This window comes from Gigantopelta aegis, chromosome 11 (genome assembly GCF_016097555.1).
Source record: "Gigantopelta aegis isolate Gae_Host chromosome 11, Gae_host_genome, whole genome shotgun sequence".
NCBI lineage: Eukaryota > Metazoa > Mollusca > Gastropoda > Neomphalida > Peltospiridae > Gigantopelta > Gigantopelta aegis.
The window spans coordinates 34,989,456-35,061,544 of NC_054709.1; the positions used below are offsets into that span (position 1 = coordinate 34,989,456).

Genomic DNA, 72,089 nt, shown 5'->3' on the forward strand with positions numbered 1-72,089 from the left:
GTGTGTGTGTGTGTGTGTGTGTGTGTGTGTAAAACCAAGTGAATATTTCCTTTTCTGAACAGATCAGGCTCTTTTAATGGGCAACCTAGGGAGACATCTCAACACCAACTAGGTCCCAGTAACGAGCTACACTCGGCATACTAAGTTCAAAAATATGTATAGCTCCCCATTTCCATTTAGGCAGACCGTTCAAAAATGCATCAAATTTCCTACATTCAATTTGGCTTAAAGGGACACGCCCTAGTTACGGCTAGTTGTTAACCATTACGGCGTTGTTTTTCGCTATTAAACCTATTTTTTCACAAATAAAATTTCACTTTACTTACATTTTATTATTTAGAATACACATTTTCATTCACCTGAAGTGGTTTTTGGTAATCCTGGTAATCCTGATGTTTTGTAAAACCACGAAATGCATATTTTGTATTTCTTAACAATAGGCGTGCACTCGAGAAAAAAACGTTAAGCAAGCGAGGTCCAATCTATTTTTAGAGCGAATCTTCCTGTGTAAACGTCACTGACGTTGGTATACCACGTGACCGTTATCATTTTTGGTTCTGTTTGTTTTCTCGTGCACGGGTCGCGCAATCAACATCCGATTTGTTGTCGTTTGCTTGTTGTTCATTTGTGAGATTTTACTTCACAGTTCGTGAACATTTTCAGTAGCAATAAAGTTCAGACAAGTAAGTGTCTCAATACAAAACGTTACAAACCCTTAAAACCAATAATTTTGCTAAGTCTTACGATATCTGGAGAGGGGATACAACCAGGACAGAACAGTTGGAACATGTCCAGGAGAGGTGAAAAGAACGCACCCCAAGTCTGTGCGCACTCTGTGAAATTTGTCGTGACGTAGGCATTGTTGTGCTTCGAGCGACATCTACCGGTGACATCAGAATACTAACTTTCAAAATTATTTCAAGCAATTGGGACATGGGGATTCCCATGGTATTTATCGATATAAAACTTGCTTTTTCACTCCATTTGATAAAAACGTGATCTAAGTGTGTTACAGGTTTGTAGATTAACCAAATTATAATTTATTTTCGCTGGATGGAACTAGGGTGTGCGGCTTTAATCCTACGGGATATTCCAAATACCATAGCACCAAAACCACCTCCACCTGCTACCGATTGGACGTGCTGCTCTCTTACACCTGCCAAGGCAGACAGTCCCCTCTCCCACCCACCCCAACCCTTTCCTATCCTTGACGGAGGAGCCAGCTGAGGCCGGCACCTGTGCCCATGACAGGCGTGCGCTAAAACAGCTTGCTCTGAATGTGCACATGAAACCCTATGACCCCTGACCTAACCTGATTATGAAAGCATTCAGTTTAAAATTTCAGTCAGGTCAAGTGATATTTAAACGTGCATTGTCTGGAATATTTTTATTATTTAAGCATTTAGAACAGAAAATCCCATTACGTTTGGTGAATTGGTTTCAGTACACTGGCTTTTCTAAGTTAAAAATAAACCCAGTATTTTGAAAGTGGAACACTTTTGCCGGGCTCCCTCTGGGCTAAAAATAGTACGCTTCGGCTATTGTTGCATTACTTTAAAAATCCGTCTGTACTACGGTAATATAGGATGTCCAACTAGTTTCGTATAGCCCACACCACAACACACATTATCTCGCTTTCATGTAAAATTCTTTAATCACATTGGTTGTTTGCCGTTGGACAAATCCCTTATACCCCTGTGGGCGGAGCCAAATTCTCTTATACCCCGTCTGTAATTTCCAACAGTTTCCAGCCACCCCAGTTAATGCTAAAGCAATAATTAGATTATAAATAACATTGATAATCAATCAAGTATACATAATTAATTTTATTTTTACTATAAAATACACTATTTCAATACTTTTAAAAGCTGCAATGTTGAACTCGGCAACCTAATTACGGTCGTGGTGTTATTGTATTAATGCGCGATTAGCAACAGTTGTTGTTGTTGTTTTTTTGTTTTTATTTTTTTTATTTTTTTACTACATACATTTCTGATAAAAAAAAAGTGGGGTTTTCAAAAAAAATTTTTATTAATATCTGTTTCAGACAATTTCGTATTACAAACATTTGAAGTTAAAAACTCGTTTATCGATGGAACTATTTTTCGTCACTGGCAAGTGGTTTCGTTCGCGTCCGCGTGGTACGGCTCCGTTAATAAATTGTTAACAATTATTGTCTGGCGTTATTTTGATTGTTTGGCTATATGGTGTAACATGTCGGCAAGATAAATTCGTGATGCTTCTACAACTTATATTATAAAAGGCGTAGGAGTCCGGTGTTTAGAACGTCGCCATGCGTGTCTGCTGAAATTGGCTGCTAGCGTAATTGGCTGCTAGGAAGTGGCTGCTAGAATCCGCTCGGTATTACAAAATGGCGAGAATTGTTCTAACTGGCTAGTAAGCATTTGACGATATGCGTTAATGACGACAATTCGCGAGTGAATTAAAAGTGCAGTTATGCTTGTATTTGAACTTAGAACTTGACTGTATACGACTGAAACCAGACATTGCAGCTTTAAATTGCACATGCAGAACAATTTTGGTTCTTATTGACGAACAAAATTTGAGACCACTGTTCTCTACGGTGGCTGGGAAAGGACATCACATCAAATTATTTTTCTCGATCGATCGATTTACTATCTCGATCGATCGACTTAATATCTCGATCGATCTACTTTCGAAATCGAGGCTTTCCGTCAAGATAGGCGACTGGGATAACGTTATAGGTTATACTATACCAAATAAAATTCCATAGGCAACAACATTAGCGTTTGTGGTTAAAAACACTATATGCAATATTTCAACCAAACTATGACATTCATCTAGGTAATCATCCAACACATAAATACAGACCACCACATGTACAGGTTATTTTTCTTTTCTCAAATTGGAGAAGAACTAGTCCCCATTCCCTTTGCCCTACCAATTTGGTAAGGGTGATGTGAGCAGGTATGTATACACTGTACTAAGAGTCACCCACTGTTCACATATCTCAAGTATACTCACTGTTGCAATAGCTAAGGCAACTACGTCTGTGGCTGTAGCAGGCGGTATGATCCATCTGCAGCTTTGCTGATGTGCATCGAATATTGAGGAGCATGTTGAAGCCCAAAATATCCCAATTACCCAAGATCTTAGGCCTAGATATGTCATATACCTTGTTACATTTGGTTAAATTATTCAAATTGTTTTTTGTTTAACGACACCTCTAGAGCACGTTAATGAATTAATGATTTGCTATTAGAGGTCAAACAACGGGTATTTATCACACGTAGTCTTGAGAGGAAACCTGTGACATTTTTCTATTAGCAGTAAAGGGTCTTTTATATGCTTTTTTCACAGAAAGGACGGAACATACGAAATATTTTGATATACCAGTCGTGGGGCTTTGGTTACACCATTTAAAGGCACGTGGACATTTTGTAACTGCCTGCCCAAACGAGTGGGATTTTCGCTCGGTTGTAATCCGTTCGTTTGAAATGGACTACAATGAACGGGCGATCATCTGGGTGAAGCTATTGAGTTTTCCCATTCCAACCAGTAATTCATGAATGGCATATCATAGGAAATAGTATGAAATATGCTGTGTAAATATGATTATTCTTTATATGTACATGTATGTGTGTGCGTGTATTTACTATCTATGTATATATGTTATCGCCGCCCTACCCTAATTCATTGTCAAATAAAAATACAAAATCTTGTTTCCTGTCAAAGCGTGTACAGTGTTGTTACGAGTCTGAATTCCCAACTAAAAAACGTTTGACAATACATTGTTTGGCCAGTTGTGAAAGCCGATAGCAGTAACGTGGTATGTTTTTTCTTCTTCTATTGTTAGTCGATATAACTGCAGACGAGGGGACAGGCAGTCTTACAAAGCTTGAATGCGAAGTAATCCTCACACCGTCACGCACATATATACACCATCCCACAGACAGGATAGCACATACCACGGCACATACCAGTCGTGTTGCACTGGCTGGAACGAGATTTTTTTTAATAGTGTCTATATTTAATATATTAGTACAATAATATTGCATTCGGCGATGAATGTACTGTTTCATCAAACATCCAAATTTAAGAACAATAAATCTGGGTTTAGAAATTGATTGCCCCCCTCCCTCCAAAAACGTTTTGTAAATTAAAACCAGCATAGATATTTCTACATATACATGTATGATATTTATGAATGTAAAATATTCGATCATATCCAGCACTTGCCTCAAAAATAAGATTTTTGCGTAAAAAATGCCCTACAATTAAATTAGCGACCTGCCCCATCAAAATCCTAGCTAGAACACTGACAACGGTAACAATAGATAACATAAATGAAGGAAGAAGGAAGGAAATGTTTTATTTACGGTTATATGGCGTCAGACATATGGTTAAGGACCACATAGATATTGAGGGAAGAAACCCGCTGTCGCCACTTATGGGCTACTCTTTTCGATTAGCAGCAAGGGATCTTTTATATGCACCGTTTATCTCGACTAACCGTTACCTAGTCTGGGTAGAGCCATTCAACATTGCTATAACGAAGCTCGACTGCATATAATTTTAAAATGTACTACAAGGGGGCGGAATTTAGCTCATTTGGTTAAGCGCTCGGTGTATTTTTTTTCTGGTTCCAACCAGTGCACCATAACTGGTCAAAGGCCGTGGTATGTGCTTTCCTGTCTGTGGGAAAGTGCATACAAAAGATCCCTTGCTGCTAATGGAAAAAATATATAGCGGGTTTCCTGTGATGACTACGAGTTAGAATTACCAAATGTTTGGCATCCAATAGCCGATGATTAATTAATCAATGTACTCTAGTGGTGTCGTTAAACAAAACAAACTTTTAAAGTAATTGTCACGGAGCTTCCAACGCTCAGTCCTCCCGGCAACGGAATCGGAAACCCGCAACGGGTGCAACAATATTTCTCCAAATATCTCCACCTATACATATAGTCTATATTATAGATCTCCATGTATCGGGTAGTTTTCTCCCAAAGTAGCTTGACTCTAGGGGTATTCAGGGAACAAGATCGTATATATATTTAGTATTAACCAACGTTAAATTCACTAGAAAGACAACAACACAAGTTTAGTTTCAAATATGTATTATATAATACCAGGTAAGTGTAACAGCACTTACATGACCTGTTAAAACCGGTGTCACACCACCTCTAGGCTAAGCACCACAGGTAAACTTGATCACTTGGCAATTAGGGATATAGTTACCCCTCACAGTTAAAACATCACCCAACCTTTGAATAATTAATTATTATCCTCAGTCTTCTTTACATCCAATATTCAGAGGACCTGCAATTTACCAGGTCATGATACTAGGATTAGCAGTTATAGATATTATAACTATTCGTAACTTCTAGGTAAGAGACGCCTACAGTTTACTTTAGTCGTTCTGACTTTAGATTACCAGCTGTCTTTCCCACACCTCAAATAACCTAGTTTACCAAGTCATGGGACTAGGATTACCAGATACCGATATTATAAACATCTATCTAGTGTTTGGGGTAAACGACGCCTACAGTTTACTTTAGTCGGTCTGACTTCTACGGAAGCGTATTAGTGCCACCAAACGCAATAAAATAATTCTATTGGCCTACATATAATCTTGGAAAAATCAACTTTAATGTTCGAAAAATCAACTTTAATCTTGGTAAAATCAACTTTAATGTTGGAAAAATCAACTTTCATCTTGGTAAAATCAACTTTAATGTTGGAAAAATCAACTTTCATCTTGGTAAAATCAACGTTGCTTTTATTGCGTTTGGTGGCACTAATACGCTTCCGTAGACTTCGATTACCTGCTGTCCTTCCCATACTAAGCATAACCCGAATACACATAATTATAATACTTGAATGCCACAATAAAATACCTTTTTAAGTTAGCACAGAGCAATAAAACATAGTTACCTATGTGAACTGGACTACTATAGTTTGCCCAGTTGACAGCGTTTGCACCTCCTCCCTGTACGTGGTAGCCACCCAAGTCCGTATACAGAAAGAACTCCAAGCTTATATTCCCTCTTTTGGTTTTGCAGCTGAGTCCCTTATCTTTGGCAGTTCTGTCATTTGCAGATGAGTGGCGAAATAATGGCCACACTAATTCTCTAAATCTACCAACAATACAGTAAAGTAAAGTTTGTTTTATTTAACGACGCCACTAGAGCACATTGATTTTTAATCTTATCATCGGCTATTGGACGTCAAACATATGGTCATTCTGACACTGTTTTTAGAGGAAACCCGCTGTCGCCACATAGGCTACTCTTTTTTACGACAGGCAGCAAGGGATCTTTTATTTGCGCTTCCCACAGGCAGGATAGCACAAACCATGGCCTTTGTTGAACCAGTTATGGATCACTGGTCGGTGCAAGTGGTTTACACCTACCCATTGAGCCTTGCGGAGCACTCACTCAGGGTTTGGAGTCGGTATCTGGATTAAAAATCCCATGCCTCGACTGGGATCCGAACCCAGTACCTACCAGCCTGTAGACCGATGGCCTGCCACGACGCCACCGAGGCCGGTACCAACAATACAGATACCATCTAACTAATACAGGGAACCTTCTTGGGTTAATTACTCCATGCACTGGCTTTCGATCATTAAAGTGCTACTCCAGTTGTTTCAGACCCCGGTCAAAAGTTAACGTGAAGACGGCTGTCTCCGTCACAGCATCCAATAGCCGATGATTAAGTAATGAATGTGCTCTAGTGGTGTCGTTAAACAACCCCCCCCCCCCCCCCCAAAAAAAAAAAAAAAAAAAAACCCCACCCCGTTTAAACTATAAATCGTACCTTGTATGCAGATGTTACGGAAAAGCTTATCATAACCAGTCCATTAATGTAATTTAATGTAGTTTCCACCCACTGGTTATCAATTAAGCTCGAAATCTTTCTCCTTTTTTTTTTTGACCGGCCTCGGTGGCGTCGTGGTAGGCCATCGGTCTACAGGCTGGTAGGTACTGGGTTCGGATCACAGTCGAGGCATGGGATTTTTAATCCAGATACCGACTCCAAACCCTGAGTGAGTGCTCCGCAAGCCTCAATGGGTAGGTGTAAACCACTTGCACCGACCAGTGATCCATACCTGGTTCAACAAAGGCCATGGTTTGTGCTATCCTGCCTGTGGGAAGCGCAAATAAAAAGATCCCTTGCTGCTAATAGGAAGAGTAGCCCATGTAGTGGCAACAGCGGGTTTCCTCTCAAAATCTGTGTGGTCCTTAACCATATGTCTGACGCCATATAACCGTAAATAAAATGTTTTGAGTGCGTCGTTAAATAAAACATTTCTTTCTTTCTTTTCTTTCTTTGTTTCTACAATACGTCTCGGTAATGATGCATAGCAAACACAGGGCTCGACCTTAGCAGTAGCCTTGGCTGTTTTGGCTACCAATTTCTCACTCGGGCTACCAGATGTTTAAACCTGGTGTTCCGCCGGGCTATTAGATTTTTTTTTGCACCTCCAGTTACTCTGCAATCAACAAGATGCTTAAACACCTAAAAAAAAACACATCCTAAAACAACTATTAACTAAACATAAATGATTTTGCTTTTTTGTCCCCTTTTAAAAAAAAATTATTAAAATTTACTGAGGGCTACCAGATTTCCTAACCTGGAAGCCCGGTGGACTACCACTGAAAAAGTTAAAGGGACATTCCTGAGTTTGCTGCAATTTTTAAGATGTTATTGACTAACAGAGACTTTTTAACGACTGTAATTACATATCAAATATATTTTTCTGCATAAAATATTAGTGGCTGTATATTAAACGTGTTTCTGATCGTTTTAATATTTGTACTAGGTTAATTTTCATTTTATTTCTAAAAAAGAATTTTTTCGTACGTACGAAATTATTTGAAGATAAAATCTAGTTTGGGCTTCTTACAAATATTAAGACGACCAGAAACACATTAAATATACAGACACTGATATTCTAAACAAGAAAATATATTTAATATGTAAGTTTAATCGTAGAACTATTTTATTAGTCGGAAACATCTTACAATGCAAAGTCGGGAATGTCCCTTTAAGGTCAAGGCCTGAAACATATGGAAATCAGCTGCTGATATGACGAAACAAGTTTTATTCTCAGAGAAATGTCTTAATAGACTATTCATAAATGAATTGGGAAATTGGATAACAATATCATGATGTGTCCTTTGTAAATGCTTTCGCTCGTTAGATACGTTTTAAAACAACTCTTAAAGGGACATTCCTGAGTTTGCTGCATTGTAAGATGTTTCCGACTAATAAAACATTTCTACGATTAAACTTGCATATTAAATATATTTTCTTGTTTAGAATATCAGTGTCTGTATATTCAATATGTTTCTGGTCGTCTTTATATTTGTAAGAAGCGTAAACTGGATTTTGTCATCAAATAATTTCGTATGTACGAAACAAAATTTAGGAAACAAAATGAAATTTAACCTAGTACAAATATTAGAACGATCAGAAACACGTTTAATATACAGCCACTAATATTTCATGTAGAAAAATATATTTGATATGTAATTACAATCGTTAAAAAATCTCTGTTAGTCGATAATATCTTAAAAATTGCAACAAACTCAGAACTGTCCCTTTAAGATAAAGAAAAGAAAGAAATGTTTTATTTAACGACGCACTCAACACATTTTATTTACGGTTATATGGCGTCAGACATATGGTTAAGGACCACACAGATTTTGAGAGGAAACCCGCTGTCGCCACTACATGGGCTACTCTTTCCGATTAGCAGCAAGGGATCTTTTATTTGCGTTCCCACAGGCAGGATAGCACAAACCATGGCCTTTGTTGAACCAGTTATGGATCACTGGTCGATGCAAGTGGTTTACATCTACCCATTGAGCCTTGCGGAGCACTCACTCAGGGTTTGGAGTCGGTATATGGATAAAAAAATCCCATGCCTCGACTGTGATCCGAACCCAGTACCTACCAGTCTGTAGACCGATGGCCTAACCACGACGCCACCGAGGCCGGTCTTTAAGATAAATGCTATCTAACTGCCACTGGTGTAGTATTCCGTATCACATACTACGAATGAAATACTGCTAATTTATGAAACAAAATATATTTATTTGATTTAAGTGTTCTTATTCTTATATCACCACAGTAATTAATTGTCCGCGTTCAAACAGTTATAACATAATGTACTTACCGCTGAGTTGCTTCCACAACAGGTAACCACGCTGTCAACACGATTGTGTCACCTGCTCTAACTACTGGCAAATGTCTCGCATGTACACAGAAACAAAGGGAGATAAAGTTATTACTTTTTCGGCGTCTACTGCGGTGGCGGCTCCGGAATAGTGTGAATAATACAATTACATATGCATTTAGCTCAACGTTTTAGGGGCGGTACGTAACACAGTGGTAAATTATTATTAAAGCGCTCGTCTGGTGTGCAGTCGGTCTAGGATCGATCCCCGTTGATGAGCCCATGGGGCTGTTTCTAGTTCCAGCCGGTGCACCACGACTGGTATATCAAAGGCCGAGATATGTGCTATCATGTCTGTGGAATGTTGCATATAAAAATATCCCTTGCTACTAATGGAAAAAATGTAGCGGGTTACCACTCTAAGACTATATGTGAAACATTTGGTAATTTTGACATACAGTCTTACAGAGGACACCTGCTACATTTTCCCATTAGTAGACAGGATAGCACATACCACGGCCTTTGGTACGCTGGCTGGCTGGAGAAATAACCTAATTGGCCCACCTAATCGACCAGGCATCAGTCGAACGTTTTACTACTGGGTTACACCCCGCCCCCACTCAAAGGCGATAACGTTAGGCTCGGAAAATAAAAACTTATCATTTTGAAAATTCCACACCCATGGACCAAATAACGTCGAATGGCCCATTACCAGTTAAATAAGCCTGAAAACACTTGGTCGTCTTTGGTAATAATATTTTATACATTACATATTACATTAATGAATTCGCATAAACAACGAACCGATTAATAACGTTAGAACTCGAGTTAAATATAATATTATATTATTAAGTTATAAACCCAGACCAACTTACATAAAAAAAAATTCTTCAATGAAATCTGTGTTAAGGTACCACACCATTATTAATATATTGGTTGTTTCGTTACTTGTTGGTAGTACTAAACCAAATAACTTTCAGTTGCGTCAAAGTTCGAGGTACACCCAACTTTTGATAGAGAAGTTAACACCACATGTCCTGTGATTGCTGATAACTGTGTGTTGGGTGTAAAACAAATTAGTTTCATCTGGGCAAAAAATGTATGCAATTTTATATCATCTAGTACCACTGTGTCAATTAGCTCTGTGTTTGAAACATGTGAGAGGTACCTGTAAAAAAAAGTACTAAAATGTTGTGCGGAATATGGTGTTTATGTCGATTGATACGCTTTAGGTAGGAGTTTTAGCCCCATACGTTACTATTGTCGTAGCAGCGTAATATGGTGTTTATGTCGATTGATACGCTTTAGGTAGGAGTTTTAGCCCCATACGTTACTATTGTCGTAGCAGCGTAATATGGTGTTTATGTCGATTGATACTCTTTAGGTAGGAGTTTTAGCCCCATACGTTACTATTGTCGTAGCAGCGTAATATGGTGTTTATGTCGATTGATACGCTTTAGGTAGGAGTTTTAGCCCCATACGTTACTATTGTCGTAGCAGCGTAATATGGTGTTTATGTCGATTGATACGCTTTAGGTAGGAGTTTTAGCCCCATACGTTACTATTGTCGTAGCAGCGTAATATGGTGTTTATGTCGATTGATACGCTTTAGGTAGGACTTTTAGCCCCATATGTTACTATTGTCGTAGCAGCGTAATATGGTGTTTATGTCGATTGATACGCTTTAGGTAGGAGTTTTAGCCCCATACGTTACTATTGTCGTAGCAGCGTAATATGGTGTTTATGTCGATTGATACGCTTTAGGTAGGAGTTTTAGCCCCATATTGTCGTAGCAGCGTAATATAATTCGGTTTAGAAAATAGTTCCTCTAAAAAAATACTACCAAATTCTGATTTGCCTTTTAAAATATTTCTTTGTTGATTTTTAGTAGGTTAACCCAAGTAGCATTTAAATAATTCATTGGTTTGAAGTTACTTGTAATACTTAAGTAGTATATATGCTGCCTCACGCACAACAGCAACACAAGACGATGCTCCGTCGTGAAGGTCAATTTATACTTTGATTGCCTACATCATGCGAAACTAATATTTACTGTTTTAGTAAGTTGATAAACGAAAAAGCGTTAAAGGGACATTCCTGAGTTTGCTGCATTGTAAGATGTTTCCGACTAATACAATATTTCTACTATTAAACTTACATATTAAATATATTTTCTTGTTTAGAATATCAGTGTCTGTATATTCAATGTGTTATTAGGAAATAAAATGAAATTTAACCTAGTACAAATATTAGAACGATCAGAAACACGTTTAATACACAGCCACTAATATTTTATGCAGAAAAATATATTTGATATGTAATACAATCGTTAAAAAGTCTGTTAGTCGATAACATCTTAAAAATTGCAGCAAACTCAGGAATGTTTCTTTAAAGGAACGCGCACCAAACTATAATATGAACTGTGTTAAAACCACACTGAACAATGAGGAATAGGTTTCAACAGAGGCACGACTAATTCACGTATGCATGTTGTAAATAAGGGAATCGAAAGTAAAACGCTATACAGAGATGTTGATGACAAGCCGTGGTTTGATGATAATCTCAAACAGCTACGGCAAAATTACTTACCTGCGCTTGCGCTTGCGCAGTTTAATCGTGCTAAAAGTTTTGAAAATCTGTCACATTTAACAAACAAAAAGAAAACATATAAGGTATTGGAACGAAAATTAAAACGTCATTATAAACAAAATGAAGGCAATATGTTAGAATATTTAAAGAAGCATAACCCTGAATATTTTTATAATAAGTTTGGCAGAAAAAACTAAGAATACAAATCCTATACTTACTCTGGATCAGTTGTATACTCACTTTAAAGATATGAATAGTAATTATGAAATGTGGGTTTATATTGTATTCTCCTGCACTACACTATATTGTGCAGTCATTGTATGTAAGGTATGTGGGTTTATATTGTATTCTCCTGCACTACACTATATTGTGCAGTCATTGTATGTAAGGTATGTGGTTTTATATTGTATTCTCCTGCACTACACTATATTGTGCAGTCATTGTATGTAAGGTATGTGGGTTTATATTGTATTCTCCTGCACTACACTATATTGTGCAGTCACTGTATGTAAGGTATGTGGTATATTGTATTCTCCTGCACTACACTATATTGTGCAGTCATTGTATGTAAGGTATGTGGTTTTATATTGTATTCTCCTGCACTACACTATATTGTGCAGTCATTGTATGTAAGGTATGTGGGTTTATATTGTATTCTCCTGCACTACACTATATTGTGCAGTCATTGTATGTAAGGTATGTGGGTTTATATTGTATTCTCCTGCACTACACTATATTGTGCAGTCATTGTATGTAAGGTATGTGGGTTTATATTGTATTCTCCTGCACTACACTATATTGTGCAGTCATTGTATGTAAGGTATGTGGGTTTATATTGTATTCTCCTGCACTACACTATATTGTGCAGTCATTGTATGTAAGGTATGTGGGTTTATATTGTATTCTCCTGCACTACACTATATTGTGCAGTCATTGTATGTAAGGTATGTGGGTTTATATTGTATTCTCCTGCACTACACTATATTGTGCAGTCATTGTATGTAAGGTATGTATTGTATTCTCCTGCACTACACTATATTGTGCAGTCATTGTATGTAAGGTATGTGGGTTTATATTGTATTCTCCTGCACTACACTATATTGTGCAGTCATTGTATGTAAGGTATGTGGTTTTATATTGTATTCTCCTGCACTACACTATATTGCGCAGTCAGTGTATGTATGGTATATGGGTTTATATTGAATTCTCCTGCAGTCACTGTATGTAAGGTATGTGGGTTTATATTGTATTCTCCTGCACTACACTATATTGTGCAGTCATTGTATGTAAGGTATGTGGGTTTATATTGTATTCTCCTGCACTACACTATATTGTGCAGTCACTGTATGTAAGGTATGTGGGTTTATATTGTATTCTCCTGCACTACACTATATTGTGCAGTCATTGTATGTAAGGTATGTGGTTTATATTGTATTCTCCTGCACTACACTATATTGTGCAGTCATTGTATGTAAGGTATGTGGTTTATATTGTATTCTCCTGCACTACACTATATTGTGCAGTCATTGTATGTAAGGTATGTGGGTTTATATTGTATTCTCCTGCACTACACTATATTGTGCAGTCATTGTATGTAAGGTATGTGGGTTTATAATAATATTGTGCAGTCACTGTATGTATGGTCTCCTGCACTACACTATATTGTGCAGTCATTGTATGTAAGGTATGTGGTTTTATATTGTATTCTCCTGCACTACACTATATTGTGCAGTCATTGTATGTAAGGTATGTGGGTTTATATTGTATTCTCCTGCAGTCACTGTATGTAAGGTATGTGGGTTTATATTGTATTCTCCTGCACTACACTATATTGTGCAGTCACTGTATGTAAGGTATGTGGGTTTATATTGTATTCTCCTGCACTACACTATATTGTGCAGTCATGTATGTAAGTCATTATGTGGTAAGGTATGTGGTATTGTATTCTATTCCTGCACTACACTATATTGTGCAGTCACTGTATGTAAGGTATGTGGGTTTATATTGTATTCTCCTGCACTACACTATATTGTGCAGTCACTGTATGTAAGGTATGTGGTTTTATATTGTATTCTCCTGCACTACACTATATTGTGCAGTCACTGTATGTAAGGTACACTATATTGTGCAGTATGTGTAAGGTATGTGGTTTTATATTGTATTCTCCTGCACTACACTATATTGTGCAGTCATTGTATGTAAGGTATGTGGGTTTATATTGTATTCTCCTGCACTACACTATATTGTGCAGTCATTGTATGTAAGGTATGTGGGTTTATATTGTATTCTCCTGCACTACACTATATTGTGCAGTCATTGTATGTAAGGTATGTGGGTTTATATTGTATTCTCCTGCACTACACTATATTGTGCAGTCATTGTATGTAAGGTATGTGGGTTTATATTGTATTCTCCTGCACTACACTATATTGTGCAGTCATTGTATGTAAGGTATGTGGGTTTATATCGTATTCTCTGCACTACACTATATTGTGCAGTCATTGTATGTAAGGTATGTGGGTTTATATTGTATTCTCCTGCACTACACTATATTGTGCAGTCATTGTATGTAAGGTATGTGGGTTTATATTGTATTCTCCTGCACTACACTATATTGTGCAGTCATTGTATGTAAGGTATGTGGGTTTATATTGTATTCTCCTGCACTACACTATATTGTGCAGTCATTGTATGTAAGGTATGTGGGTTTATATTGTATTCTCCTGCACTACACTATATTGTGCAGTCATGTGTATGTAAGGTATGTGGGTTTATATTGTATTCTCCTGCACTACACTATATTGTGCAGTCATTGTATGTAAGGTATGTGGGTTTATATTGTATTCTCCTGCACTACACTATATTGTGCAGTCATTGTATGTAAGGTATGTGGGTTTATATTGTATTCTCCTGCACTACACTATATTGTGCAGTCATTGTATGTAAGGTATGTGGGTTTATATTGTATTCTCCTGCACTACACTATATTGTGCAGTCATTGTATGTAAGGTATGTGGGTTTATATTGTATTCTCCTGCACTACACTATATTGTGCAGTCATTGTATGTAAGGTATGTGGTTTTATATTGTATTCTCCTGCACTACACTATATTGTGCAGTCATTGTATGTAAGGTATGTGGTTTTATATTGTATTCTCCTGCACTACACTATATTGTGCAGTCATTGTATGTAAGGTATGTGGGTTTATATTGTATTCTCCTGCACTACACTATATTGTGCAGTCATTGTATGTAAGGTATGTGGGTTTATATTGTATTCTCCTGCACTACACTATATTGTGCAGTCATTGTATGTAAGGTATGTGGGTTTATATTGTATTCTCCTGCACTACACTATATTGTGCAGTCATTGTATGTAAGGTATGTGGGTTTATATTGTATTCTCCTGCACTACACTATATTGTGCAGTCATTGTGTAAGGTATGTGGGTTTATATTGTATTCTCCTGCACTACACTGTGGTTTATGTATATTGTATATTGTATTCTCCTGCACTACACTATATTGTGCAGTCATTGTATGTAAGGTATGTGGGTTTATATTGTATTCTCCTGCACTACACTATATTGTGCAGTCATTGTATGTAAGGTATGTGGGTTTATATTGTATTCTCCTGCACTACACTATATTGTGCAGTCATATGTATGTACACTATATGTGGTCATTTATATAAGGTGTATTCTGTATTCTCCTGCACTACACTATATTGTGCAGTCATTGTATGTAAGGTATGTGGGTTTATATTGTATTCTCCTGCACTACACTATATTGTGCAGTCATTGTATGTAAGGTATGTGGGTTTATATTGTATTCTCCTGCACTACACTATATTGTGCAGTCATGTATGTAAGGTATGTGGTTTTATATTGTATTCTCCTGCACTACACTATATTGTGCAGTCATTGTATGTAAGGTATGTGGTTATATACTATATTGTATTCTCCTGCACTACACTATATTGTATTGTGCAGTCACTATATTGTATGTAAGGTAAGGTATGTGGTTTATTGTATTGTATTCTCCTGCACTACACTATATTGTGCAGTCATTGTATGTAAGGTATGTGGGTTTATATTGTATTCTCCTGCACTACACTATATTGTGCAGTCATTGTATGTAAGGTATGTGGGTTTATATTGTATTCTCCTGCACTACACTATATTGTGCAGTCATTGTATGTAAGCTGTAGGTAATAAAGAACTGAATTGCGACTGGGCGAGTCGGCTACTCCCCAACAAGAACTGTAGGTAATAAAGAATTGAATTGCGACAAAGAATTGAATTGCGACTGGGCGAGTCAGCTACTCCCCAACAAGAACTGTAGGTAATAAAGAACTGAATTGCGACTGGGCGAGTCAGCTACTCCCCAACAAGAGCTGTAGGTAATAAAGAACTGAATTGCGACTGGGCGAGTCAGCTACTCCCCAACAGGAGCTGTAGGTAATAAAGAACTGAATTGCGACTGGGCGAGTCAGCTACTCCCCAACAAGAGCTGTAGGCAATAAAGAACTGAATTGCGACTGGGCGAGTCAGCTACTCACCAACAAGAGCTGTAGGCAATAAAGAACTGAATTGCGACTGGGCGAGTCAGCTACTCGCCAACAAGAGTCGGCGGTGAAGTATGAATCTAGTGTAATGGTCACGAACTGAACATTTCGCTGGTGAACCAGTGTTGATTTTCCGCACGTCAGTTATTAAGGCAGAACACTCTCTAAAACTGATCCTCTCGATGTTCTTGGATTGTTCACAGAATATATTCTCATACAGAAATTACATTGGACTGCATTAGGTAATTAATAGTGGTGTGTAACCTAAAAAAGTTTCTTAATAAAATGCCATCAAATCTCATTATTTGGATAAAGGCAACTAATGGAACGGCCCGTCGGTGGGCCCATTGGGCTATTTTTCGTTCTAGCCAATGCACCACGACTGGTATATCAAAGGCCGTGTTATGTACTATTATGTCTGTGGGATGGTGCATATAAAAGTCCCTTGCTACTAATGAAAAAAAGGTAGCGGGTTCCTCTCTAAGCCTATATGTCAAATGTTTGGCATCCAATAGCCGATGATAAAAAAACATCAATGTGCTCTAGTGGTGTCGTTACACAAACAAACGTTAACTTTAAAGTGCTGTGCCAGGCCATACACTAAAATTCAGATTCCACAATTAAGAGCCTTCTTAATTCATTGCAATAATATTTTACACCGATATGTAAATCAATAATTACAAAAATGCTCCATAAAAGTGTTTGAAAAGCACTCCCGTAGAACACCGCCGGAAACGACCGAGTAAAATTATTGGTAAAGACATTTGCCCGTAAATAGCCGTGACGTCATGAAGGGAACTCGTTTCACAGAAACCTACCACCAGATTAAAGGGACATTCCTGAGTTTGCTGCAATTTTAAAGATGTTATCGACTAACAAAGACTTTTTAACGACTGTAATTACATATCAAGTGTATTTTTATGCATAACATATTAGTGGCTGTATATTAAACGTGTTTCTGATCGTTATAATATTTATACTAGGTTAAATATCATTTTATTTCCTAAAAATATTTTTTCGTACGTACGAAATTATTTGAAAACAAAATCGAGTTTGGGCTTCTTATAAATATTAAGACGACCAGAAACACATTGAATATACAGACACTGATATTCTAAACAAGAAAATATATTTAATATGTAAGTTTAATCGTAGAAATATTTTATTAGTCGGAAACATCTTACAATGCAGCAAACTCAGGAATGTCCCTTTAAGGCCTCCACGAGTCCAAAATATTGGACTGGAGTACTCGAGGGTCAAACTCGACCCGGACCCGAGTACCCGACACTTACACTAGTAGTTCAGGCAATCTATGCCAACATATATGGTATACGCATCACAAATCGCAAAAGTAATGAAATTAACAGTGTTTGTTCAGAATTTAGTCAGGAATAACATATTAAAAATATAGAAAAATATAATTAGTGCAACAGGTAGTAATTTGGCTTTAATCAATATTATATTAGTCCATATTTTGTAAAAACGAACTTCCCAGAGCATTTTGGCTTTCAATTGATCTTATATAAATTGAGGATGCTGATATAAAGAAAAAATATGTTACTAGCTGATGTTTCCATTATTTATCTTTACAAATTCAAGATGGCCACCACATTATATACTAAAACATGAAATTTAATGTCTAGGCTTCTAACTGAATACATATTCATACCATTAATAGTTATTCCTATGTTTTATATGTCTAAGAATTAATATATGGTACCTTTGAAGTGTTTTGGTTCAATATTATACTTATATATACAATAAATTCAACATGGCTGCCAATATAACCAACACACTGTAACAAAATTCTACAAAACATTATTATTTCAGCTTCTAGCTGTCTAGGTGACATTGTTATTTATAAATATATAAATCTCTGTTTCATTGGATTGAGATACCTTTTAACCTGGATCTATGAAATATAATGAAATTCAAGATGGCCACCATGAACCAACTGAATAGGAAATGCAATATCATGGCCTCTAACTGAAATACATTCACAATATTAGTGGCTATATATTCCTATGTTTTCTATACGACATGATTGATAATATGATTAGTTTGCAATGTTTTAAGTAGTAAAATGTACATAAAATTAGCATAAACATAGAAATGACCAATGTATTTAAAAAAAGCCCTCTAGATTAACAGATAATTTATTGCATTTTGTTTAAATAATTGTGGGTTTCACATATTATTAATATGACATGAAAGTAACTGTTAAAGCAATTTTTTCTCCGTTTCATTTGACACAGTCTTGGAACCAACCTGTCATAACGTTGTAGTGTAATGGAAATATCTTGATATGAGCTGGCAACATTTCTTCAGAGCGGACAACAGTTGGGAGGGTGGTGGGGTGTTTATGGGGATGCTAGTAATAGGGGTCGTTAGGGGTAGTCGGTTTCGGAGCGCGCGCGCACACACGCACGCACACACACAGACACACACACACACACGCACGCACACACACACAGACACACGCACACACACACACAGACACACACACACACAAACACAAACACACACACACACACACACACACACACACACACACACACACACACTGAAGTCTTCGATGGGACCGTCCTAACTCTCAAATAAATGCTATAATAATGTTTCAGTGGCTTAAGGCCCAACCCTTTCCGCCCAATTCTCCTAGCCCTAATAATTTAATTAATTTAAATTATTTAGTGTTTTTTTTCTTTGACCACCCGTCTAAAACTGGCGTTATATTTGAAATATTACGAATCAGCCTGAACCTCTTTTGGATATAGGCACGTTAATAAAGTAACAGTAACAGTAACAGTAACAGTACACTAGATGATAATGAGACTAAGGAATACACTAAAATAGCATTATGCATCTTAATTCCAGCGCTGAATATGGATACCAAATCATGCCATTATATTGCATTCCACACATTTGGCTTCCATATACTTACCATTTCATGACACCCAATAGCCGATGTGTATTTTTGTGCTGGGGTGCAAGCATATGGCACAATGAAGTAAAAATGTCTAATTAAATTAAAGTACTCTTCCTTGTACGGGTACTCGAGTCCTGTAGAACGGACTCGAGTCTTGTTAGACTCGACCCGTGCTCGAGTACTCGTGGAGACCCTACACCCGCTGACTTCCAGCACAAGCGAAAGTGGTACTGCCAGGCTCAGTTATCATGCGATTCTTCTTTCGATGGTGAACAGTGTAGTGATGACAACCGGCCTGACAGATGACGATGAAAATGTTCATGGGAGACAGCTTACCACTGAATGACAAGTTTTATTCTTGTTTTGTTCTTTAGAATTTTGTGCGAATTATTTTGCAACACTATATGTTCTAGTACATGTGATGTAGTAGAAAAGACGATAAATAACATTTGAATTCTACTAGTCACGTGGACCTGATATCGGTAATTTTAAGAAATAAACCAAAACGACTTAATAATCCATCCCATCTTATAAAGATGGGTTTTTTTTGTGTGAATAATTTCAGTTTGATTTGACGTAAGAAAAACAGTAAAAGTGTTTTGGAAATAACAAAACAATCCTAGTTTTATGTGCAATTTAAACAATAATCGGCTCAAAAATAAATAACTTGTAGTAAATTCCATAGTATTAAAAAGGTGTTCTCTGTGGGAAGGTATAGTAAAATTAAATTAATGTATTTATAGTCTCACAGGGAACGCCTTTTTTTCATACTATGGAATTTACAAGTTATTTATTTCTGAGCCGATTGTTTTCTAAGTTGAATACAAAAATAGCATTTTTTGTTATTTCCAAAACATATTTACTTTCCTGCTTACGTCAAATCAAACTGAAATTATTTGCACACCCCTCAAAAAACAACAACCCCAAACCCAAACCAGTTTTGTAGAATGGGGCGGACTAGGCTATAGATAATTACTTGTCTGAACCTTAATGTTAATGAAAATGTTCTCGAACTGTAAAGAAAAACCTCACAAATGAACGAGATGCAAACGACAACAAATCGGATGTTGATTGCACGAACCGTGCATGAGAAAACAAACTGACCGGAGTTGGAAGCATAACGCAGTTTGGGACGTTGAAAATATGCACCCCAAGGTCGTTTCGGTGTGGATGGCGTCGGCGTGTTGTCATTTGTTTTGTGTCGCAGAAAAATTCTTGGTACTGCATCTTTTTTAAAAGCCATATTACACGGGGGTGGGGTGGGGTGGGGTGGGGGGTGGGGGGTGGGGGTGCCCCCAGAAACAAAATCTGGAAAGCATTATAGAAAGTTAAAGAAAATTCTCTTCTTAACTGTTTAAGGAGTTTAAAAAATTTCTGAATAGATCTGGGTCATTTCATAGTTCTATTAACTATAGTTATTCTGTTAAAGAGATGTCTAATGTCCAAAAGTTAGGTATAATTACATGTATCCCTGTGACGGAACATGCTCTTAATTTCTTTTCGCCTGTGGAGATATTAATTGTTTTAGAGGGCCGTGTGCTGTCCCAATATGCACTTAAGCCCAGGTGGGCACTTTGTTACGTAATACCTCCGCTGCGCGACGGTGGTCGAGCTGTTAAAATACACACCCAGCCCAGGTGTGGAGGCCATGTGGCCAGTAGTTACGTAATAACTCCGGTAGTGCTGTTTATGACCAGGGGATTGCTCGCGGAATGGCGACAGCCAGTCTGGTTTTCTAAGAGAAAAATGCGTCTCTGGGAGTTGAGGAAATATCTCATGATACGTGAGGTACCGCGTTGTGCTCCCAGGCGATATTCGGCTTATATGATAAATAGCTAGGGTTTTAGAGGTATCGGGGAGAAACATATCGGAAGGCTTCCAGGGAACGCGTCCGTTTAGACTTGGTAAATATTATTTCTGCTCTGTTGTATAACCTTGATATGATTGATGTGACTTTAAATATTTTAATACTGTATTATACCAATATTATTTAGACGGTGCTGCCGGTAATCTGACGCAGTACACTGTAGGCTCACTGTTCTATATATATAAAGCTTATCCAGTCATCCTAGAGGTCCTAGGTAAACTGTAGGTTATTGTCTTTATTGTGATAGGTACCAGTATTAATTCTGTGTTACAAGGTTACTGAATGAGTAGTTAAGGGTTAATTAAAAATTAACCAGTTAGGAATAGAGTTGTAATTCCTTTATTAATTAAGTTCCCCTGGCAGCGTTTCTCAATTATCACACGTTACTGAATGAGTAGTTAAGGGTTAATTAAAAATTAACCAGTTAGGAATAGAGTTGTAATTCCTTTATTAATTAAGTTCTCCTGAAAGCGTTTCTCAATTATCACACGTGTGGGTGTTGTGTCACGGTGAAGTGATTAGCATATTGTGTAAACTAGACACCTAGAGATTAACTAATTAAGTGATCAGTTCTGGGTTGTTATTATTTGTTGTTGTTAATTAACTACTGCGGCAGTACATTTGTCAGCGTAGGTTAATACAGATTCCAAAGAGTATTGTGTTTTTGTTGTGTTTTCTAGTGAACTAAACGTGCTATATTATATATACTTTATATGTAAGATCTTATCTCTGTTCATACCTAGAGACGAGCCACGCGGGTATAACTGCCTGTTACAGAGAGATCTAACAGATATACAGTTAGGAGAGATATTTGGATAATCGTGTTTCATTCAGTTACGGGTATTGTAGGATCCCCGTGACAATCCCAAAAGCAAATAAACCAAAAGAATATCTTAAAAATTGGAGACCCTTAACATTATTAAACTGTATTTACAAAATGGCATCAGGTTGTATCGCTAACAGAATAAAACAGATATTAGATTTAATAATAGATAAAGACCAAACTGGTTTCATAAAAGGAAGATACATTGGAGAAAATTAAGACTAATATATGATATTATGCAGCATACCGAAACGCACAACATTCCCGGCCTACTGTTACTAATAGACTTTGAAAAAGCTTTTGATTGTGTATCATGGCCATTCGTAGACCAAGTACTTGATATTTTTAATTTTAAATCATCTATTAAAAACTGGATTAAAACGTTTTATAATAAGTCTTTTTCTAGGGTAATACAAAATGGATTCTTATCCGAACCAATTCTGTTAGAAAGGGGCTGCAGGCAGGGCGACCCGTTGTTGCCATATACCTTCATAATATGTGCCGAAATCCTTGCAATTATTATTAGAAATAATCCAACTATTAAAGGCATAAATATAGATGGTTAGGAATACCTAATAACACAATATGAAGATGATACAAGTTTTATTTTAGATGGATCCCTCGAGTCCCTGTACAGTACACTTACGGTATTAGATTATTATGAACATATTTCAGGTCTAAAAATAAACTACTTTAAGTCAAAAGCAATCTGGATAGGCAGTAAAAGGTTTTCTAAAGATGTTTATCACCATACACGATGGAAGTTAGAATGGGGCTCTACTCAATTCAGTTTACTTGGTATCAACTTTCCTGTCAACTTGGAAAATATTAATGAACTTAATTTCAACCCTAAGCTACTAGAAATTAAAAATTCACTGAAAAGATGGTCTATAAGAAAATTAACAGTCTTAGGTAGAATGACAGTCCTTAAAACATTAATAATACCAATTATTACACATCTTCTAATATCATTACCGAACCCAAGAGAAATGTTCTTGAAAACTCTAAACACACTATTCTTAAAATTTATTTGGGAGAATAAACCTGAAAAGTTAAAACGTGATCTAATAACTCAAGACTATAAAGTAGGAGGACTCGAAATGTTAAATGTAAGTAACTTCATGATCGCTTGAAAAAATTCGTGGATACGAAGATTGTAAGTAATTCAAAATGTGTTTATCTCTTTAAGTCTGTTACAAACGTATCAACATATGAATTAATAATATATGGAGGTTATTTCATTACGGGAAAAGCCACCCAAGTTCTAAATACGTTTTGGAGAGATACATTACTTTGTTGGGTAAAGATAGAAAATAAACATAATCCTGAAAGTGTAAACGATATTTTATGTAGTAACATCTGGCATAATCGTGAAAACCATTTATATATAAAAATTATGCCAGCAAAGGCATTATTTTCATAAGTGACCTATTCGATGAACAAGGTGATACTGTTTCACTGGTAAAAGCAGTAAAATCATACCTTAAAAATTTAGATACATGTACTTTGAAAGATGACAGTTTCACAACAATAAATAAACCCATTCTTCCATTTAAATTAAAACTATTGTTAAAAAGCCAACGAGGATGTAAAGATATGTACGATATAATAAACTTCAAATCAGTAACACCAAAATCACAAATTAAATACACGAATCAAGGATTTATTTTTACACCAAGTGATTGGGAACAGTACTATTTGCTACCTTTCCAATGCGTGAACGATTCAACTTTATTATGGTTCCAATACAGATTATTTCGAAGAATTTTAGCTACTAATACATTTTTACATATGATTCGCTACGTCGATTCGAATATGTGCAATTTATGTAGTAATTATCCTGAAACCATATCACATTTATTTGTAGAGTGTAATGAGACCAAAAACTTATGGGATGCGGTACAAGCCTGGATATTAACTGAGACTGGGAATATAATTACTTTTAATAAAAATAATATCATGTTTGGTTTCATAAATAATGAAAAAGATAACTTTCTTAATTGGCTAATTATTAATATAAAATACTATATTTACTGTACAAAAATACAGAAAAAATGCTTAGAAAGCACTGCCATTAAAAACATATTGCACACAAAATTTGAAATAGAAAGATATATACTATTTAAAAAATGCCATTATGAAAAATGTATTAAAGAATGGTCCCCATGGCTCAACCTCTTTAATGAGTGAGTGATAGTAATATAGATATAGATACAATTAATATTAAGAAAATATAATGTATACATATATACATGTAGCAATATATATTGTGACTGATTTAGTGCATGGCTTGTTTGGAGATCCCAGGGTTTCATGTCTTATTTAATTCAAAATAACTTCTTTCCTTCTTCTTATGCCATCTATATCTGTCTTGTATTTTTCTTCTTCTTTTTCTTCTTATTCTTTTTTTTTTTTCTTCTTTTTTTATCTTCTTCTTCTTCTAAATCCTTTTTTGATTCTCATCCTTCTTATTCGATATTTTCTCTGTTCCCATTTAACTCTCGGATCATAACAATAGTTATATTATAGATCACTGTCCATGTTCATCTGTATGCATGAATTGAACATCACCCTGAATCAGTATGCACAGTGAACCATTACAAATGAACTTCACCTGCTGAATCAGTTTCTATTAGTTTTTTTTTTTTTTTGATTGAACTCACATTTGTTGGAACTGCTTAGACCTATGGATGAAGCAATGTAAAGCAGCGTCTGCGATTCGGGGCTCCCAACCCCCGTTCTAGGATCGATTCGGTCTCGTTCCGGCCAGTGCTCCACAACTAGTGTAACAAAGGCCGTGGTATGTACTATCCTGTCTTTGGGATGGTGCACATAAAAGATCGAAAAGAGTGGCGACAGCGGGTTTCCTCTCTCAATATATGTGTGGTCCTTAACCATAAGACTGACGCCATATAACCGTAAATAAAATGTGTTGAGTGCGTCATTAAATAAAACATTTCTTTCTTTTCTTTCCGTTTACTTTATTATAGATTCTATAATTACTGGTAACAAGTGATGTCAGTCTCTCCACCACGGTGCTTCTTCCGTGTTCGCTTCATCCCTAAATTAAAATAAGGTTTCATCTTCAGAGTTTGAATGCAATTTGTTAAACGTTATTATTTTACACAGACTTGTGCAATAAATAGGAAGCGAAAACAACGTATGTCAAGTTCTGTATATGCAGTTAACAGCCAGCGAACGTTTTGCTAACGTTCGCTAACTATTTGATTGGTAGACGACGTGTCCATTTGGTTTAACCGGGATAGCGGCCGTTTTTCTGCTTGGTCTGGTTGAACTCGGCCCAGATGAAATCGCAATATCTTCCATACGCAGTTTGGGAAACTGTTGGCATCTCGACTTTCATGACGCAGTATATCCACAGCGGTTCTATAGTAAATGGAAATACTGGGGGAGGGAGGGAGGGAGGGAGAGGAAACTATTTAAATACAGGGAAGCACCAGTGGCAAAAAAACCCCACCAAAAAACACCTAATTAAATAAACCAGTAACGAAAATTTGTTTTTTTGTTTGTTTTGTTTTCATTGCAATTTAATTTTCCTGAAAGCCACCGGACCAGACCAGCATTCACATGTAGCTGTATTCCTAAGAATTAGGAGTCGGGGGTGGGGGCGGAAAGAAGGGGGGGGGGGGGGCAGGGGAGGTATTCCTACGGCAATCCATCATGATAACGTATTTATATATCAGGTTATTATATATATATATATATATATATATATATATATATATATATATATATATATATATATATACTTGTAAATACACGTGTTGCGGAAGCGGTTTGGTATCAAAGAAGGAAGTCTAGAACCCGTTATTAGTAATCGCAGACTTATCAGCTTGGTATGTTGGATTGGTGAAGACGTCTGCTGATAAGTAGCCTGGCAGTGTTGCCCAGAGTCTGCGACAAACCCAACGTTTATTCCAGAACCTCTGGGAAAGTTGCTCAGGCTATGATGAGCGCTGGTGTTACGTTACACGTGTTTTAGGTGCACTCCCAGGTCTCCCCGCGTGATAGTGCGTTCCAATGCTCAGACCAGTATTTAGTGTTCTTTGTGTCGTCGTCACTCTAGAAACACCCAACCTGAAGAGAGCGAACATACAGGCATCGTGTTGAAGGTAAGTACACCATTTTGTGGATGGTAATTATGAAATCCTAGGCGTCGGAAGTGAGATGTATTGTTCCTACCCACTGTGTACACCCATCAGGGATTGAAGGCTCCGGCAGGTGCTAACATCTTTCGACGCTTATAGAAATCAAATGAAACTTTATTTTAGCTTCTTTTATCTCATCTGCTATACCCCCCCCCCCTCTCTCTCTCTCTCTCTCTCTCTCTCTCTCTCTCTCTCTCTCTCTCTCTCTCTCTCTCTCTCTCTCTCTCTCTCTCTCCACACTATATCTATATGTCTCTGCCTCTTTCTCTGCCTCTGTCTGTCTGATGGAGATCATGGGGTGGGGGGCAGGTTTTGGACGATGTCCCCCGCGAAAAAGTATAATAAAAATAATGCGGAATATCCATATACAGATACATATTTGAGGTCTCTTGTAAAGTCTCGAGCACGAACGCACGCACGCACACACACAAACGCGCACGCACGAACACGCATTCACAATACATGAACACAAGCATATAAATATATATTCATATGTATGCGACACACTGCAGGTTGAAAAGTTGGAAGACAGCCAGTAGCACTAGAGAAAATTTAGTTATTAATCATCGACTATTGGATGTAATCATTTGGTAATTTTGACATTTAGTCTTAGAGAGGAAACCCGCTACATTTTTCTATTAGTAGCAAGGGATATTTTATATGCACCATCCCACAGACAGGAGAACACATACCATGGCATTTACTATACCAGTCGTGGTGCACTGGCTGGAACGAGAAATAGTCCAATGGGTCCACCGACGGGGATCGATCCCAAACCGACCGCGCATCAAGCGAGCGCTGTACCACTGGACTACTTCCCGCCTCTGCAGGTAGAGAGTAGGAAGAGGCAGATGCGGTAATCCTACAGAACCTACGAGCGCTGTACCACTGGACTACGTCCCACCCCTACAGGTGGAGAGTAGGAAGAGGCAGATGCGGTAATCCTACAGAACCTACGAGCGCTGTACCACTGGACTACTTCCCACCCCTACAGGTGGAGAGTTGGAAGAGGCAGATGCGGTAATCCTACAGAACCTACGAGCGCTGTACCACTGGACTACGTCCCACCCCTACAGGTGGAGAGTAGGAAGAGGCAGATGCGGTAATCCTACAGAACCTACGAGCGCTGTACCACTGGACTACGTCCCACCCCTACAGGTGGAGAGTAGGAAGAGGCAGATGCGGTAATCCTACAGAACCTACGAGCGCTGTACCACTGGACTACGTCCCACCCCTACAGGTGGAGAGTAGGAAGAGGCAGATGCGGTAATCCTACAGAACCTACGAGCGCTGTACCACTGGACTACTTCCCACCCCTACAGGTGGAGAGTTGGAAGAGGCAGATGCGGTAATCCTACAGAACCTACGAGCGCTGTACCACTGGACTACGTCCCACCCCTACAGGTGGAGAGTAGGAAGAGGCAGATGCGGTAATCCTGCAGAACTTACGAGCGCTGTACCACTGGACTACGTCCCACCCCTACCGGTGGAGAGTAGGAAGAGGCAGATGCGGTAATCCTGCAGAACTTACGAGCGCTGTACCACTGGACTACGTCCCACCCCTACAGGTGGAGAGTAGGAAGAGGCAGATGCGGTAATCCTACAGAACTTACGAGCGCTGTACCACTGGACTACGTCCCACCCCTACAGGTGGAGAGTAGGAAGAGGCAGATGCGGTAATCCTGCGGAACTTACGTGTCACAGTAACCTCGAACCAAACGACGCCTTCAGGAATAAGGGCATTGACATCGGCTTTGGGGGGGGGGGGGGGGTGACGTAACCCAGTGGTAAAGCGTTCGCTTGATGCGCGGTCGGTCTAGGATCGATCCTCGTCGGTGGGCCCGTTGGGCTATTTCTCGTTCCAGCCAGTGCATCACGACTGGTATATTAAAGGCCGTGGTATGCACTATCATGTCTGTGGGATGGTGCATATAAAAGATCCCTTGCTGCTAATCGAAAAGAGTAGCCCATGAAGCGGTGACGACGGGTTTCCTCTCTCAATATCGGTGCGGTCCGTAACCATATGTCCGACGCCATATACCCGTAAATAAAATGTGTTGAGTGCGTCGTTAAACAAAACATTTCCTTCCTTCCTTCCTTGACACCGCTTTCACGAACCGTTATTAGACGCAAAGGCCCGATATCTCACGTGACGACGGTGTCGTAATAAATACGCACAGGAATGTGAAACAATGTGTGCAGGAAAGCAAACATCCCGTTACTTGTACGTCATAAACATTTGGAAGCTGTGTGCCTCATTACTTCAGTAAATATCCCTTGCAACTAGTATTATTGACTGCCAGTAAATATCCCTTGCTACTAGTATTATTGACTGCCAGTAAATATCCCTTGCAACTAGTATTATTGACTGCCAGTAAATATCCCTTGCAACTAGTATTATTGACTGCCAGTAAATATCCCTTGCAACTAGTATTATTGACTGCCAGTAAATAAATGCAACTTTTATTTAATAAGCAGTTGAAACCAGTGCAGGGTACACTCAAAGAACAAATAAAATAATAATAAATAAATCAGTAAAACAATAAATAAATAAATTGAACAGCGATTTTCAGCAAAATGAATGTTAGTAATAAAAACATGAATTAGACTCTTAAATGGTACGCCATCACTATATTCTTGCAGGTAGGTTCACTGCTGTACTGCTTAGATGGTCATTCTTTTAAATTTATTTCCGTGCTTATATCCAATTAAGGTTCAAGCACGCTGTCCTGGGAACACACACCTCAGCTATCTGGGCTCTCTGCACAGGACAGAGGGTTAGTGGTTAGTTGTTAGTGGTTAGTTGTTAGTGGTTAGTGGTTAGTGGTTAGTGGTTAGTTGTTAGTGGTTAGTGGTTAGTGGTTAGTGGTTAATGGTTAGTGGTTAGTGGTTAGTGGTTAGTGGTTAGTGGTTAGTGGTTAGTTGTTAGTGGTTAGTGGTTAGTGGTTAGTGGTTAGTTGTTAGTGGTTAGTTGTTAGTGGTTAGTGGTTAGTTGTTAGTTGTTAGTGGTTAGTAGTGGTTAGTGGTTAGTTGTTAGTGGTTAGTGGTTAGTGGTTGTTAGTGGTTAGTGGTTAGTTGTTAGTGGTTAGTTGTTAGTTGTTAGTGGTTAGTTGTTAGTGGTTAGTTGTTAATGGTTAGTTGTTAGTGGTTAGTTGTTAGTGATTAGTGGTTAGTGGTTAGTTGTTAGTTGTTAGTGGTTAGTGGTTAGTTGTTAGTGGTTAGTGGTTAGTGGTTAGTGGTTAGTGGTTAGTTGTTAGTGGTTAGTGGTTAGTGGTTAGTTGTTAGTGGTTAGTGGTTAGTGGTTAGTTGTTAGTGGTTAGTGGTTAGTTGTTAGTTGTTAGTGGTTAGTGGTTAGTGGTTAGTGGTTAGAGGTTAGTTGTTAGTGGTTATTTGTTAGTGGTTAGTTGTTAGTGATTAGTTGTTAGTGGTTAGTGGTTAGTTGTTAGTGGTTAGTGGTTAGTTGTTAGTGGTTAGTGGTTAGTGGTTAGTGGTTAGTGGTTTGTTGTTTGTTGTTTGTTGTTTGTTGTTTGTTGTTTGTGGTTAGTTGTTAGTTGTTAGTGAGAGAGAAGTCGGTGTGGTGGCCTCACACCTACCCATTTGCAGTGAGTCTGGGTTGGAGCCGGTACCGGGCTGCGAACCCAGTACCCACCAGCCTTATTGCTTAGATGTGACGATATGCTGCTTATATATCAGTTTTATTAATTAAACTTTAACATTATTGGCAATAGGAATTAATTTGGTATAATGGAACCTAGAAAACTCACTTGACTTGTGATGGGTCACTGGATACATCGCCGTTGACTCGTGTTTTTCCGCCACCCATCGGTGCTGTGAGTTCTGTGCGGCAGCGGCCCATCCTCTCGCATTAACAGTTGTTATCATTTAGTTTAAAGATAACAAGACACGTCAAAACACCGTGTTATGCAAATCTCTCTGTCTATCTGCTCCCTCTCTCTGTCTGTCTGTCTGTCTATCTCTCTGTCTCTCTCTCTCATTATCTGTCTGTCTGTCTCTCTCTGTATGCCTGTCTCTGTATGTCTGTCTGCCTGTCTCTCTCTGTCTATCTGCTCCCTCTCTCTGTCTGTCTGTCACTCTCTGTATGTCTGTCTGTCTGTCTCTCTCATTCTCTGTCTGTCTGTCTCTCTCTGTATGTCTGTCTGCCTGTCTCTTTGTCTGTCTGTCTGTCTCTCTCATTCTCTGTCTGTCTGTCTCTCTCTGTCTGTCTGTCTGTTTCTCTCTCTCTCTCTTTCTCTGTCTGTCTCTCTCTCTCTCTGTCTGTCTGTCTGTCTCTCTCTCTGTCTGTCTCTCTCTCTCTCTCTCTCTCTCTCTCTCTCTCTCTCTCTCTCTCTCTCTCTCTCTCTCTCTCTCTCTCTCTCTCTCTCTCTCTCTGTCACTCGCTCTGTCCCCTTCTCTCTCTCTCTGACTTTCTACCTGTCTCTGTCTGTCTGTCTGTCTGTCTTTGTCTATGTGTCTTTCTCTGTGTATTTCTGTGTATCTCTGTCTCCTTTTCTCTCTGTTTGTCTCTCAGTCTGCCTGTCCTTCTCTTCCTTTGTCTGTCTGTTCGCTGCTTTATTTATCTTTCTGTGTATATCTCTGTCTCCGTTCTCTCCTCTCTCTCCTTCTCTCTCTTTCTCTGTCTGGGGCTCTCTCTCTTTCTCTGTCTGGGTGTCTCTCTCTGTCTCTCTCTCTCTCTTCTCTGTCTCTGTCTGTCCCCTGCTCTGTCTCTGTTTCTACCTGTCTGTCCTCTCTCTCTCTCTCTCTCTCTATCTCTCTCTCCGCAACTCTCTTCTCATGTCTCTCTATGTCTGTCTGGGTTTGTCTCTCCGCCAGTCTCTCCATCTCTCTCTCTCTCTGTCTGTCTGTCTCTCTCGCTATCTCCTATCTCTCTCTCTCTATCTCTCTCTCTCTCTCTCTGTCACTCGCTCTGTCCCCTTCTCTCTCTCTCTCTGACTTTCTACCTGTCTCTGTCTGTCTGTCTGTCTGTCTTTGTCTGTGTGTCTTTCTCTGTGTATTTCTGTGTATCTCTGTCTCCTTTTCTCTCTGTTTGTCTCTCAGTCTGCCTGCCTTTGCCTGTCTGTCTGTCTGTATTTATCTTTCTGTGTATATCTCTGTCTCCGTTTCTCCCTCTGTCTCTATCTCTGTTAGTCTGTTTCTCTCTGTGTCTCTCTCTCGCTCTCTGTCTGTCTCTCTCTCTCTCTCTCTCTCTCGTCGCTCTATCTCTCTGTCTCTTCCTCCCTCTCTCTCGGTCTTTCTCTCTCTGTGAGTCTCTATTGTCTCTGTTTGTCTGTCATGTCTGTCTTTGTATGTCTGGGTCTGTCTGTCTTGATCTCTGTGGTATTTCTCTAGTATCCGTTCTCCTTGTCTCTCTCTTTGTCTCAGTCTGACTCTCTGCCTGTAGTCTCTCGGTCGCCCGCTTTGCTGTGTCATCATCTGTCTTAAACTTTCGTGTATATGTCTGTCTAGGTTTCTGTCTGTCTCGATGTTTGTTCTGTTCTGTCTCTCAGTCTGCATGACCTGCCTGTCTGTCTGTACTGTATATTCTCTTCTGTGATTTCTCTGTTCAGTTTCTCCCTCTGTCTCTCTGTCTGTCTCATCTAGTTAGTCTGTTATCGCTGTTTCGTCTCTCAGTCTGCCCCGCCTTTGCCTGTCTGTCTGTCTGTATTTATCTTTCTGTGTATATCTCTGTCTCGTCCGTTTCTCCTCTATCTCTGTTAGTCGGTATCTCTCTCTGTCTCTCAGTCGCCCGCCTTTCTCTGTCGTAGTCTGGTAATCTCTCTCGGTTTGTCTCTCAGTCTGCCTGCCTTTGCCTGTCTGTCTGTCTGTATTTATCTTTCTGTGTATATCTCTGTCTCCGTTTCTCCCTCTGTCTGTCTGTCTGTCTCTATCTCTGTTAGTCTGTTTCTCTCTGTTTGTCTCTCAGTCTGCCCGCCTTTGCCTGTCTGTCTGTCTGTATTTAACTTTCTGTGTATATCTCTGTCTCCGTTTCTCCCTCTGTCTCTATCTCTGTTAGTCTGTTTCTCTCTGTTTGTCTCTCAGTCTGCCTGCCTTTGCCTGTCTGTCTGTCTGTATTTATCTTTCTGTGTATATCTCTGTCTCCGTTTCTCGTTTCGATCCTGGTAGTACTGTCTCTCTGTTTGTCTCTCAGTTGCGTCGTCTCTATTAAATCTCTGTTAGTCTGTTTCTCTCTGTTTGTCTCTCAGTCTGCCTGCCTTTGCCTGTCTGTCTGTCTGTATTTATCTTTCTGTGTATATCTCTGTCTCCGTTTCTCCCTCTGTCTGTCTGTCTGTCTCTATCTCTGTTAGTCTGTTTCTCTCTGTTTGTCTCTCAGTCTGCCCGCCTCCGTGCCTGTCGTTTGTCTGTCTGTATTCTATCTTGTTAGTCTGTGTATATCTCTGTCGCCGTTTCTCGGTCTCTCTCTCTGTGTATATCTCTCTCCGTCCTCTCTATCTCTCTCTCTATACTCGATCTCTCTTCTCGCTCTCTCTGTTAGTCTGTTTCTCTTTGTCTCTCTCGCTATCTCTCTGTCTCTCTCACTCTATCTGTCTCTGTCTTTGTCTCTCTGTCTCTCTCTCTGTCTCTCTATCATTATGTTTAAAACAAGGTTCTCGGGAGGTGTAAGGCTACTGCACATACTTGTTCTCACTAACCAATTAACATTTAACAATTCGTCCTTGAACATACAACCAAGAAAGCTTGTATGTGTGCCCAGGTCAGCGTGATTGAACCATAACTGGATATAAGCCAAAACCCAAACGTACCGGTAGATAGTAGTCTTTGTACTGTTCGTTAACGGCATGTAAAAATAACACCACCAAAAAACTATTAAGTTGTCAAGACGTATCAACTCTCAACCCCCCCGCCCCCCTAAATTTTTAAAAATAAAATCTAAGAGAATTTAGAAATAAAGCTCTTAGGAGGATATGACAGGAGATATCACAAATTATAGTGCCAGCGATATCTCTTACTAAAGCCTTTAATGGATGATAAATATTAATACATACATGTACAAATATATAAAAACTATCGCTGCTGCTATAAAGTGTGTGTGGGTGGGGGGACACATGCAGGAGGATATGACAGGAGATATCACAAATTATAGTGCCAGCGATATCTCTTACTAAAGCCTTTAATGGATGATAAATATTAATACATACATGTACAAATATATAAAAACTATCGCTGCTGCTATAAAGCGTGTGTGGGTGGGGGGACACATGCAGCCGTTGCCCCCCCCCCCCCCCCCCCCCCCGCTTCCTACGCCAGTGCCATTGATAATACAGTATTCCACACATTCAACTTTTGTTTTCTTTTATGTCTCATAGCCCTACAATGTAACCGGAGACGAGCATCGTGATAAAATTACATTTAAAAACATATAATTAAAAGACAGTGCTCTTCCTTGCACGATAACTCGAGTCCTGTGAACGGATTCGAGTCTTACTAGATTAGACCCATGCTCGAGTCCTCGTGGAGACCCTATTGATAATGTTTGTTTTGTTTAACGACACCACTAGAGCACATTGATTTATTAATCATCGGCTATTGGATGTCAAACATCTAGAGGAAACCCGCTACATTTTTTTCCATTAGTAGCAAGGGATCTTTTATATGCACCATCCCACAGACAGGATAACACATACTACGGCCTTTGATATACCAGTCGTGGTGCACTGGCTGTAAAGAGAAATAGTCAAATGGGCCCAGCGACGGGTATCGATCCCAGACTGACCGCGCATCAAGCGAGCGCTTTACCACTGGGCTACGCCCCCCCCCCCCCCCCCCCCCATTGATAATGTACCCGGAGACAAAAGGCAAACTCCAGGTACCCTATCTAGGCTTTTTTACCACCTGCCTTCATCCCTGTAAGCCTGATGCGCGGTCGGTCTAGGATCGATCCCTGTCGGTGGGCCCATTGGGCTATTTCTCGTTACAGCCAGTGAACCATTCATTTATAAAGATACTTTTTTTATTTCCACTACGATTTTGTTTTCAATTTTTTTTTTTTTTTTACGAAGCGTGTTTTTCTTGTAAATTCGGCCCTATGTGTTTTCATATGCATTTTAACGTTCTTTACTATATAGAGATTATTATACGAGCTTGTGTGTCGTACTGATTTTAACGTTCTTTACTATATAGAGATTATTATACGAGCCTGTGTGTCGTACTGATTTTAACGTTCTTTACTATATAGAGATTATTATACGAGCTTGTGTTTACTATATAGAGATTATTATACGAGCTTGTGTGTTGTACTGATTTTAACGTTCTTTACTATATAGAGATTATTATACGAGCTTGTGTGTCGTACTGATTTTAACGTTCTTTACTACGTATATAGAGATTATTATACGAGCTTGTGTGTCGTACTGATTTTAACGTTCTTTACTATATAGAGATTATTATACGAGCCTGTGTGTCGTACTGATTTTAACGTTCTTTACTATATAGAGATTATTATACGAGCCTGTGTGTCGTACTGATTTTAACGTTCTTTACTATATAGAGATTATTATACGAGCTTGTGTGTCGTACTGATTTTAACGTTCTTTACTATATAGAGATTATTATACGAGCTTGTGTGTCGTACTGATTTTAACGTTCTTTACTATATAGAGATTATTATACGAGCTTGTGTTTACTATATAGAGATTATTATACGAGCTTGTGTTTACTATATAGAGATTATTATACGAGCTTGTGTGTTGTACTGATTTTACGAAACGAGTGTCAGGATTATTGTACGAGCTTGTGTGTTGTACTGATTTTACGAAACGAGTGTCAGGATGTTTGTATTACCCGAGCGAGAGTGAGTGTAATAATGTCTTTATTATCCACATTATCCAACTATTATTTTTATGAATAACTAGCTAGGACCATGTCAACACGTTTGAAACGTAACTATGAATAGACGACCAAACGTGTTTTAATAAACGTTTACACTAGGGAAGCCGCATTATAAAGAGTTTTATTACCCATAATATAGTTAAAAATATCTTGGTACATATCAAAGTTGAGTGATATAAATTAAGATCGATCATGGGTAATAGATAGGATATTAAACTCGCTACCATTTCGTATTATGTTTATGTCCCTCGTGAAATAATGTTCATTACTAAATATTGTTTCACTCGGGATATAAACATGAAACGAAATAGAAGCTCTTTTAATATCCTATAAATGTCAATACATCGGTTCCCTTTGACGCAAACGGACTCGACATGTTTTTTTGAGAGAACAAAAAGTCAGTGTAAATAATCAAAATTCTTTACAAAATTAATTATGATAATATTGCATAGGTTAAATCTTATTTTACAATGCAGGTATGAAGACAACTGATGGAACTTTGATGGTAATTTGTTAAAGGGACATTCCTGAGTTTGCTGCAATTTTTAAGTTGTGATTGTCTAACAGAGACTTTTTAACGATTGTAATTGCATATCAAATATATTTTTTCTGCTTAAAATATTAATGGCTGTATATTAAACGCGTTTCAGATCGTTGTAATATTTGTATTAGGTTAAATTTCATTTTATTTCCTAAAATATTTTGTTTCGTACGTACAAAAACATTATTCATTATAGAATTATATGCCAATTCACCGGTTCCCTTTTCACGCAAACGGACTATAACTCTGAAACATTGGTGGAATCTGACAGACAGGTGCATGCTAGAAAGAAGAAGAAGATATTTTACTGATTATAAAGGCACATACGAATGCACTCAGGGAGTTTTTTTTTATTATGATACCATCTTGAAAAGTGTACAGTTACATCCTTATATTAATTTATCTGAAGCCTGGTTAAGATATCAATAGTATAGAAAAATATAAAAGGAAAGAAATATCTATTTAACACGTCAGAGAGAGAGAGAGAGAGAGAGAGAGAGAGAGAGAGAGAGAGAGAGAGAGAGAGAGAGAGAGAGAGAGAGAGAGAGAGAGAGAGAGAGATTTTAGTCAACGACGGTACTTTCTGAAACTAGCAGACAGTAGATTCTCTCAATATTGTAGTTCCTTTCACAGACTTTGTTCCGATATCTAGACATATATACAAAAATAATTTGTGGTGTGCAACCCGAATACATTATTTATATATTAGTTCTGACTGAGTTCCTGGCCTTGGCGTTAAGCCACATATTCCTGCGCGCGTGCTGCCAGGCATCACCAATAACAAGTAATATGTACAGCAGTTAACGTCCAAACTTACAATAATTGCTAAAAACATGGTAGAATGTATGGTGTACACGTGGTTTAGGGTGCGTGTGCGTATTTGTAGGATATTAAACGAGCTTCCATTTCGTATCATGTTTATATCCCGAGTGAAATAATGTTTTGTTGTCACGAACGTTAGCGAGTGACAATGAAAATTATTTCACGAGGGACATAAACATGATACGAAATGGTAGCGAGGGTAATATCCTATTATATTTATTACCCATATTAATTGTATCACTCAACATGTTTGGTTGACGTTCCTGTAAGTTTGTAGTGCGCCAATTGATGACGTCACGAAGTGTTACGTCCCACTTGGCGTTCTAGCGGGACATATCACTTTGATATGTACCAAGATATTTTTAACCATATGGGTAATAATCCTTGTTATTTTGTAATCGATTAAATTGATCGTCTTCATGCAAAACATGGTTACTATACTACAACAAACGTTTTGACATCCATATGTTTGATATCCAACAGCGGTGTTTGATAACAAATATACGAAGTTATCTGATGCAAGGCCAAATGCTATTCGTACATTTGGTCTTCCCACTCAGCGGTTTTTGTCGCTTTCCAACATTAATTTAACTGACACTTTGGAAACTCCTTCATATTTTATTTTACCACCTTGGTGTATTACACCACCTAAAATTGTATTTGATCTTGTGCATTTGAAAAAAAGTTGTACAGATTCAAGACAAGTACCGCGATTACATTCCTGTGTATACAGATGGATCACGGGGTGGGAATTCTGTGGCTTGTGCTACAGTTTTTCCATCAGACACAATACTTTCCATGAGACTGCCTGACTCGGCATCAATCTTTAGTACTGTAGTTTGGGGAGACATTAAAGCCTTACAAGAAATCAAGGATTCGATTGCATCCAAATTTATTATTTTTACCGACTCACTTTCGTGTCTCCAACTTTTACGCAGTAAGAAGCTGAACCTTAATTGGGATGGTGAAACGAAAGTCTTTTTTATTCATTGCCAATAAAAACATTGTATTTTGATGGGTACCCAGCCATGTTGACATCAGGGCAATGAAAAGGCAGATTCAGCTGCCGAGTCTGCTTTGGATTTTCCTCATGTCAAGGTTGGTGTACCTTATAAGTAGTATAAGGGCCTGTGTCGAATCGTGACCTACTTTCCGTGACCGTGACCTACTTTCCTGTGACCGTCACGGTCTTGTTACGTGACCCGGCCCCGTCCTACTTATACCGGCCCCCGTCCTACTTATACCAGCCCCCGTCCTACTGGCCCCGACCTACTTAGGCCGGCCCCAACCCATTTAGACCGGTCTCGATCTACTTAGACTGGTCCTGACCTACTTAGCCCGGCTCCGATCCGTCCTACTTAGCAACGCCCGTGCTATCCTGTCTGTGGAAGTGTACGATCCCTTGCTACTAATGGAAAAGTGTAGCGGGTTTCCTCTCTAAAACTGTCATAAGTATGTTTGACATCCAATAGCCGATGATTAATAAATCAAGGTGCTCTAGTAGTGTCGTTAAGCAAAACCACTTCTAAGGACTCAGTCCGACGCGAGGTAGTGTGTTTAATTTTAGCGCGCTGAATGTTGAATGGTTTTAACTGCTTACATCCGGTAAGTGGTGGTATCATGTTTTGTTGTCGGTCGCAATACTCTACGGAACTTCTACAAGTTACATTCTCAAAGACGTGAAATAGCAAATGATTTAAATAGGTGTAAAAAGGTTATATATAGTTTAAATGACAGGAGGACGGAGGAACCGGTTGAGGCCGGTTCTTGTGCCATTCCAATGACAGGCTTTGTTTATATGGTGAAATGGCGCAAACGGTAACGACTTTGACTCCAGCGCAGAAGGTACGCCGTTCGTATCTGAAGTGGGGAAATTTTTATTTTTCTATTATTTTAAATTAATTTATAGTTTAGTTTTTTTATTTTTTTTATTTATTTGCTTTTTTTTTTTTTCAAGCAGCCTCCTTTTATCTTTGTACAGTCAGCCTATAGGTAGGTTGTTTTGAAATTTAACATTTCATGTACGACGTTTAAACAGCAGTTTAATTAATTTATATTAGATTTTAGGGTACATATATTTTCACACTCACATATAAAGACATTTACGCTTTAAAACTGTACCATGTATACAGAGAAGATTTAAAACTAGTATGCCTTTAGAGGTGTATTGTGATTTTGTTTTTAGTCAGTATATGTGGATGTAACCTATTAAATATACAGAGATTGTGTTGTTCAATGGTTCAATGCTACCCTGAATACCCATCATACACTACTCAACCTTTATATATACCAAATATATGTCAGCAATTTGTGCACATGTAAAATGTATGCAACAGGTGATCAATGTAGTTTGGATGGTCCTCACAATTAGGCATCACTTCCATACAATCAGTGGAATTACTTGACATATGGTTTTCCCAATATCCATAACGACATTGGAAACTTTCAAATCATTGGCAGTATATTGTAGTGAAAACACATAGAGGAAACCCGCTACATTTTTCCATTAGTAGCAAGGGATCTTTTATATGCACCATCCCACAGACAGGATAACACATACCACGGCTTTTGATATACCGCCCCGTGTTGTAGCCGTAATGTCCGAATCGTTTATTATCTATTATTGAAATGTAAATTTGTTTATTGCAGCTGGACCAGAGATCTATAAAGAATGAACCGAAACAGGAAAATACCGTGAGTATCGATTGGTCACAGTCAGTTGTCAAGGTGACGTCAGTCGTTAATTCAGCAACCCACGGCGTTATCAGTCTCATTGAAATCACCTCGACGGGATAGTCATTCATCAGATTGGGACGTTCTTTAAAAGGACAGTCCTGAATTTTTTAGATGTTATCGACTAACAGAAACTTTTTAACGATTATAATTACATATCAAATATATGTTTTTTTTCTGCATAAAATATTAGTGGCTGTATATTAAACATGTTTCTGATCGTTTTAATATTTGTACTAGGTTAAATTTCATTTTATTTCCTTTTTTATTACTTTTTTTTTTTTTCCTTACGTACGAAATTATTTGAACACAAAATCCAGTTTGGGCTTCTTACAAATAGTAAGACGACCAGAAACACATTGAATATACAGACACTGATATTCTAAACAAGAAAATATATTTAATAGGTAACTTTAATCATATTTTATTAGTCGAAGACATTTTACAATGCAGCAAACTCGGGAATGTCCCTTTAATGTCACAGCTGTTTAATGCATGTATCATTATGTATTAAAGGTCCTATGTCAAAGTTGAAACTACAATATTTCATAATTTTCACATTTATTTGTAATAAATAACTACAAATGAATCGATCACGCGAATAATCTTCCCATAATGAAGTCTAGAATAATAATTTTACAACGTCTTACACTGCACGACAAAAGGGGTTTCCCGAATAATATGTGGCTAAATATAGCATGACCACCATCTTTGTGTCTTTTGTCAGTTGACGGCAAATAATTCTGGATAAACTTAGTGTACTGAAAGTGTACGCATGAAACAGCGAGGTCACTAGTTAATGCGTGTGACACACTCAAGATTCCTCTTTCAAATATATTGTTTTTTCTACTAGTAAATGGAATGTTTTGGTTGTAATTTTTTTTATAGACATATTGCTAAAGGTATAAACGTTATGTTTCAAAGTAATAATTAATATATTTGGCGGGATACGCCGTTAATGCAACATTGACATAGCATCTTTAAGCTGTGTCCTCACTTAACTGGTTTAAGTATATTTGATTTGGTTGGACATGATGAGCGTTCACACATGCAATAGGCCACAGAACACAATTAATTACGCTATATGTTTCTATATAGTGTTAGTGACTATAACATTTTTATTAATATCAGCAGGCCCATGGATTTTGGTATGTACCTTTGCCTGCCAGGGGGACACATACCATGAAAAGGACAACCTCTGTTGTTTAGCTCTTTCTCCAAGGATATTGGTTTAAATAAACACGCAAATGGGAAGATAACTGTAATCTGAGGCCTATCAGTCCATTTCCCCCCACCCCTAAAAACTGGCCCACACTAATGCATTCCAATGATATACACATTAAAGCAATGCTCAGTAAGTATCGGGATATCACCATTAAAATGAGAGTATATAGAGGCTGTGTTAAAACACCTACCACAGTGCCTTGCCATGGCCAATTTTAGCAATAGAAACTTGAGGTACACCAACTTCAAAATGTGATAACTTCATCAAATGTTGGAATTTCTTCATACAATAAACAGCTATTTCTTCTTCTACATACGTTTTATCTACACAGTGTTGTCTTGGAAAGATTTCGAAATATTTAAAGAAAAAAAATCAATCATTAGATTTTACTTCATTTTTAATGAAATATTAGACTTAAATTAAAATTTCAGAAAAAATTTAAAATCTGTATCTGTAAAATTTAGCATTTTAGATATAATATTTGGAGGCTTATTAAAGATATGGTGACTGAATTCATGGTACCTTATTAGAAATATGTCCGAGCGATGGTGAATGTCACAAAATTGGGGCCATTTGCAACAAATTTTTATACACTAATTTGAGGGGAAATTAGATACGATAGGCCTCAGATTCAATTGTTACCTGCTGTTTTTACTGAACCATTTACTGTATTAGACATGTAGCCACTTGGTAAAAGACAAAACAGCCCATATAAATGCATATTAATATGAATATGCCCTACAGATGTTACTTAGGTATACACCATAATATATTTTTGTTGTTGACAACTTTGAAAATGAAGATTTTGGCACAAAATGCTGATATAAATCCTACTAAGAGATACCATACTGTTCAATTTCCAGTGACAACTGTTAACAAGTGTAATCATGTGCCAGTGTCTTGGAGACCTCAGTGTAGTATTTCTTGATTGGAAGGATGTTTGTAGTAATGACCACTGAATATGCATTATGGATTATTCTGCCAAGCCAAATGTTAAACTTTTTGGCACATTTTCTGCGATAAACTTGACAAGTGTACCAGCATCTGATTACTGAACACAATAAATACATTCAGACAGCATAGAATATTAGCTGATTAGATTTTCTAAGGATAAAAGACCATTTTTGAAAAATTACTGTAGTGTGTAATTTTCATAAATGTAGCTGATATGCATCATTAGAGTGTTTAATTACATTTAGTAGTGATATATTCATTATATTTAGATCTTCTGTCCAATTGCAATAATTAAGAAACTCATTAAAATTCAATATTTAAAAAATAATAAAATCTCAATATTGATCAACAAAATCCAACTTTTGCTCTCTTTTAAAAAAATTTTTTTTAATTATTAGCTCAAAACTGTTAAAAAATATTGCAACAACATGTAGTAATATCAGAGGTCATTTTATGGAGGATATTGAAATTAAAAGTTGAAAATTTTAATTTTAATGTTTAATAAATTAAAATGTTAGTTTTTTTAATTTAATAAAATATTTTAAAATAAATAAATGAGTTTTCATATTCCTTGTAGTATTCACAATCAGTCGGTGTAATTTCATCTCAGCAGAATCAAGCATTTAACTGGTGTAATGTGTGAACTATATTAGGCCACAGATCAAAATTAATTTCGCTATATATTTCTATATAGCCTTAGTGGCTATAACATTTTTATTAATATCAGCAGGCCCATGAATTTTTGTATGTACCTTTGCCTGCCTGGTGGGACACATACCCTGAAAAGGACAACTCTCTTTCTCCCAGGATATTGGTTTAAACAAACACATCCACTAAACCTGGCCGGAGTACACCCATTTTACACAAAAAGCACTACTTTTGCATGGGCCGGAATTACCACAAACAAGTCTTCAATGTCAACAAGTTACACATGTTTACAAACTACATGCTCCCCCCTGTCACTTCATGTGAAATATTTGCCACTTCATAGCTGTCTGCCATGAAATAATCACAGTCAAACAGCAGACTACTTGTGCAGACGCATTTCCGAAACAACGAAATGGGAAGATAACTGTAATCTGAGTCCAATAGCCATACCGGTATAAGGCGGAAGGAAGTGAAGTTATCTGCGCATGCACAAGCCATCAAAACAATAATGGACTAGCAGTAGGAAGGAAGGAACTCTATTTACGTGCCCATATCCAATAAAGGTTCAGGCACGCCTACCACAGATCCAGCCTCTGACAGCCAGTGGGTGGTTCCGGGGCAGGGACTAGCATTAAGAAGGAAGGAACTCTATTTACGTGCCCATATCCAATAAAGGTTCAGGCACGCCTACCACAGATCCAGCCTCTGACATAGCCAGTGGGTGGTTCCGGGGCAGGGACTAGCATTAAGAAGGAAGGAACTCTATTTACGTGTGCCCATATCCAATAAAGGTTCAGGCACGCCTACCACAGACCCGCCTCTGACATAGCCCAGTGGTTGGTTCCGGGGCAGGGACTAGCATTAGAAGGAAGGAACTCTATTTACGTGCCCATATCCAATAAAGGTTCAGGCACGCCTACCACAGATCCAGCCTCTGACATAGCCAGTGGGTGGTTCCGGGGCAGGGACTAGCATTAGGAAGGAAGGAACTCTATTTACGTGCCCATATCCAATAAAGGTTCAGGCACGCCTACCACAGATCCAGCCTCTGACATAGCCAGTGGGTGCTTCCGGGGCAGGGACTACCAGTCTGTTGGTCTAACGCACTTTACTGACTTATTCTGAATGACGTCACTGTGACTTCCAGTTTATACCAGTTTAACTGAACCAGTTTGCGTTTACACTTACATACAGTTTAACTTAACTACATATTAAAGTACTTTAGCTCTCGGTTTTGTTTTTGTTTGTTTGTTTGTGTTTGTGTTTGTTTTGTTTGTTGTTTGTTTGTTGTTGTTGTTGTTGGGTTGGGTTTTTTTTGTTTGTTTTTTTTTGGGGGGGGGGGGGGGGCGGGGGGGGAGGCTGATTTTTGTTCGAATCAAATGAACATGCCTGAATCTAGATAATATCATTTATTCATATTAGCCAAGGGCCTATTTCACTAAACATCGTAAGTTTACGTCTGCTACTAGCAGTTATACCGGTTGTGCGTTTACACGTGTTTGACATCAATTTCACGCAGAAAATGGCATCATTATGGAAGCTGGAGTATTTTAAAGACAACAAAAAAAAAAAAAAAAAAAAAAAATATGTGTTCTTCTAACTATATTTGTTGTACTATAATAGCAATAAGAATTGTGGTTTAGTCGCAGATTTACGTTTACGTGCAAAACTAGGCGTACAATGTTTTGTGAAATTGGGCCCGGGGACCCCGTTCCACAAAGCGATCTTAGCGCTAAGATCACCGTAAGTGCATATGTTAGCTGTGCAGTTACGGTGATCTTAGGGCTAAGATCACTTCGTGGAACGGGGCCCAGGGTTTTAGATCTCACCAATTTGGGCATAGCAGGATTTTTAATGTAGCAATTTTATTACTAGCTGGTAAAGAGTTATAGTACATATTGAGAAATGTATTTCAAGTTATTTTAATATAATACAACCTAACATTCCATTGATTTTGAGGTGAAATGTTTTAAGGTGAATGTTTTAAGGTGAAATGTTTTAAGGTGAATGTTTTGAGGTGAATGTTTTAAGGTGAATGTTTTAAGGTGAAATGTTTTGAGGTGAATGTTTTAAGGTGAATGTTTTGAGGTGAATGTTTTAAGGTGAATGTTTTGAGGTGAGCTTCTTTGTATTTAATCTGGGCTTCCTTATTTTGGGCACACAGTTTATCGCCTCAGCTTTGGTGCAGTCTGAAGCCAAACAGCTATATACGGTTTCAAACTATTCACTACGCAGTTTTACATGGATTACAATTAATGTTACACATATATGTACATGCAGTCACACACACACACACACACACACATGCGCGCGCGCGTGCGTGTCGGGGAGGGCTGGAGGTGTGACTCGATCTAGTGAGAGAGAAGAGGGCGTAGTGGTCTTACACCTACCCGTCGAGTCGTTCTGGGTGGGAGCCATTATCGGGCTGCGAACCCTGTACCTACCAGAATTATACCCGAAGGCTTAAGCACGACACCACCGAGGCGGGTTTCGAGAACAACGTAGTTATTAATAACTACTTCGCTTTCTCTGCTTCGTCTACTTCCGTCGTACTTTTGTTTGGTGGGAGGCATGCATACGTTTAATAGGACTGATGCATTGCTATACAAAAGTTAAAGTTTTGTTTTGTTTAACGACACCACTAGAGCACATTAATTTATAAATCATCTGCTATTTGGTAATCTGCCATACTCTTAGAGAGGAAACCCGCTACATTTTTCCATTTCGTATTTGACAACGACATGGAGAACAGAATTGTTCTGCTTCGTTCTGTCTAGACCTCACTACCTGCGTAGGCGCCTGATTAAAACAAACGTTCCTTTCTTTTGTTCTAACATATTTCAGGAAGGTCAATTGCGCTGTTTGACAAGTAACACATTCCTTTCTTTTGTTCTAACATATTTCAGGAAGGAGGTCATTGCGCTGTTTGACAAGTAACACATTCCTTTCTTTTGTTCTAACATATTTCAGGAAGGTCATTGCGCTGTTTGACAAGTAAAACATTCCTTTCTTTTGTTCTAACATATTTCAGGAAAGAGGTCATTGCGCTGTTTGACAAGTAACACATTCCTTTCTTTTGTTCTAACATATTTCAGGAAGGAGGTCATTGCGCTGTCTGACAAGTAACACATTCCTTTCTTTTGTTCTAACATATTTCAGGAAGGAGGTCACTGCGCTGTTTGACAAGTAACACATTTCTTTCTTTTGTTCTAACATATTTCAGGAAGGAGGTCATTGCGCTGTTTGACAAGTACATCGAGAACAACGTGCGCAGTCTGCACAAGGAGGACGCCATCAAGATGCTGATGACCGAGTTCGGGTTGGACCACGAGCAAGCGCAGAACATGTTCGAGACGTTCGACAAGGACAAGAACGGAATCATGAGCATCTGGGAGTTCCAGCAGTTCTACATGTGCGCCGGAACATGGTCAGTGGCTGATCACACAGCTCAGAGAGAGCGAGGAGGGAGGAGAGGGAGAGGAGGAGAGTAGATAGAGTAGAGAGAGAGAGAGAGAAAGAGAGAGCGAGATGATTAGAGATAGAGCGACGAGAGCAGAGAGATAGCAGAGCCTCACTCCTACGTCTCGAGAAGACACTCCGCCCTCAATAAATAGAAGGATGCTTAGGTCTTTTTGGTGGGTTAGCATATATTCTATAGTGAGCGTTGAAGGTGAGTGATATCTATATATAATTATATATATTAGTTGATCAAGAGAGATGATAGCGAGAAGATATGAGAGAGTATAGAGCGATAGAGTATAGATTGATATATAGAGAGGGAGAGCGGGGGTGGTAATAGTGATATATTAGGGGGGGTGAGAGAGATCGATAGTTGAGTGAGTGATATATTATCTATATATAATATACCTATATAATATATATATATATATTAGTTGACCGCAGATCGAGAGAGATAGATAACAAGAGAGGGAGAGAGGGAGTGGGGGGAGAGAGAGAGAGCGAGAGTGAGTGAGTGAATATAGTATATATATATAGATTAAGTGAGCAAGAGAAGATAGAGAGAGGATAGAGAGAGAGAGAAGATAATGAATCGAGGAGAGAGGGCGCAGCCGATAGTCAGAGCGAGAGATTACTACAGAGAGATAGGAATGAGGGAGGGAGGGGGGGCGAGGAGAGAGGCTCTATATAGAAGATAGATTTAACAGCCCCTTTCTGATTATTGATTGGGTGGTTGTAAGGGAGAGGCGCTCGCTAGCCTTCGAGAGTGAGTGCGTGCTACCTCTCTCTATATCTATTTGTTGAGCCCGTATAGCGCGCGCGAGCGAGCGCGCGCGCGCGCAAGCCTGCTCGAGGACCCCGCGGAGGGCGGCCGGAATTCTGTGGCTCTCTAGCTCGCTATCGCCGCTCGCGTGCGTGAGTTAATCTATCTCTCTCTCTATCTATTCATACTCTCTATGTATATTCCCTTCGCGCCGGCTGCGAGCCTTTGGGTCGTTCGCTGAGAGAGATCCGCTCACAGCCCCTGCTGTGCTAAGAGCTCTCGCTGTCGGTTTTGGTGGCTATCGCGAGAGCTGGAGCGAGGATGTTATAATGAGTGATTATATTACTCTCTACTATTTAGTGAGCCAAGATCTACAGAGAGAGACAGCAGCGAGCAGAGGATCGGGAGAGAGGAGGAGTAGTGGGTATTTGTGAAGTCTGAGTCGCATCGCGAGTGAGGGGTTGAATCTTAATATATATATAATATCTTTCACGTGCTCACTCAGCTTAGAGAGATAGCGAGCAGAGATCCGAAGCCGCGCGCGCGCTCTCTCTAGCACGGCAGGCCTCTTGCTTTTATATTTTTGTTTTTCTCTTTTTGTTTTTTTTTCTCTTTCTCTCTCTCTTTCTTTCTTTCTACTCTCTTCTCTCTCTCATCCCACTTTAGGAGAGGGAAGGGGGGTCCCGCCCTTCTCTACTTCCGTTGTCGACGAAGTTTTAGTCCATCTCATCTACCCTTCATATAGATCATTATTGACTTCATCTATAGAGAGAGAGCGCTATCTCTTCTCCATCTAGGGAGTCTCTCTTCTGAGGGGGGTCCCTTCTTTCTCTATTTTTCTTTCTCATATCTTTCTTTCTTCTCTCTCTCATCTTCTATATCTATGAATCTCCTATCTCATCTCTCTCTCTCTTTTCAATCCTCTATATCTCTAGACTCTCTCGAGAGAGGGGCTCTCTCTATCTAGCAGGGGGGGCTTATCGTTTTTGTTGTCTATCTATCTATCTTATTTGGTTTAGTGATCTGCTATCTCAATACTCGATCAGTCTATATATTAGTGAGCAAGAGAGAGAGAGAAGAGAGAGGAGCGAGGAGAGGGAGAGATCGAGCGGAGAGAGTACGAGATATATAAATTCTAGTATGACTACGTTCAAACCCGAGTTTAGGAAAATACATCGTGTATATACCATGGAGGAGCGAGCTGCGTATCTGTGATCAAATTATTTTAATTTGTCCACCTTTCTAGACTCATTACTTCGTTATACGAGGCTGATGTACAGTATACTGTCTAGTATATATTATATACTGGACAGTATACTAGTACTAGACAGTTATGTTATATACGGGACAGTATACTAGTATATGTTATATACGGGATAATATAGTTAGTACAAATCGATCAAAATAATTTGATACCAAATAACAAACATTGACAAAATATTACGAACATTTAGAATTAACAAATAATTTCAAACACTGATTTCATTAATATGGCTGATCTTTTCCAACATTATTTTTCTTTTCTTTTGGTATTTTTGTCTTTCGCCCGACTTTTAATTTCCTTCTTTTGTTTGCCCTGCACGTCTGTATTGACCTCGCGTTTGTGTATTTTAACTTGTTCTCGTGATGTTATCATCTCTTATTCACACACGTTCTTGTTTGGATCTTCTTTTATTTTCATCTTTTCTTTTACTATCGCATGCTGCTTCTCTTGCATTTCCATATGGTGATCCTTCTGTGTTATCAAATGTTGATCTTGTAATTTCCTCTTGTTTCCCCTCTTTTACAGCAACATCTTGGTCCTCTTGTATTTTCATCGCTTGTTCCTTTTTTATAATCACATTTTGCTCCTCTTTTGATTTCATATTTTTCTCATCTTGTATTTTCATATGTTGATCCATTTGTGTTTCCAAATTTGGTATGTCCACATTTTGGTTTTCCTCTGTTTGTTTCTTTCTTTCTTCAAGTCTCTTCTTTCTTTCCTCCTTTCTCTGAATCCTGTCGTCTGCCATCTCGCCCATTCTCTTTGCCACCATCCTCAGCAATTCCTCTTCGAGCGATGGCGAGCCTTCACTCAGTGAATCCCTGTAATCTAGGCGAGCCATCAGTAACGGGTCCAGTGTTCGGATGGTCCGTCTTTTAGGAGAACATTCCCTCTTGTCCGGGGAACATGAGTATCTACTAGCTTGTTGGCAATATTTTTTCTTCGCCATACTACGCGAGGCGGTCCTGTCTCTTTTTTCGGTATTATCCTCTCGTTCGAAGTGCAAGTCCGTACCGCTGAAGTGGTCACGCCTTCCGGATCCGGATGCGGTTGGCACCAATCGAACATCACTCGCAGTGTCGCCATAGTAATAGTGATATCTTTTCATCCGCGCTACCGGTTTTATTATCCCCTTTTCTACGTGTTCTGTGGCATCTAAATCCGATTTCGTTCTGGAGTTGCTAGTTCCCATTTCTGACAGTGGTTGTTTTCAACAAGTCGTCCGTTTTGTAACGTCAGAAGTATTCTGAAGCGTTCACGATTGTGACGTCATACAATAATTGACGCAATGAGTGACGTTAGACTAATATATTAACAAACTTTTAAACCCGTGCGATACCATTTAGTGTTCCATAAGAACTATATAAACACAGGACTAGGTTTTATAAACTGACGATTTGTTTAAGCAACTTTCATTTTGTCACACTAAACGTATATTGTACCTGTAAAAAGGCGGGGTGAGGCGTGTTTTGACGGGGTTGTTTATTAAACTGTAATGCAAGTTTGTCATATTACTTTCAGAATTTAAAAAGTGTTTCCAACGGATGTGGATACAATGTATACTCCCCTTCTAACTTATTATTGTTGCTGTTGTCAGTGGCGGGTCTAAGGGTGTGTGTGTGGGGGAGGGGGGGCAGGGGCAGGGATACCCCCACAACCAACACACACGTTCATGTTTACCTAAGTTTGGCCGTTAATATTATTTTTTTCAAATGGGTGTATGGCAAATATATATAGCCGAAAGTAGGTCTACACTCAGTTATTTCAAAATAGCTAAGGATACTGATATGCCCTACTGAATTTACTTAATCATCAACAGACCACATTGCGAAGTGCGGTACAATAGCAACTTTCACAAGAGATTATAATGTTCCTGTATAATCCAGTGTTAGACAAAACAAACTTTGTATCCGCGATACTGTGTCTTTGTCTAATGCCAATGTCAGGCTACCAACTGCCAGCAGACAGTTGGTCAACTCTACGTTTGCGTTGTAATTCCCCCAACCTGATTAAAATTATTTCTACTGGTCTACCAGTAGATCTGACAGCATTGCGTGCACTCCCGTGTCCAGGTGATATTTCATCTATAAATAACAATTTAAATATCGACCAATTACACTTCGCCTTTTATAGCGTTATTCGGGAGCATACAAATTCTAAAACTATCGGGCGAGACTATTTATGCAATTGGCGAACTTGTTGGTCTATTTCATATATTGAAAACACGGGGAAAAGTGTAGTAATAAACTCTGGATTGTATACTAGTATAAACAGATTTTATGGCTATACCATCACGGTTTTTTTTTTTCGTCTTCAAACGAATTTTATATAACATTTTATACTGAAATTAGTTTCCAGCATACTTCGTAATTCACCCGAATCATTTCGTATACCTTCGGCATAATAATCCCGAATGTTTTCAAATTCTTTTCAAATAACTGGCATGATTCTGCAAGTAAGGTTTTGATTGGTCGAATGAAAGGTCAACTGGACATGAGATCCAACGGGCTGCTGTTAGATCCGTATGTAATAGTGGAGCTAATTTTAATTAGATTGTAATTCCCCCAACTCACGACTTACAACAGGTGCGCTCAGATTAACTAATGAGTTATACGACGAGAATCGAGTTGTAAGAGCGCTCAGACTAGCAAATGGACAATCATAGAAGTCGTGACAGCAGAAAGTTGGCCTACTTTGTGCTGACAGTTGGTAGACTGACTCTATCATTACATAATGCAGTGTAGATATGTTAGAATGCGAGCGACCTGGGCTGGGATTGGGATGTGCAACAAATATTATTATATTTCTTGTTCCTAGTCTTGTTTTTCTAATTATCCTTAATCAACTGTGTACTATGCAGACCCGTTGGAATCTGGAAGGTGTGTGTGTGTGTGTGTGTGTGTGTGTGTGTGTGTGTGTGTGTGGGGGGTGATAGTGCCCCTACCCCCACTCCAGATATTGTTCCTACTGCTGTGATATCGTTCGCCACAACAGACGTGCTCAAACAATTTTGATAAAGACACCTTTTCTTTCTTCGTTTCTTGCAGTATTCCTGATATTGTTGCAAAGTTTCAGGAGATCGATAAAGACGGAAGTGGTCGCCTGGATGTAGAAGAGGCTAGGGAAGGCCTCAAATCTCTGAAAACGGCCACCGGACGAACTCTGACGGATCGCGAGATCGAGTTTTTCATACAGACAACCGGATCTGACGACAAAAGTATTGACCTGGGACATTTCACCAACCTCATGTATCGACTCAAACTGTACAAGGCTGATGCGCCAACCACCAACATCCACGCCTGAAGTTTTGTTATACAGTTAATCGTATTAAGATCGGGGGAATTGGATGGGATCTAACAAGAAGAGCAATTTATCTCTGACATTTTCATCAATCACGTGTATCGAATCCATCTGTACAACATAGATGTACCAACTATCAAAATCTACACCTACATTTAATTAAAAAAAATAAAAATATTGTTAATCGTATTAAGATCAGAGAAACCGGCCTCGGTGGTGCAGTGGTTAAGCCATCGGACTACAGGCTGGTAGGTACAGAGTTCGCAGCCCGGTACCGACTCCAACCCAGAGCGAGTTATTAAAGGCTAAATGGGTATATGTAAGACCACTACACCCTCTTATCTCTCACTAACCACTAACCAACTAACAACTAACCCACTGTCCTGGACAGACAGCCCAGATAGCTGAGGTGTGGTGGGTAGTTAAGCACATACTTCTGTATTATTACCTTTTAGGTTAACAGTGGAAATAGGAATTTAATTGAATTACGAACTTACTGTTGTAATTCATATTACTGATAATTAATAATATTAATTACAACAGTTACATTTCATAAGATACCCAATAATTATACAGTTCCGGGTTGTTAACTGTAAGCGGTTAAACCGAGTTTGCAAAATAATTTAAGGTATTTAAGGTTTGCCAAAACGTGGGTATAATATTCAAGTGATATAAAATCGTGAACTCAGTACAGCTCATGCATCACCATGCTCAGTGTTATAAATACATTTCAATTTATTACTTTTGTTTAAGATACTTATTTAATTTTATTACACAAATTATGCATTTTAATTCACGCTCAATTTTAATTTTTGTATCATTACTGCTTATTTCATGTTCGTTACTAGTATTAATATAACTGTTGGTTCCCCATTGGCGTCAAGTTCTACGTATTTAGAGAATATAGAGAATAATACATGAGTGGCCGTTAGATACCATTTATCTTACGAGTAGTCTATATAGAGAATAATACACGAGTGGCCGTTAGATACCATTTATCTTACGAGTAGTCTGTATAGAGAATAATACATGAGTGGCCGTTAGATACCATTTATTTCGCAACGAGTTGTTTTAAAATGTATCTAACGAGCAAAAGCGAGGGAAATGTTTTATTTAACGACGCGCTCAACACATTTTATTTACGGTTATATGGCGTCCGACATATGCTTAAAGACCACATAGATACTGAGAGAGGAAACCCGCTGTCGCCATTTCATAGGCTACTCTTTTTCGATTAGCAGCAAGGGATCTTTTATATGCATCATCCCACAGACAGGATAACACATACCACGGCCTTTGATATACCAATCGTGGTGCACTGGCTGGAGCGAGAAATAGCCCAATGGGCCCACCGACGGGGATCGATCCCAGACCGACCGCGCATCAAGCGAACGCTTTACCACTGGGCTACATCCGGCCCCGAGATAAATGGTATCTAATGGACTAAAAGTTATTTACAGGCGTTGCACTTGTAGCTGACTTACGCGTGACTGACACATGCTTGTCAGGTTAACTATATACGTCACAGTGTAACGGACTAAACGTTATTTACAGGCGTTGCACTTGTAGCTGACTTACGCGTGACAGACACATGCTTGTCAGGTTAACTATATACGTCACAGTGTAATCGATTTCCACCGTGCTGGGTTTTTTTTTTATTGGACGTATTGCATTGGTGACCTGGTCATCACATAGGAGCAGCCAGTCGTATGTCTTGAAATTGTTAACACATGTACGTGTGTAAACAACTATGTGCTATACAAATAACATGTACGTGTGTAAACAACTATGTGCTATACAAATAACATGTACGTGTGTAAACAACTATGTGCTATACAAATAACATGTACGTGTGTAAACAACTATGTGCTATACAAATAACATGTACGTGTGTAAACAACTATGTGCTATACAAATAACATGTACGTGTGTAAACAACTATGTGCTATACAAATAACATGTACGTGTGTAAACAACTATGTGCTATACAAATAACATGTACGTGTGTAAACAACTATGTGCTATACAAATAACATGTACGTGTGTAAACAACTATGTGCTATACAAATAACATGTACGTGTGTAAACAACTATGTGCTATACAAATAACATGTACGTGTGTAAACAACTATGTGCTATATAAATAACATGTACGTGTGTAAACAACTATGTGCTATACAAATAACATGTACGTGTGTAAACAACTATGTGCTATACAAATAACGCATTGTGTTCTCACCAACGGGTGTGTAAGAAACGCTTATGCTTATGTATATATTTATTTTTTTCCGTTTCAAGAGATATCGCATTTGTTTTATAGTAGCGTTGTAATCCCCTTTCAGAAATCGTAGATCCGCCCTGCATCCATCCTGACTGATGATATTTTAGTGCAGACAAATTTGCAATAATCTAAGTTGGTTTACTAAACGGAATGAAAAAAAACCCCTAATTGTCCGTGTTTAAGACACCCCCAAATTGTATTTGTCTTTATATTTGTCGTTTTTCTGTAAATATATTTTAAGTAGAAAAGAAATAGTTTAACAATTTGGTACTACTGCATTGCACTTTAAAAGTAAGTTACGTTTACAGGCGCGGATTTAGTGGGGGGCCCAAGGGGCCCGGCCCCCCCCCCCCCTATTTTTGGGGTCAAGTTATTATTTATTTTTAACTATAGCATACACTAGAGTGGAATTACACAAAAATGCACTTATTTCCCAATTTTGAAGATAACAAAAACAGTATGACAATACCAAAAACATACGTTAATATAGTTATTTTGTTACTCAGATGCGAGGAAATCGCGTTTCAGGCCACTTAAATTTCATTTCAGCATGCCCCCTGACCCCCCTAGGAATCTCGGGCGCTTCGCGCCCTCGGGCCCCCTCTATTTAAAAATCCTGGATCCGCGCCTGGTTTAATGACTTGACTCCACCCGCCCGCTACCGATTTGATCAGGCTACTGGTGCTCCCTTGCACCTGCCAGTGCAGGCGGTCCCTCCTCTCCCCTCCCCCCACCTTTCCTGTCATGGACGGAGGAGCCGGCCAAGGCCGGCTCTTGTGCCCACGACAGGCGTGCGCTACAACAACTTGTTCTGAATGTGCACGTAAACCCCTATGACCTGACCTGACCTAATGACTTGACAGTTATGCATATCATTTTATATTAAAACTGTCCCGTTACTTTTACTAACATGATGTCTGATTTCACTTTGGAAATCACGAATTTTCAATTATTTAAGCACATTTACCAAATTGATAAACCTTTTTTTTGTTTTAGTATAGAAACCATCAAACATAATTAAATAACTAAATTTAACTTGGCATGTTTACAACATTTTTACAATTTCTGCGACATATCATGTATTACTTTGATTAATTAAACTCAACAAATATATATATATATATCTTTGTTATTTTCATTTGCACGTGCGCCATGAAACAACCAACCAGATGAATTTATATTGGTAACTTACATATGTTGGATATCATTGTATGATACCACAAAGTTCACAAATGGGTAACGGGCCAGTCTAATTTATCTGTCATATTTAATTCCAATTTTTAATATCAGAATGTGTTGCAGAGTTCTGATCACACAAGCACACATTCATGAACATTGACATGTTTTATGATGTAATGTATGAAGTTAAAGTTCGAAATCGTCATATAAACAAAAAGGTCAGTGGAGGTGGATATCTTATATTACACAAATAAACAATAATATACAAAATAAATATATACATGTATATATAAAATATATAATAATAGAAAAAAGAAGAAAAAACACTAGCACCTGTGTCATTTAAATAACACTTTTAATTAATTTGTGTATTTATTTATCGTTATTTTTATTTATTTATATATTAAAATTATTATTATTTTTATTTTATTTATATTTTATTTTGCTGCGACAGAAAAGGGGAGAAATTTCTGAACGTTTTCATTGTACAAAACGTCACTAAGTTGCTTTTATTATTTGATTCAACATCATTATTGATTGAAGATGGATTCAAAACGGTATTTAATTTATGAAAGTTTATTAATCCTTTAAGAAACCCAACTTTTCGGGATTCATAGAATTGGCTTCTGGGGATGCTGATTATGATATGGCAATGTGTGCTTGCAATTGTAGCAGATGACACCGCCATTCTTATGCCACTGCAACATCACCTCCAACCCACAGTTCATGTAGGACATTTCATAATTTTATAAATTCAAGATATAAGTACGAAAATAAAGATTGTTTTGTTTAACGACACCACTAGAACACATTGAATGATTTATCATCAGCTATTGGATGTCAAACATTTGGTAATTTTTGTACTTGTAATCCAAATTACCAAATGTTTGACATCTAGTAGCCGATGATTAATAAATCTAGTGGTGTCGTTATACAACACAAACATTAACGTGTTGTAGATACCGTCCCCTCGTGTACCTGTGAATGATGGAATATTATATTTAGACACTATAGTGCCATTCACGACACAGTTATCAGTATTAATGAACACAGTAGGTTTTGACATGAACCTATCAACGTGTGCTTTTCACAGGACGTATGGGTTCCAATTTGTGGGTGGGGGCTTAGGCTGATTTGTGCCCGAATCTCGATAACAACATTTATTCATATTAGCGTTACTGACAAACAGCTATCACTACTCATTTTTACCTGGATGACAACTAATATTGTGGGCAGATAGATGCAAATATATGGTGAAATTTTCCTCAATATCTCTATCGTTTTTGATCGATTTGTAGGATTTACTCCAACACTGGGGGGGGGGGGGGGGGGGGGGGGATTCCTCCCACCCGCCCCTCTGTCTCTGTAACTATGTAACTATCAGTTTTATATTATTACAACAGTAGTTTCGCAACCATAGCAACAGCTTTACGCATGATAATTATAGTTAACATTTTACCACACCGTCGATTAAAAAGAAGGAAATGTTTTATTTAACGACGCACTCAACACATGCTATTTACGGTTATAAGGCGTCAGACATATGGTTAAGGACCACAGAGATATTGAGAGAGGAAACCCGCTGTCGCCACTTCATGTGCTACTCTTTCGATTAGCAGCTGGGGATCTTTTATATACACCATCTCACAGACAGGATAGTACATACCACGGCCTTTGTTACACCAGTTGTGGAGTACTGGCTGGAACGAGAAATAGCCCAATGGGTCCACTGACGGGGATCGATCCTAGAGCAACCGCGCATCAAGCGAACACTTTACCACTGGGCTACGTCCCGCCCGTACACCGTCGATTAATCACACATCGACAGAGCGAAAGTGATTAGCACATCGACAGAGCGAAAGTGATCAGCACATCGACAGAGCCAAAGTGATCAGCACATCGACAGAGCCAAAGTGATCAGCACATCGACAGAGCCAAACTGATCAGAACATCGACAGAGCCAAAGTGATCAGCACATCGACAGAGCCAAACTGATCAGCACATCGACAGAGTCAAACTGATCAGCATATCGACAGAGCCAAACTGATCAGTTGCGGATTAAATCGACCATCAAAACACCACTTTGACAGACTTGTATGCTGTTTGAATGCTGCCGACGATAGTCGTTGATAGAGAAAACAAACAGACTTGTATGCTGTTTGAATGTTGCCGGTGATAGTCGTTGATAGCGAAAACAAACATACTTGTATGCTGTTTGAATGTTGCCGGTGATAGTCGTTGATAGCGAAAATAAACATACTTGTATGCTGTTTGAATGCCGCCGACGATAGTCGTTGATAGAGAAAACAAACAGACTTGTATGCTGTTTGAATGTTGTCGATGATAGTCGTTGACAGCGAAAACAAACAGACTTGTATGCTGTTTGAATGCTGCCGACGATAGTCGCTGATAGGGAAAACAACAGACTTGTATGCTGTTTGAATGCTGCCGACGATAGTCGCTGATAGGGAAAACAAACAGACTTGTATGCTGTTTGAATGCTGCCGACGATAGTCGTTGATAGCGAAAACAAACAGACTTGTATGCTGTTTGAATGCTGCCGACGATAGTCGTTGATAGCGAAAACAAACAGACTTGTATGCTGTTTGAATGTTGCCGACGATAGTCGTTGATAGCGAAAACAAACAGACTTGTATGCTGTTTGTTGCCGACGATTGTCGTTGATAGCGAAATCAAACAGACGTGTATGCTATATGAATGCTACCGACGATAGTCGTTGATAGCGAAAACAAACGAGTTTATTTAGACTATATGTGTAGTTGTTTGCGTCAACAACTGATCAAAGGCCGTGGTATGTGCTGAGCAGCATATAAACGATTCCTTGCTACTAATAGAACAATGTAGCGTGTTTTCTCCATACGCCCATGACGCAAGCCGCAGACGCATTAGACGCATCTCTCTAATGCTACTCCCCGTCGCTGGACCCATTGGGCTATTTCTCGTTCCAGCCAGTGCTCCACAACTGGTGTAACAAAGGCCGTGGTATGTACTATCCTGTCTGTGGGATGGTGCATATAAAAGATCTCTTGCTGCTAATCGAAAAGAATAGCCCATGAAGTGGCGACAGCGGGTTTTCTCTCTCAATATCTGTGTGGTCCTTGACCATATGTCCGACGCCATATAACCATAAAAAAATGTGTTGAGTGCGTTGTCAAATAAAACATTTCCTTCCTTCTCTCTAATGCGACAGTCACATATCCACCGGGCCCCGTACGAATTTTTCTACCTACGGCGGATTTCTAAGATTTCGGGAATCGGGGGTATCGCAGGGGTCTGCGGCATCCGTGTGTAGCAGTCACATATTCAGCGGGGCCTGCGCGGTGCCCTTTGAAGTTTTCTCGACTCCAATCGCAAGGCGCTCGTCTGTAAGCTGCAAGGGTACCGCAGGATAATCCTACGGACGCCGCAGTGCAGTCGGACGGGAGCCGTGAAATATCCGTACGATTTTTACACATCGTACGGGGCTCATGAGGGACTCGCACGGACATCGTAAGATACTCGTACGATGATCTTGGAAATCGTACGGGTGCCGTACGATTGAAGGGCCAAAAATTCCAACCCAAAATCGTAACGCATCCGTACGAATGTTGCGGGGGCCGTACTGGGCCCGTGTGATGCTGTATACAACGTGTCTTCGAGCTCACGGCCAGTAAACAATTCTATAACACATCGTGAACTTTTAAGGGATCACACCGCTGTTTCAGCCAATGAACGACGTGTAGGCTTCAAATTTAGTTCTATAAAAAAGAGTACCTCTTGCCTTTATTTTATTATGTTGGTGTCTGAACAGACTTGACCAGTGGCGGATCCAGAAAATCCATTTGGTGTGGGGGTGGGGGGGGGGGGCAGTGACATGAGGTGGAATGCCAAGGGAACTTTGGGGGAGGTTTGGAGGGGGATCGTAAAAAAAATGAAAATTAATATATAATAAATTTATAACTATCGCAAAATTTAGGGGGGGGGGCGGGCACCTGCCCCCCTAGATCCGCCTCTGTTGACAGTATGATTATGGAATATTGGAAGGGTAACATTGCCTCTTGATTCTGGCATATCAAACTGACAGATGCATATCTGCTTAGCTACAGGCAAGACCATTGTTTACAGTGCCTGTGTTACATATTTTTAACGAGAGTTGCCTCCCCTCCATTACTCCATGTCCCAAGGAGTCTGGATAATTGAAGTTGCAGGTGGCGAAGTATCAATTTTATTTGCTTAAATCCTGTCACAGAGGCTGTTCTCTTCATGTCAGGTGGTATATAGCACCTACTGTTAATAATTTAGTCAGTGCTTGGCTTTATGTTTGTATTGCCACCAATGTATAATAAACAGTGGTGAGATACCTAAATTCCGCGCTAAAAGCTTCCAGTGCGCCCTACGCCCGGCGGGGAAAGAACGCTAAGGCATCCGCAGCATGGGCGTCAATCCGGCTGTAAAAGTGGGGGGGGGGGGGGGGGGACGTGTTAGTGTGTGTATGTGACTGTGTGTGTGTGTGTGTGTGTGTGTGTGTGTGTGTGTGTGTGTGTGTGTGTGTGTGTGTGTGTGTGTGTGTGTGTGTGTGTGATAAAGGAATGTGAATGAAAATCATAAAGCTACACATTAGTGGTTAAACTTTTAATTCAAGAAAACAAATCCAAATTGCATCAAAACGTTGCTGTTTGACAGTTTAACAAAATAGTTGTCTATGTTTTAAAAACGACAAAAAACAGTACGTCGTGTGTCGCTTCTTCTTTCTTTTTTTTTGTTATTTTGCTGTTGTTGTTGTTGTTTGTGACGGAACATGCTCTTAAATTTGTTTTCGCCTGTGGCGATTTTAATTGTGTTAGAGGGCCGTGTACAGTTTAATTGCACTTAAGCCCAGATGGGCAACTTGTTACGTAATACTTCTGCGCGACGGTCCTCGATCGGTACGCCTAATACACACCCTTAGCCAGGTGCGGAGGCCATGTGGCGAGTAGTTACGTAATACCTCTGCGAGTGCGGTTTTTACAACCGTGATTTGGCGACGATGGCGTCAGTAAGTCTGACGATCAGAGAGAAATATACCGACTCTAGTAGAGTTGGAATATCAGATGATAGGGGGAGGTACCGCCTTGTACCCCCAGGCGAATTCTGATTTATAATAAATAGCTAGTTTTAGAGATATCAAGGAGGAACGCAAAAGGAAGCTTCCCGGGAACGTTAGTCCGTTTGGACTTTGGTAAATATCATTTCTGCTCTGTGTATAACCTTGATGTGATTGATGTGACTTTAAATATTTTAATACTGTATTATACCAATATTCTTTAGACAGTGTCTTCGGTCATCTGACGAAGTAAATCGTAGACTTTTTGTTCTAACATTATACGAGTATTTGGTAATATAAAGCTTAGCCAGTCATCCTAGACGACCTAGGTAAACTGTAGGTTATTGTCTTTATTGTGATAGGTACCAGTATTAATTCTGTGTTGCAAGATTACTGAAAGAGTAGTTAAGGGTTAATTAAAAATTAACCCGTTAGGAATAGAGCTGTAATTCCTTTATTAATTAAGTTCCCCTGGAAGCGTTTCTAAATTATCACACGTTACTGAACGAGTAGTAAGGGTTAATTAAAAATTAACCAGTTAGGAATGGTGTTGTAATTCCTTTATTAATTAACTTCTCCTGGAAGCGTTTCTCAATTATCACACGTGTGGGTGTGGTGTAACGGTGAAGTGGGGGACATTTATATAGATTGTCCCCCGGCGTTGAAAAGTGAGGGGGGCGCTTTCCCCATGTCCCCCACAGATCGACGCCCATGGTGCGCAGGATAGTCACGGCACACTTGCGGCCGCCGTGAAATTTTGCAAATTTTCTCCGAAATTTGGGCCCATACGAGTGCCTTATCCCGAATCGGTGCATATGTCACTGTAGCATAAGACTATCATTTTGTCCAAATTGTCAAAATGTTTGACATTCAATAGCCGATAATTGATAAATCAATGTGCTCTAGTGGCAAACATTTTGTTTGCATCAAAAGGGATCGGCATGCAACTAACACTATAATGACTACTGCTATAATTCACATGAAAACATTGTATTAAGTCGTAAAACCATACTGTCGGCAAAAAACCTTTTGTGTGGAAAACAATTTCAGTGTAAATAATAACGTTTCTTTAGTGTCACGGGTGGAACAGCCAAGATGTAGTGCCGTTCTGTCGTTGCATCATTGATTACTAGTAGTGATGTCAAAGTGACAGACCCTAGTTTTTTTTAAGAGTACGGTATATTTTTAAGAGTACGGTATATTTTTAAGAGTACGGTATATTTTCCCACTAATAGAGTTTTTAACAATTGAAATAAGACATTACTTAAATTTTAATTGTTTTTCACGTGTTCACACTTTGGAGTGCATTCTCCAACCTGAAACCTTAGTGGTACAGGGATATGTTAAAGGCTAAGGCTCTCTCTCTCTCTCTCTCTCTCTCTCTCTCTCTCTCTCTCTCTCTCTCTCTCTCTCTCTCTCTCTCGCTCGCTCGCTCTCGCTCTCTCTCTCTCTCTCTCTCTCTCTCTCTCTCTTGCTTGCTTGCTCTCGCTCGCTCTCTCTCTCTCTCTCTCTCTCTCTCTCTCTCTCTCTCTCTCTCTCTCTCTCTCTCTCTCTCTCTCTCTCTGTCTGTCTGTCTCTCTTTCTCTAACTTAATCCACTATTCATTAACTTTTTAACGTGACTGACTAATTAGCTGATATTTTGCATTATTGTTAAAAGGCCGTGGCATTTGCTTTTTAACGTGACTGACAAATTAGCTGATATTTTGAATTATTGTTAAAAGGTCGTGGCATTTGCTTTTTAACGTGACTGACAAATTAGCTGATATTTTGCAGTATTGTTAAAAGGCCGTGGCATTTGCTTTTTCCCTTTGTGGGAAAGTACTTATAAAAGATTCCTTGCTGCATTAAGAAAATGTAGCGGGTCTCTCTCTTATGACTATGTGTCCGAATTACCAAATGTTTGACATTCAATAGCCGATATTTTAACTAATCAATGTGTTCTAGTGGTGTTATTAATCAAAACAAAATTTGTTTACAGTGTCTTCACCCCTGTATTAGAAATGTGCTTTATATCTATACAATTAATGACATTTTTTTAGGATAGTTAGTATGGTTTTAAGACAATAATATGTTGGGGGGGGGGGGGGGGGGGGGGGGGAGTTATACAAGATTTGATTATTATACAGTATATAGAACTTATATGCCAGTTCGTCGATTCCGTTTTGCTGCAAACGAACTATCGTGACACGAGTTTCAGTTCTGAAGTCGGATGAAGTTTCAGAATTACTAGATGTTAGACATGTAAATGATTAAGCATGCCGAATTGTGTCCTTAAAAGTGCTATGTCAAAGTTACAATAATGGCGGTTCCCGCCAAAAATATGAATGTATTTCTGCTTTGAAACATAAAACTTATATCTTCAGCTACATGCCTATAAAAATTACAACCAAATAATTCCATTTACTAGTAAAATAAAAAAATAAAAATAAATAAAACAAATAATATATATATATATATATATATATGGGGGCGGGGGGGGGGGGGGGGGATGTCTTGATAGAGTGTCACACGCACTAACTAGTGACGTCACTGTTTCATGCGTACTCATTCAACACACTTAGGTCTCACTACACAGACGTCATCTGCCACTGAAACCCATCAGGCCTTCTAGAATACGGTGGCCCGAGGCCCGAGGCCAGTGTTTTTTGGATTCGGGCCAGTACAAGTGGTAAAAAAAACAAAAAAACAATCTACAACGCTACGTCCTACGATAATACAAAAACAAAAGAAACATCTACAAGTCAGTTCTTTCGATTTGCTATCACATGCAATATTTCACTAACAAATAGTTGGCCACCAGTAATCTCAGACCCATCCATGACATCAATATACCTACTGATATAACTTTATTAAAGTTATAAAGTGTAAACATTGGAAAAATAAAAATTCATTGTTTTGCCGCCATTTTGTTTTTGACACTGAAATCCAAAGATTTGTTACTCTAATACTAATAATATGCAAAACGGTAACCAGTCTTTTATTAGTTTTAAAGGTTGCATGTCACTATTTACAAATACTTAAAATGTGTAAATTATTAATTCAATTAATAAAATATGACATAAATTGCAAAAAAAGTTTTTTTTAAAGCTTAGGAACACAGTATCATGAAATAGATAAATTTAACAAAGTACCCAAATTGAAAAATTATTAATATGGGGGGGGGGGGGGGAGTAAGCCTTAAACTGCAATACAGGTACACTTTATGCTAATAAAGGTTCTTAATCGTTTCTTTTCTCTTTTTATTTTTTGAGGAATAGGTGGGGGGGGGGGGGGTTGAGTTCCCATTCAAAAGTAAATAATGGTTACCCATGTTAAGTTCCCCAACTTCAGATGAAGATTGCCAATAGAACGGTTTCTCGTTGGCACTAACAACATACACCATTGCGAACATACATTATATAAACATTTATTTTAACTCCAAAATTGAAAACATTCCGTCTCCATTTTTTGTCTATATGACCGCACCTGGCTGTAGTACTGGTCCGAACAGGTGGTTTATTAACCGATTCACTCCGGTTCTCTCGTGTGCTATACACCCATGTCCCAAAAGGTCAGTGCACAATGTTACAAAATAACATGGGCAAAATACAGCCAGAAGGCTTACCATTAAACATACATATTGTTTTAATTCTTCCCCAATTTCTAGAAGTGAATATGTGAACCACAACATGTGTCACAATTAGGAACTATAGTGGACCGTGATCAATGAATTCTCACCCGGAAGTGATCTGTGTAGTGAGACCTTTACCCATAATTCATTAAAGTCAACTGACAAAGAAACAAAGGTGGTGGCAATGCTATATTTAGCTTAGCTTAGCTTAGTAACTGGTTTAACGTGTCCATATACCACTAGGGTTTCGAACACGCCTATCCCGAGTCCGGCCTCCGATAGGATCGGGAGTCCTTTAAAGAAAAATATCAACATTCCTAACCTATATAAATTATTTAAAATTAATAATAATTCTTAAACAATATTAATTAAGCCCATGGGAGGTTCAGAGGAAAGAGGCTGCCAATCATATTTTAAACATTGGTGTGACCAGGTGAGGGTCGGGAGGGAGGGGATGCCGGCCCTACACAAAACCTAAGGCCGAACCGCCTACGCATATAGACCCAAAGAATGCCCTAACTCCCGACATCCCATCACCCCCCCCCCTCCCCCCCCCACCACCGTGTCCAACCGCAGTTCAGTCCAATCCTGGCAGGCTACTAGTTGTTTAGGAAGTTGTTATAACTTCCTAAACCGGCATCACTTAGAGTGATGCCAAAAGGTTATAAGAGTTTAATCGCTGGTGCCACGAGGGGAGTGGCGCAAAAAATCCAGCGATGGTTAATTTAGTATTTCGTTTTGGGTACCAAGCCTTGTCTTTAATCTATAATACCTAGGGCAGTAGACGAGTGTGACGGAACATGCTCTTAAATTTGTTTTCGCCTGTGGCCATATTAATTGTTTTAGAGGGCCGTGTGCAGTTCCAATATACACTTAAGCCCAGGTGGGCACTTTGTTACGTAATACCTCTGCGCGACGGTGGTCGTGCTGTTTTCAATACACACCCAGACCAGATGCGGAGGCCATGTGGCCAGTAGTTACGTCATACCTCCGCGAGTGCGGTTTTTACGACCGTGATTTTGGCAACTAGGCGACAGTGAGTCTGGCCATCTAAGAGAAAATTCCCGTCTTGGTCGCTGTGGAAATATCACTTGTAGGTATTCGGTGCCGCGATGTACCCCCAGGCGATATTCGGATTTTTTATTATAAATAGCTAGGGTTTTAGAGATATGGGGGAGAAACATATTGGAAGGCTTCCAGGGAACGCGTCCGTTTGGACTTGGTAAATATTATTTCTGCTCTGTTGTATAACCTTGATGTGATTGATGTGACTTTAAATATTTTAATACTGTATTATACCAATATTATTTAGACGGTGCTGCCGGTAATCTGACGCAGTAAACTGTAGGCTCAGTGTTCTAATATATATAAAGCTTAACCAGTCATCCTAGAGGACCTAGGTAAACTATAGGTTATTGTCTTTATTGTGATAGGTACCAGTATTAATTCTGTATTACAAGGTTACTGAATGAGTAGTTAAGGGTTAATTAAAAATTAACCAGTTAGGAATAGAGTTGTAATTCCTTTATTAATTAAGTTCCCCTGGAAGTGTTTCTCAATTATTACACGTGTGGGTGTTGTGTCACGGTGAAGTGATTAGAATATTGTATAAACTAGACACCTAGTGATTAACTAATTAAGTGATCAGTTCTGGGTGGTTACTATTTGTTGTTGTTAATTAACTACTGCGGCAGTACATTTGTCAGCGTAGATTAATACAGATTCCAAAGTGTATTGTGTTTTTGTTGTGTTTTCTAGTGAACTAAACGTGCTATATTATATATACTTTATATAAGATCTTATCTCTGTTCATACCTAGAGACGAGCCACGCGGGTATATACTGCCCGATACAGAGATATCTAATAGATATACAGTTAGGAGAGATATTTGGATAATCGTGTTTCATTCAGTTACGGGTATTATAGGATCCCCGTGACAGGAGTGAAAATTGGGGCGCCCGTCCCGGATCTGAAACGGGACATGCATATTTAAAAAAAGTATTGTTTGTAAATGGGGGCTTTATAAATTATTTTTACAAATAACTATAAGTAGCAACGTTGTTCGCTAGAAAATTAATTAATAATAAGTGCGTCATATCTAAACATGGATAAGAATTTGCTGGATAGGCCTACGCTCAGTGTAGTGGAGATTAAGCGAGCACGTAAGGCCGAATTAGTTGAAATCGCGGGTGAGCGAGAAATTGATTTAACATCAGCTAAAACCTTAGGTGATATAAAGACAATTATTATCCAGGAAGTTTTGGTGATAGGCCTGTTATGGAAGACAGTGAGATTGTTCCAGAGATAGAGATAAATGAGTTAAGTGTGGAACAACAATTAGCTTTTAAAAAACTTGAGTACGAAAGAGAAGAACGTGCATTAGATAAAGAGAGAGAAAGAGAAAGAGAAGAGAGGGATAGAGAAAAAGAAGATAGAGATAGAGAGAGAGAGAGAACGAGAAGAGAGGGATAGAGAAGAGATAGAGAAGATAGAGAGAGGGATAGAGAGAGAGAGAGAGAAAAAGAGAAGAGAGGAATAGAGAATTCCAGTTAGCAAAATTAAAAGTGGAACATCGAGTTAAAACTGAATACTTAAGAAGTTAGACGAGAAGAAGGAAATGGGTTTAACATGTCGGAGGCTTATAGATCAGTGCCTGTATTTGATGACCAGGAGGTAGACATGTTCTTCCAACTTTTTGAACGGGCCGCTAAGCAGCTAAATTGGCCGCAGTCTAAGTGGACATTGTTAGCCGTGTCTAAGTTTAAGGGGAAGGCTAGTGTAGCGTATAATTCAATGAGTGATGAGCGAGCAAGTCAGTACGACCTAGTTAAGGCGGCAGTGTTGAGGGCGTATGAATTACGACCTGAGGATTATCGTTTACGGTATAGCTAGTTGAGAAAAACGCAGAGTCAGTCTTATAGTGAGTTTGTGGCTAAGAAGGCAGGGATGTTTGATAAATGGGTGGTGTCTCATCAGGTAGAGTCATATACCGAGTTACGGGAGTTGTTGATCTTACAGGACATTAAAAATGGATTACCAGTTAGCTTACGTATTCATTTAGAGGATCGTGATGTCAAAAAGATAGAGGAGGCAGGCATAGTGGCAGATTATTACGTGTTAATACACAAAGCTCAGGCAGTACAGGGTAGCTCTTTACAACAGGGTGATAAGAAGAAATTTCAGCCAGGTTTTTCCCGGGAAAGTAACTACCGAGGAGAGTCTTCTAGTTGGTCAGCTAGTCAGGCAAGGAATGTACCTGGTGGGCAAAGTAAGGATAAACCTGCATTATCAGCCAATGCACGAACTTTTCGTCCACATTGCAGTTACTGTAAAAAGGATAACCATCTTGTCGGGGACTGTTTTAAAAGGAAACGCAATAATGCGCAAGTAGTCGGTTTAGTGAGGTCAGCTCCGTTAGCGAGAGAGTTAATGGTTAGTCCCATGGCAGAGAAAGTAAACCCGTATGTGTCCACTGGTATGGTTTGTGATGTGAAACAAGAGTTGTGTCCTAAGGCAATATCAATCTATAGAGATACCGGGTGTAGTCAGTCGCTGATAACGTCAGAGTGTTTAGCTGGTATTGAGAATTCAGATACAGGACGTAGTTTGTCCTTAACCTCGGTTACTGGAGAAAAAATGGTTGTCCGGTTACATAACGTTTTCTTGTGTTCGAAGTTTGTGACGGGACCAGTCGTTATGGGTGTTGTGAAGGACTTGCCTGTTGAAAACATAGGAGTTTTGTTGGGTAATGATTTGACTAGTCAGTGTTGTCAGCCGAAGTGTGACCAATAGTTAATTAAAGACAGCCCTTTACCAATAGAAGGGAGTGAGGTTGATGAGATTAGATATCCTGCGTGTGTAAAGACTAGGGCTATGGCCAGAAGGGTAACACGAGACCCAGAGGATATTTGTGATTTGTCTGATACGTGTGTGAGCCATGAAATTGGAGTGGATGAGGTTATCAGTAAAATAGTAGATAAGTCTACTGAGGAACTAAATGTGGTGGAACCTGTTGACCTCCCGCAGAGGGTAAATGAACCAGTTGTGTTTGATAGAGGGGACTTACCTTGTAATATACAAGAGTTAATCCTAGAGCAGGGGGCTGATCCAAATTTGTTGGCAGCTCGCACTACATTGTTAACTGAGAGAGTATTAATGAATAAGAGAGTTAGAGATAGGAGGTTGCCGGCGACCGAACTAGCTAGGAAGCATCTGAGCTACGCTCAGAGCAAAATAAAATCAGTGTTTGATAAGAAGGCTAGGAGTTGGGAATTTAAACCAGGGGATAAGGTGCTGCTGTACCTTCCCATTAAACGGGGTTCTGTGCAGAACAGGTATTTCGGGCCCTATGTTGTGCGCAAACGGGTTAATGAGACAGGGTATGTGATAAACACTCCTGATAGGGTTAGGAAAAGTAGGTATTGTCACATCAATTTGCTAAAAGGTTATTTTGACAGACTGCCGATAGTTCCAGTATTACCTGTCCAAATTGAGAGTCACTCAATTTCCTGTGATGACGTCAAGACTGCAGAGATCAAATTAACCAACAGCCAGATTCTAGCAGACTTGAGCCCCCAGCGAGCAAAGCTGACTACATTGATACAAGACAATGTTTGCATTTGTCAGGACCTTCCAACGGTTACCAATACCTTAAGCCAGGATGTGCGCTTGGAACCCAACTCTACACCGATTCGACAGCATGCCTATCGGAGAAAACCTGGAAAACGTGCGACACTGAAAAAGAAGGAAACGAAGGCCCAGTGGTCAGATGAATGCGAGAAGTCATTCAACTGTCTCAAGCCCGATGCTCTCCTCGTCTCCCGTGATGGCAGCACCAGACTACCGAATGCCTTTCAAGCTGGCTGTGGATGCCAGTGACGTGGGAGCTGGAGCTGTGCTGTTACAGGAAGACGAAAATGGATTGGACCATCCTGTAAGTTTCTTCTCCAAAATGTTTGACAAACACCAGGTGAACTATTCCACTATAGAGAAGGAAGCTTTGGCCATGGTACAAGCTCTGAAGCATTTTCGGCAGTGCATCAAGTGGTGATCTTTACGGACCATAATCCGCTCACTTTCATTCACAGAATGAAAGCCACCAACCAGAGAGTTTTGAGATGGAGTCTTCTTCTGCAGGAATTCCCAATTACCATTGAACATATCAAGGGCACTTCTAATGTAATCGCTGATGCCCTGTCCCGAAGTTGAACATTATGATAATGTGTTGACATTCTTGATTTCTGTTTTGTTTTTATATATTTTATTGTATACCAGGGACTCAGAGACTCAGTGTGATTACTGGTAGTCACCTTATTACTGTGTGTTATAAATGCCCGGATGCGTCGGTTAACGCACCTTTTGTTTTAATGTAGTATATTTCCCTATTCCTAGAGTAGAGGAAATATCCTTTTTGAGGTGGGGGTGTGTGACGGAACATGCTCTTAAATTTGTTTTCGCCTGTGGCCATATTAATTGTTTTAGAGGGCCGTGTGCAGTTCCAATATGCACGTAAGCCCAGGTGGGCACTTTGTTACGTAATAACTCTGCGCGACGGTGGTCGTGCTGTTTTCAATACACACCCAGACCAGATGCGGAGGCCATGTGGCCAGTAGTTACGTAATACCTCCGCGAGTGCGGTTTTTACGACCGTGATTTTGGCGACTAGGCGACAGTGAGTCTGGCCACCTAAGAGAAAATTCCCGTCTTGGTCGCTGTGGAAATATCACTTGTAGGTATTCGGTGCCGCGATGTACCCCCCCAGGCGATATTCGGATTTTTTATTATAAATAGCTAGGGTTTTAGAGATATGGGGGAGAAACATATTGGAAGGCTTCCAGGGAACGCGTCCGTTTGGACTTGGTAAATATTATTTCTGCTCTGTTGTATAACCTTGATGTGATTATTGTGACTTTAAATATTTTAATACTGTATTATGCCAATATTATTTAGACGGTGCTGCCGGTAATCTGACGCAGTAAACTGTAGGCTCACTGTTCTAATATATATAAAGCTTAACCAGTCATCCTAGAGGACCTAGGTAAACTGTAGGTTATTGTCTTTATTGTGATAGGTACCAGTATTAATTCTGTATTACAAGGTTACTGAATGAGTAGTTAAGGGTTAATTAAAAATTAACCAGTTAGGAATAGAGTTGTAATTCCTTTATTAATTAAGTTCCCCTGGAAGCGTTTCTCAATTATCACACGTGTGGGTGTTGTGTCACGGTGAAGTGATTAGAATATTGTATAAACTAGACACCTAGTGATTAACTAATTAAGTGATCAGTTCTGGGTGGTTACTATTTGTTGTTGTTAATTAACTACTGCGGCAGTACATTTGTCAGCGTAGATTAATACAGATTCCAAAGTGTATTGTGTTTTTGTTGTGTTTTCTAGTGAACTAAACGTGCTATATTATATATACTTTATATAAGATGTTATCTCTGTTCATACCTAGAGACGAGCCACGCGGGTATATACTGCCCGATACAGAGAGATCTAATAGATATACAGTTAGGAGAGATATTTGGATAATCGTGTTTCATTCAGTTACGGATATTATAGGATCCCCGTGACAACGAGGTGATATTAACCAAGCCACTACCAAAGGCACAGACCAGACACCTGCCCTGTTAAATTACATTATTAAAAAAAAAAAAAAAAATTATTAAAAATATAAAATAATGATTAAAATATGGATAAAATATACATAAATATGAAACGGCGAGCATGGCGAAAAGCTATCAAATTTATTTTAAAAAATAAAAAAATAAAATAATAATAATAAAAAAATAAATAAATAAAAAATAAATAAAAACAAAATAATAAAAACAAAATAAAAAGAGAGAAAAAAATAAAAATAACAAATAATAAAAAACACAACCAAAGCCAAAATTAAAAGACACACATATATATTTAGCCACAAATTGTTAGGGAAACTCCTGTTATCGTCCGGTACAAGACTTTTTTTGTTAATTAATTAATATTCTAGAGCTAATTATGGAAAGATTATGCGCGTGATCGATTAATTTGTAGTTATTTATTTCAAATAAATGAGAAAATAACCAAATATTGTAGTTTCAACTTTGACATAATGAAAAAATTAGATTTTAATCCTCACGCGAGGTCCGGCCACCACTTTAAAGGGTTAACCAAAAACACCAGTCCACAATTCAAAGAGTTAATAATAGAACTAACGATGTGAAAATATCCTTCTCAACGAGACTAAAGACCCGTGACTAATAACACACTGAAATATTCGGAGCCGTTTTCTTAGTGCGTTAGGTAACGTAAGTCGTACCCAGGACGACAATCTATTAATAGCACGTTAATTACGCTAAGTTAAAAGTATACACGATATCCAATAACCACTGCTTTGGTCGTTAATATTCATTCATGCATTTTGTTTTCATTCATGTAGAGAAAGGGAAATGGGGAGAGGGATGGGAGGGGAGAGAGAATGGGAAAAGTAGAGGGGATGAAAGAGACAGAGAGAGTCACACACACACAGAGAGAGAGAGAGAGAGAGAGAGAGAGAGAGAGAGAGAGAGAGAGAGAGAGAGAGAGAGAGAGAGAGAGAGAGAGAGAGAGAGAGAGAGACAGACACACACAGACAGACAGACAGACAGACATACGTTAGCATTTCTGACGTGGTCAAAAATACACACACACACACACGCAGAGAGAGAGAGAGAGAGAGAGAGAGAGAGAGAGAGAGAGAGAGAGAGAGAGAGAGAGAGACAGAGACAGAGACAGAGACAGAGAGAGAGAGACGGACACACACACAGAGACAGAGACACACACACACAGACAGAGAGACAGACAGACAGACGTTAGCATTTCTGACGTGGTCAAAAATACACACACACATGCACAGAGAGAGAGAGAGAGAGAGAGAGAGAGAGAGAGAGAGAGAGAGAGAGAGAGAGAGAGAGAGAGAGAGAGAGAGAGACAGACAGACAGAGAGAGAGAGACAGACAGACAGACGTTAGCATTTCTGACGTGGTCAGAAATACACAAACAGAGAGAGAGAGAGAGAGAGAGAGAGAGAGAGAGAGAGAGAGAGAGAGAGAGAGAGAGAGAGAGAGAGAGACAGAGACAGAGACAGAGACAGAGACACAGAGAGAGGGGGGGGGAAAGAGGAACAGGGGAGAAAACAATTGGGGGAAGGGGTAAGGGAAAGAAAGATGCAGAGAATGGGAATGGGAGAGAGTAATGGAACGTGGGGGGGGGGGGGAGGGGGGAGAAAGATGGAAGAGGAAGGATTAACCATGCACTGTGCTATGGATATTGATTTGGTATTATTTGTTCCGTTTGTTTCTGTGATAAGACGTCCAGCCCGCGAGTTGGGACATGTGGTAGCTAAGGGTCGTGGCGTCACGCTGGCCGAGAATTAGTTTGTTAGGTAATACACAGAGGAACGAGAATACTTGTACACCACCGGTAAACTGTGTTACTGCCTGTGTCGGGACGTAATATAAGGTATGTACAAAAACATTTTGTATTTTCATATTATTTAGTAAATAATAGAATATTCTCATATAACTTCTTTAATTTTTCTTTTGTTTTTTTAAATGAGTTATATTTTTAAAAACTTAAAATGTCTACATCTTGAGTACGAGGTATTAGTACGTATTAGTACGACTACTCTGCCGTTCGAGAACTAGGCGGACATTTCGACCGGTGTAGCATTTAATTTGCACTCCCCAAGAATATGCACTCCCCAATCATTATTATACGTATCATTTGCACTCCCCCAGTTATTATTATACGTATAATACACACTCCCCTTGAATTAATTGCACTCCTCTAGTTATTATTATACATATAATATGCACTCTCCACTACTATGTTTGAATACTGGTCTCTTAAAAGAACTTTGGATTGATAATAATTTAAGTGCTATTCAGTGAATACAATCCATATTCATTATTAGTCCCCTATCGGTCCAACCGGAAGGGTTATCTATAGGTTTCATCTCCGTCCTTCTGTCTGTCTGTCTATCTGGAATCTGTCCGTCCGTCTGTCCCACATAAACGTTTGTGAATAGTTTTTTTTCCACAATGCCTCGAGATATTGAGCTGAAATTTGATATATAATTTTATCATATACCATTAGAGATCAAGTTTGACTTTTATGACGATTTACACATTTTGACCGAATTATGGTCCTTGGAACATAGGGGATACGAAAATTTGTTTTCCGGACTCCCCCTTCTCTCCCCCCCCCCCCCCCCCCATGCCTCAACATACTGAACTGAAATTTTGCGTATAA

General features: G+C 39.0%; 1 protein-coding gene across 1 annotated transcript; it reads left to right on the top strand.

Moving 5' to 3' along the window:
• The first annotated feature begins 25,929 nt into the window (after positions 1 to 25,929).
• Positions 25,930 to 51,684, top strand: LOC121385697. Its single transcript, XM_041516470.1, has 4 exons — positions 25,930 to 26,073; positions 38,966 to 39,010; positions 45,100 to 45,303; positions 50,410 to 51,684. Exons 2-4 carry the CDS (start codon positions 38,988 to 38,990, stop codon positions 50,663 to 50,665), a joined length of 483 nt encoding a protein of 160 aa, XP_041372404.1. The 5' UTR covers positions 25,930 to 26,073; positions 38,966 to 38,987; the 3' UTR covers positions 50,666 to 51,684.
• The last annotated feature ends 20,405 nt before the right edge of the window (positions 51,685 to 72,089 follow it).

Excerpts from the sequence above, each read along its gene's own strand:
- LOC121385697 (XM_041516470.1), top strand. The coding sequence starts at position 38,988 with ATGAACCGAAACAGGAAAATACC. Across the intron at positions 39,011-45,099 it reads AACCGAAACAGGAAAATACC|GAAGGAGGTCATTGCGCTGT; the intron begins GTGAGTATCGAT and ends AACATATTTCAG. Across the intron at positions 45,304-50,409 it reads TACATGTGCGCCGGAACATG|TATTCCTGATATTGTTGCAA; the intron begins GTCAGTGGCTGA and ends CGTTTCTTGCAG.